General features: G+C 35.3%; 1 long non-coding RNA gene and 1 pseudogene across 2 annotated transcripts; one reads left to right on the top strand and one right to left on the bottom strand.

Annotated features, from left to right (window-relative positions):
- The first annotated feature begins 19,422 nt into the window (after positions 1-19,422).
- LOC141417231 (uncharacterized protein C2orf78-like) lies at positions 19,423-26,933 on the top strand (annotated as a pseudogene).
- Positions 26,934-51,845: 24,912 nt separating this feature from the next.
- Positions 51,846-64,509, bottom strand: LOC141417447 (uncharacterized). 2 transcript variants are annotated; one of them, XR_012442007.1, is made up of 7 exons: positions 64,333-64,509; positions 63,841-64,099; positions 62,167-62,364; positions 60,667-60,772; positions 57,706-57,912; positions 56,815-56,970; positions 51,846-54,739 (listed from the first exon to the last, which is right to left on the bottom strand). It is a non-coding gene; the product is annotated as an uncharacterized lncRNA (long non-coding RNA). The 2 variants fall into 2 exon arrangements; XR_012442008.1 differs by having other exon boundaries at positions 62,167-62,289.
- Between the last annotated feature and the right edge of the window lie 7,580 nt (positions 64,510-72,089).

Genomic DNA, 72,089 nt, shown 5'->3' with positions numbered 1-72,089 from the left:
GGAATACTTTGAAAACTTGCATTAAAATAACCTAGAAAATCTGGAAGAAGTAGGTACATTTCTTGATGAATTTAACAAACCAAAACAGAACCTAGAAGATATTAACTATTTAATAGCTGTGTAACAAGTAATGAAAAAGAAGCAATAATAAAGACCAACTCAACAAAGAGAGTCCATCATCTGAGGGATTTGTGGCTGATTTCTGCCAAGCCTTTAAAGAAGAACTAACACCAACACTCCACACATACACTCCCAGCATTTAAAGAGACCCAAAGACAAAAATCACATGATCACCTCAGTGGATACAGAAAAAGCCTTTGACTAAATTCAGCATCTTTTCATGTATCAACACTGAAGAAACTAGGAATAGAGGAAATCTTTATCAACATAATTAATGTTACATATAACAAAAATGTACCCAACATTAAACTAAACAGAGGAAGACTGAAACCATTTCCACTAACATCAGCACTGAGACCAGTATGTACACTGTCTCCACTCTTACTCAGTATGATTTTGGTATTCCGAGCCAGAGAAATAAGTCAGCAGCAAGAAATAAAAAGGTTTCAACTTGGGAAGAAAGTCAAAATATCCATATTTGCAGATGATTTGATCTTATACTTTAAAGATGTTAAAAAAAACTACACCCAAAAAACCTAAAAAATCATGAACACCATTGGCAAAGCAGCAGAATACACAAATGAATGAACAAAAATCAGTAGCTTTTCCACATATCCACAATTAACAGACTCAGAAATAAATCAGAGAAACAATTCCCTTTAGAATAGCCTTAAAAAACTAGAAATAAATTTAATGAAGTAAATGAAAGACCTTTACAAAGAAAACAATAAATCATTGAAGAAAGAAATCAAATAAGACATCAGAAGATGAAATGATCTCCCATGCTCAAAGATCAACAGAATCAATATTGTGAAAGTAGCCACACTACCAAAAGCAATCTACATGGTCAATGAAATCCCCATCAAAATCCCCATGACATTCATCACAGAGATTGAGAAATCAATCCTAAAATTTATATGGAAACACAAAAGACCTCGAATAGCCAAAGCTATTCTGAGCAAAATGTCCATTGCTGGAGGTATCACAACACCCAAATTCAAACTGGACTACAGACCCATAACAACAAAAACAGCATGCTATTGGCACAAAAAAAGACATAATGACCAGTGGAACAGAATAGATGATGCAGACCTAAATCCACATAGCTATGGCCAACTGATTTTTGACAAAGGAGCCCAACAACATCGAGCAAAGACAGCCTCTTCAACAAATGTTACTGAAAAACAGGATATCTACATGTAGAAGACTCAAATTAGATACCTGTGTTAATATCAACTCACTGAATCAAAGACCTTAATGTAAGGTCTGAAACTTTTAAAAAACTACAGGAAATAGTAGTAAATTTAGTGGAACATGTAGTCATAGGTAATAACTTTCTAAATAGAACACCAGAAGTAGAGCAATAAGACAAAGGATGAATCAATGGGACTGCATCAAACTAAAAAAGGACCTAATCAGTGAAAGAAATAATCACTAGACTTAAGAGACTGCCTACTGAATGGATGAAAGTATTCACTAAGTATTCATCTGATGAGGGACTAATAACCAGAAACTACAGGGAGCTCAAAAACTAAACTTCAAAAAATTCAACCACCCATTGAAGAAAAGGGCACATGGATTGAATAGGGAATTTTCAAAGGAAGGGGAACAAATGGTCAATAAATACATGAATAAGTGCTTATCTTCCCTGGCCATAAACAGTGTAAAATCAAAACTACACTAAGATTTCATCTAATTCCACTTAGATTGACTATCTTCAAGAACACAAACAAAAACAAATGTTGGTGCAGATGTAGGGAAACAGGAACACTTATCTGCTGTTGGTGGGAATATAAATTAGTACAACCATTATGGAAAGTAGTATGGAGAATCCTTGACAAACTAAAAATAGAACTACCATGTAATCCAGTGATAACACTCCTGAGAATATACCTAAAGGAATGTAAGTCAGTAAATGATAGAGACACTTAAACACCAGTACCTACTGCAGCACTGTTCACAATAGCCAAGTAGCCTAAAACTGATGAATGGGTAAAGAAAATGTGATTATATATATATATATATGCTATATTATGTTATATTATATATATAATGCTATATTATATCTATATCTATATCTATATCTATATATCTGCTATATGCAGTGGAGTTTTACCCAGGCAGAAGAAAGGAGGAAATTTTGTCATTTGCAGGTAAATGGATGAAATTGAATGGGATCATATTAAGTGAATTAAAGCATGATCAGAAAGAAAAGTAAAAAGGCTACATATTATCTCTCACATGTGGGAAAGAGGTCCAACAGATAAACACCAAACAAACATGATTATATACATATTTATATATTGAATATGTTTGTAATTGTGTAACTACTCCATGTAATTCAGGGACAAGAGAATGACAGTCAACAATATAAACAGTGCAGTGCATCTATGCAGGTATGTTACATAGCAGTACATACTGAGGAGCTGTTGAATAATAAGGGTTAGGAGGGAAATGGTAAGGGAGAGTAATACAGGGGCTGGAACTGAGCAAAGAACAGGATATTCATAGCTGGGATACATCAAGAAATCCCTTTCAACACTGACTTTGGAATTAAAAATGGATAGGACTGTAAAATAGGTACTGTGGAGAGGAGTACTTGTGAGACGGTGGAGAGGGAATGAAGGATATAAAGGTGAGGGATGAAATCAAATGATGAAACCTTTGTCAACTACTTTAAGAGGGGCAGGAGAGTCCTGAGGGGAGAGAGAAGGTGGAGGTCATCTAACCAATGTACAGTGTAAGGCCTTCCAGAATTATCACAATGAATCCCCCTGTACAATGTATGTATGCTAACAATAATGAAAAATATCTTGCCAAGTGTAGTGGCTCAGGGCTGCTGTCCTAGCTACTAGAATAGCAGACACTGGAAGGATCTCAGGCCAGCTGGCCAAACACCCTCTGAAAACCCATCTCAACCAATTAAAACCTGGGTATGGTGACATAACCTTGTCATTCCAGCAATTCAGGAACCATAAGTGGGGGGAAAAGTGAAACATATTTAAAAATTAATGAATGCAAAATATTGTCTAGACATGGTTCAAGTGGTACAGTGCCTTGCCTGTCAAGAGAAAGGCCATGAATTCAAACACTAATGCTGCATATAAAAATACATCAAATATTGTAATGTAAGACTTAAAATTTGAAATTACAGGAAATTACACAGAAATCATGTGAAAATATTAGTATAGTCTTTATTTTCTCAATAGGACATCATTTGAGAGTAAGTACTGACAAATGGGAATGCATCAAATTGAAAAGCTTCTATACATCAAAACACACAATTGCCAGAATCAAGAGAAAACCCACAGAATGGGAGAAAATGTTTGCGTGCTATTTATAGGACAATGGATTAACAAAGTTTGACATCCACCATATATAAAGACTTCAAAATAAGAAACACCAAAACAACAAATAATGCAACTAATAAATGGGCAAATGAATTGAACAGACAGTTCTCAAAAAAGAAGTACAAACAGCTAATAAATGAAGAAATGTTCAATATTTTATTTGTAAAGAAAGTTCAAATGAAAACAACAGTAAGATTTTATCTCACCCCAGTCAGAATGACTACCATCAAGAAAACAAAGAACAAGTGCTGGCTAGGTTGCAGAAAAAAATGGAAACATTACACACTGTTTCTGGGGAAGGAAGTTAGTTCAGATGTGGATATTGCTACTGGAGTTTCCTCGAGAAACTAAAAATAGTGCTTTCAGACATTCTTAATTACATGCTATGGGCATATTATATCCAAATGAATGTTATTTTTGACAAAAAACACATTGACAGTGCAGTGGAGAAAGACAGCCTTTCTAACAATTGGTGCTTTTACAATTAGAAAACTATTTCCACAAAATAAAATTGGATCCACATTTCAGGCCATATACAAGAATTTCAAAATGGATCACAGATCTAAATATAAGGTTGAAAACATAAAACTTGTAGAAAAAAGAATATGTCCAAAAATTGTGACTCTACATGGGGAAAACTTTTCTTAATAATGACACAAAAACTTAAAATCCATTGTTATAAAAACACATAAACTGGACTTCATCAAAATTTAAAACTTCCACTCTTCAAAAGAAGTAATTATGATGATAAATAGCTTGGTCCAGTAGCTCACATCTGTAATTGCAGGTAGAGGGGGAGGTGACAAGTGGGAGGATTACAGTTTGAGAACAGTTCAGGAGAAACCTTAGTAAGACCCTATCTTATTCAATAACTTCAGTGTGGTAGCATGCCCCTATGATCCTAGCTTTGTAGAAAGAGTGGGTAGGAGCATCACAGGTTAAGGCAAGCCCTGGGGAGAATAGAAGGTCTTATCTGAATACCTAAAGAAAAAAAATCTGGGACATAACTCAAATGATAGAACACCTGCCTATCAAGACTGAGGCTTTGAATTCTAACCCCAATGATTCCCAAAAAGAGGATAAATATGGAGGGTAACTAAAATAAACATACCTTATGCATGAAACTTTCTACTGTGAGAAATCAATATACAAAATAATAATTACTTATAGAAAGGACCAAAGGATACAAATGGACCTGGTGGTGAGGGTCAGTAAAAGAGCACTTGCCTAGCATGGCTAGGATCACAAGCACTGAAAAATAAATAGAAAATGACAGTAAAAATGACAAAAAGAGGAAAACATACAAGCCACAAACTGAGGAAAAAATTCTTAAAAATACAGCAGATAAAGAAATGGCATTTACAATGTATATTTAATCCTTAAAATTTAAAACACAGCAAAGAATTTAAAGGGCAAAAGGATTTGAAAATTCCATTCACCAAAGAATAAATGTGTAAGAACGGAAAGTAAGCACATGAGAAGATATGCACCATTATTTGTAATTAAAACCATATGATATGGACAGTAGACACCCATTAGAACTGTTACAATATTTTGAAAAAATAATAGTAGGTGCTTTGGAAGATAAATTGGAACTGGAGATGTCATGCACTAGAGATGCACGTTGAAAATGATATAAAATTTTGGAGAACGATTTGGCAATTTCTTAATAGGGAACTATAAATTGACAGGAAGAGACATGGATTTGTAATCCATCAAGGTTATGGTGATTAAGTAAGTTTTTAATTCACAGTAAGACTTATCAAATGGCACACTTTATATACACACAGTTTGTAGTATATCAGTAATACCTCACAAAATGTTCTGTTGCACAAGCAAACTCCTAAGAATTAGTTTGAACCTGAGAGTTGAAGGATAAAGCTGGAGAAGGGAGTGGTTTAACCTTAGTTAAAACTACTTTGATATAAAGCATATGTCTGACACAAATCACATTAAACACACCGGTGTACGATGACACACAGTCAAGCAACGTGTGTACATGTAGTACAACATAACTTAAAAGGCCTTATGTTTATGTAATATACTAAGTTTATACACTAATGTAAGTTTTTCAGTTGCAAACAAGACATCTTTATTCTTAATGTAAGGGTACTCAAAATAGCCTAAGGTATTTTCAGAAGACTTAGCTAATTCACCAAGGACTTCCAGAGCTTTTATTTGTTTTCTGAACTATAAAATAGATAATGCTATTTTAAAAAGTTCCCAATATATTCATGACATACTCTAAATAAGCAGAAGTGGTAGTTATACATCTAATCTAAAAATGTATAAGCAAATGAAGACATACTTCTGAAAACATCTGATTTTCCTCAAAAGGATAACTTTATACATTCTAATGCATTTTAAATTTAGATTTTGTTAAATTACCTTTTATAATGTATTGTTCAATAAAATATTATTTTGATATATATACAGTTATTTAAGACCTACAACTACAGGTGTTTGTAGTTTATTTTTACTAGAAAAAAAGTGAAAACTTTTATTTTGAATTAAAATGAAATTCTTAAATGTATCAAATTAACCAGATGTGAAACAATTTAACACCTTTTAAGTGTGTTCTGAGATAAACCAAAGTTTAAAACAAGAATCTATTTGTCATTTCAAAAGACAGATATTTTTCTGTGAAAATAATGAAATCCCATGTCATATACATAATGCAGTTCATTTAGTGATCTGGATCCATAGGTATAAAGCAAGCACTGAAGGTTTTCAGGTCAGATTTTTGTTCGTTTGTTATTACTGGGACTTCATATTCCTTGCTTTTGTGTGTGACTAAACAAGGTGATGGTAAGAATGGTAGGCCTGCATTTATTCATCCTCCCTCTATCCCTCCCTGAGCCTAGGGAGCTAAGTAATTTCAGCCAACTAGACTGTTGCTTTAGTCCCTTTATCCTCTTGTCCATTATGCGTTTCTGGATTTCTGCATTGGTATCTGAAGCTACATTTCAGGCAGCAGCCCTTGAACTCATGTCCTGTGTTTCCTCAGCCTCCTTTGCCTTCCTCACCAAGCTGTCTTTGGCAAGAGGAGGATCCCTGCATGATTGTGGCCTGCAGTCCTGATATATATTCCAGGTCACTGGTCTACTTTGTTCTACATGGTAGCTTTCAGTATCTTCCCTGTCTGCTTCCTGAATAGGAGGCTTGGGAGAGTGTGGTAGATGCCCACACATTCCCTGCACATAGTAAAATTTGAACCTCTCTGAGTGGAGCCTATAGTGGAAATTTCCTGCCTAGTCTCTGGAGCATGTTCCAAACACTCATTCTTTTCCACTCTTGCTATTCTGCTAATTCTGCAAGTAAGTTGGATGTAGGACCAATGTGACTTGGATGGTCCTCCACTGTTCTTAAGGTCTACTGTATATTCAATGTCTTCTCCTGGAACTTCACCAGGACCTGGACATTTTGAGATCTCTAAACCATTTTCTCTTTCAACAAAACTAAACCCCAGTCTCTCCAATACCTTCTGGTGCAGTGATTTCTTGGAAGTTCTTATTGGCTGCATTGTGTCTTCCTAGGCATCTCTCCTCTTGATAATCCATATCCCTTTCTTACACTGAACAGTCTTTTTGATTCCAATGCTTACCTGCTGTGCTCTTCTTGTCCCTTCTTGCAGTCAAGCTCATGAGAGAACACAAAGGCCTGCACTTTAGGCAGGATGCCCCTGGTGCCAGTTTTGGTCTGGAGAAGAAGTGGGTGGCTGTGTCTCCGACTCACTGCTTACAGCTGCAGTTGTTCTGATGTCAGCTGATACAGCTGGGACTCCTCCCAGGGTCTGATGGTCAATAGGCCTGCAGTGCTGTGCAGCTGCTCAGGGTCATGGGGTGACTCAAATCCCTCTGCCAATCCATACTTTTTATTTATTTTTTAGCAATACCTTGTGCTTTTCTTCAGATGGTTTCTTTGGAAGCCTAAAAAATAAAATAAAATCTTTTTTTATATGCAAAATACAAACAATCTTGTCTATTAATACAAAATATCTGCAGTCATAATTTACTTCTATTCAAAGTTTACAGGTTGCTTAAAGTACAATTGTATTTCCACAAGATGAATTCAACTATAAACAGAAAGGAAATTTAAGTGACAAAAATAATACCTCTAATAATAAATTAAGTTTCAAGCAAAGTTTCTGGCAGTGAAGGCAAAAGGAAAATCATGATGTTACTTGCATTATTTGATACAGAGAAATGTACCTAGTTTGTTTGTTATTGTCATTAAACACAACAAAAAGAACACCCACAAATTTTATAGACCTTAAACCTCACTTGGAAAATATTATTTAAGTCCTTTTGTGAGAGAAACGTTTGTTTAATGGTACTAGGATTTGAACTGTGGACATTAAGCCTGGTGGCAGTCTACCTCTTGAGTAAGAGCCAAGTCATTTTTGCTTCACATAGTTTTTGAATACGGTGTTGTGTTTATGATCAAGCAGACCTGGACTGCCATCCTCCTATTTTTCCCTTACGAATATTAGTGATGCCAGGCACTCACCAGCATGCCCAGTTTTTCATTGGTTGAGACCTGTTCTTACAAACTTTTTGTCTTCTCAAGTCTTGAACCATGATCCTTCCAGTATCTTTCCCAATTAGATAGGATTACAAGCATGAGGCTTTGTATGCAGATGGAAAACACTTTTTTTATGATGATGGTAATTTGCATTCTCAGGACCTACTATGCATGTACTCCATTGTACTAGTCTAAGCACTGTACACATGATAAACTCATTTGAATCCTTGCAATTTTGTGAGGTACAAAATTTGTAGCAAAATAAATACCAAGTAACGTAGCTAATTCCATACAGTTGGACAGTGGTAGACTCACAATTTAAGCCAATGAATTATGCCTTCACCATATATGTTTAAAATGTGCTGTGAAAACCAAATTTAATGGATTTTAAGTGATATAGTAACAGATGAATCCATATTACCATCCCATGTGTGAATATAGCCTTTATGCCTAGATCCTTTTGGAACCCTCTTCTCAACAAATTTAGATTTATTTTGTTCTAAAGAAATTCATCAACAAGCATCATTCATCTATTAAACTGTTGGGTGAATCATTTAACAAATATATATGCATCACACAACACAAGTTAATGACAAGATTTCATAACTTAGAGCTTTATAAATTAAAAGCAATAATCTCTGCTAATTTATTTTTCAATTATATGAATATAAGATCTTCCCCCTTTATCAAGAAACTACAAACTATTAAACAGATCCACCAGATAATTTAGAGTACCTTGCAAAATCACAGGTACTCATGATGATGCTGGAAATGACAAAGAAAGAGTAAATTCTCTGTAGTATGATTAGGTGTTTATATGTATTTTAACATATTTTTTAAAAGCACTGTGCATGATAGTCAATTTTTTGGTCATCATTTACATGTTCAATTACATTAGGATTTCCATTTCTATTCAATTTCAGATATGGCAATTTCTTTGTATATATTGTTAATATTATACTCTAGTATTAATACATATACACACACAAACATACACAAGAAGAGTCCAAAGAACAATTCATTTATTACAAATTCTCCAAGATGATGTGTGAGGTTTTCTGATTCTCAGATGTAGAAACTAAATTTAATTGAATCTATGATTCTCTACTGGATTGTTTTCAATGGCATACAAGTGTATTCTGACAGCTTCATTTTAAAAGGAAAGCTCTTATACCTCACACTGTTCTTCATTTGTTAACCACTACTGTTGTTTTTAATAGTCAAAATTCTCAAGATGCTATCTACACTCATCAGATACAGCTGAACTCCTATGCCGACCATTTATCCAACCTGCTGTTTGGGAAAGTCTCTTGTTCTCATCTTAACCAACACTTCAGCAGCATTGGTATAGTTGAATATTCTCTTGCTGTGTCTTCAGACCACACTATCTGTTTTATTCCCAGAAAATGAATTCCCATTAACATCACTTCACAAGGAAAGAAAGAATTAATAGTCTTTACCTTTCTTCCACCTGGACTGTTTCACTTGAACTCCATTCGTCCATCTCTTGCTCTTGACCACCAGTTACTGAAGTGGACTTTATGGATGCAGGTTTATTCACAGATGCTGTGGAGGTCCATTTTTCATCTTTATTTTCTTTATTCTCTTCCTATGCAAGGATTGACTGATCCTTCTAAATATTCAAAAAGAGCAAGGATTTCTAATAATTCTACTGGCCAAGATTTTTTAAAAATTAGAACAATTCCAATTATTAATAAAAAAAAGTTGTAAAGTTCCAGCTAAAGGGATAAGGGTGTGACTCAAGTGATAGAGTGTCTAGCAAGCACATGGCACTCAATTCAAACCCCAGCACTGCCAAAAAATCCAGCTAAAGACTACACATGTACATTCCCTGCTTTAAAAAAAACAGTATGCAATATTCTGACAATGGGACATGCAAATTGGAGTTTTGAAGCTATATCTGAACACATGGAATGACTTAATTAACTTATCAATCAATATCCTACCATTATTGAGAACAATTACCTATATTGGCCAAAATATTTTCTAAATGTTCCTATAACTTTAAGCAAATAATTCTGTACTGAAAAATTTATGCAAAATAATCAGAAGGACAGGCACATTTAAACAAACACTACGCCTTGTAGCATTAATACAAGTACATGAACAAAAACCCAAAATCATCATTGCCAAATATGCAGAATTGCTATATGCTGTGCCTCCTACTCAGCCATTAGAATCATGACTTGGGAGAATATGAATTCAACTATTGGACAGGTTCTCAGTTTAAAAATTGTCAGAATTTTTAAGAAAATTAAGATACTCTCTCACTACAAAACTCCAGAAGTTATTTAGCAACTTAAAAAATTCATACAAATCTTTAATTTAAAGAGTTGAAACATTTCTTCATAATACCTCAAATTCCAGACTTTGTTCAATTCCATTATTTCAGTCTCTAGCTTAGATTTCATTTCATTTGTTTCTGAAAATATTTTTATGCATCACTCATGTTACTTAATACTTTTAGCATCATTTGTGAGTAGTTCACACTGATAATTGTTAAGTTTTATTAAATTTTCACTTAAATGAACTGCATCCCAGAAACTCAATAGGCTGCCAAAATCTTTGTCAGGGAGAAAACAACATAGAAACAAAAATATATTATCACTTCTGCATATGAAATAGTCCATATGTTCATGCTCATTCATCTGTACGCTGAACAAATGTGGAGGGCCTACAATGTGCAATACATTACACAAAGCTCTGCAGATAAAACAGATCAAACCCTGCTTTTATAAGCTAAATATATTGTGAAAAAGAAAGAAAAACAAAAGGACCAGTATAAATTCAGACACATGCTATGACAAAAAAGACTTCTGTGATTACATCATCAGAGGGATTGTCCTGAGGCAAAGAAAATTAATTGAGAAATGAAGGATGGACAGAAATTAACAAGGCAGAGGTAAAGGGAATTCTAGAGTATCTACAGAATTTTTTGAGGCTTTTGCTTCTATCAAAGATGGAGGAAAAGGTACTGATATATATTCCTACCAGAAATAACCAAAACTAAAACCAACAAAATTACCTAAAGAAAAAAATTTAAGAAATGGCTTCAGACAATGGATACAATGATCCCTTATTGATGGGAAATAAATGTAGTATAACACCCCCAGTATTACAACTTCCTGTTATGAGAGTGTTTCCAGGCTATCATAAAGAAGAAGGAATACAAGTGGAGTCTACTAGACTCCCTGAGATGAGAGAATGAAGAGAAATCAAGGCAGATAGAGGATAACACTGTACTAAACAAATGTGTTAACTCACATTTGTACATCCTCTGCTTTAAAAAAAATCAGTATGCAATATTCTCTTGTGTGCTCCTGCTTTTATCTTGTGATCAAAGTCCAATCCCCTTGTTGTGTTTGACCTTGATCTAATGTCCACATATGAGGGAGAACATACGATTTTTGGTCTTTTGGGCCAGGCTAACCTCTCTCAAGATGATGTTCTCCAATTCCATCCATTTACCAGAGAATTATAACATTTCGTTCTTCTTCATGGCTGCATAAAATTCCATTATGTATGGATACCACATTTTCTTGATCCACTTGTCAGTAGTGGGGCATCTTGGCTGTTTCCATAAGTTGGCTATTGTGAATAGTACTGCAATAAACATGGGTGTGCAGGTGCCTCTGGAGTAACCTACACTTTCCTGTATCAACTTTAGAGTTTGTGATCTGATATTAAGATCCTTATTATTGCTTTGTAATATAGTTTGAAGTCAGGTATTGTGATACCTCCAGCACTGTTCTTTTGACTGAGTATTGCCTTGGCTATTCGTGGCCTCTTGTGTTTCCATATAAATTTAACGGTAGATTTTTCAATCTCTTTAATGAATGTCATTGGAATTTTGATTGGAATTGCATTGACCATGTAGATTACTTTTGGGAGTATCGATATTTTTACTATGTTGATTCTACCCATCCATGAACATGGAAGATCTCTCCACTTTCTATAGTTTTCCCCAATCTCTTTCTTCAGAAGTGTATAGTTTTCCATGCAGAGGTCATTAACATCCTTTGTTAGGTTTACACCTAGGTATCTGGTTTTTTTGAGGCTAATGTAAATGGAATTGTTTCATATATTCTTTTTCAGTTTGTTCATTATTAGTGTATAGAAATGCTAATGACTTTTCTATGTTGATTTTATAACCTGCTTCCTTGCTATAGCTATTGACGGTGTCTAGGAGCTTTTGAGTAGAGTTTTTTTTTGGGTCTTTAAATTATAGGATCATGTCGTCTGCAAATAGGGATAGTTTGACAGTTTCTTTACCTGTTTGTATTCCTTTTATTCCTTCCTCTTGCCTAATTTCTCTGGCTAGGAATTCCAGTACTATGTTGAATACGAGTGGAGATATAGTGGGCAACCTTGTATAATTCCTGTTTTTAGAGGGAATGGTTTCAGTTTTTCTCCATTTTGTATAATGCTGGCTATAGGTTTGTCATATATAGCTTTTATAATGTTGAGGTACTTTCCTTCTATTCCTAGTTTTCTTACAGCTTTTATCATGAAATGATGTTGGATCTTATCAAAGGCTTTTTCTGCATCTATTGAGATGATCAAGTGGTTTTTGTCTTTGCTTCTGTTAATGTGATTTATTACGTTTATTGATTTTCGTATGTTGAACCATCCCTGCATCCAGGGATGAAGGCTACCTGGTCGTGGTGAATAATCTTTCTTTTTCTTTTATTATTCATATGTGCATACAAGGCTTGGGTCATATCTCCCCCATGCCCCCACCCCCTACCCCCTCAATACCCAGCAGAAACTATTTTGCCCTTATTTCTAATTTTGTTGTAGAGAGAGTATAAGCGATAATAGGAAGGAACAAGAGTTTTCGCTGGTTGAGATAAGGATAGCTATACAGGGCATTGACTCACATTGATTTCCTGTGCATGTGTGTTACCTTCTAGGTTAATTCTTTTTGATCTAACCTTTTCTCTAGTTCCTGGTCCCCTTTTCCTATTGGCTTCAGTTGCTTTTAAGGTATCTGCTACAGTTTCTCTGCATTAAGGGCAACAAATGCCAGCCAATTTTTTAGGTGTCTTACCTATCCTCACCCCTCTCTTGTGTGCTCAAAGTCCAATCCATTGTTGTGTTTGCCCTTTATCTAAAGCCCACATATGAGGGAGAACATACGATTTTTGGTCTTTTGGGCCAGGCTAACCTCACTCAGAATGATGTTCTCCAATTCCATCCATTTACCAGCAAATGATAACATTTCGTTCTTCTTCATGGCTGCATAAAATTCCATTGTGTATAGATACCACATTTTCTTAATCCGTGAATAATCTTTTTGATGTGTTGTTGAATTTGGTTTGCCATTATTTTGTTGAGGATTTTTGCATCAATGTTCATTAAGGAGATTGGCCTATAGTTCTCCTTTTTGGAGGTGTCTTTGCCTGGTTTTGGGATAAGTGTAATACTGGCTTCATAAAATGTGTTTGGCAGTTTTCCTTTCCTTTCTATTTTGTGGAACAGTTTAAGGAGGGTTGGTATCAGTTCTTCTTTAAAGGTCTGATAGAATTCAGCAGAGAATCCATCAGGTCCTGGGCTTTTCTTTTTGGGGAGACTCTGGATTGCTGCTTCAATTTCATTTTGTGTTATAGATCTATTCAGGTGACTAATGTCCTCTTGATTCAGTTTTGGAAGATCATATGTATCCAGAAATCTGTCCATTACTTTAAGATTTCAAATTTATTTGAATATAGGTTTTCAAAGTAGTCTCTGATGATTTCCTGGACTTCCTGGATTTCCTGGTATTTGTTGTTCTCTCCCCTTTTGCATTCCTGATTCTACTAATTTGGGTTTTTTTCTCTCCTCATTTTAGTCAGGTTTGCCAGGGGTCTGTCGATCTTGTTTATTTTTTCAAAGAAAAAACTTTTTGTTTCATTAATTCTTTGTATGGTTTTTTTTTTTTTTAGTTTCTATTTCATTGATTTCAGCTCTTGTTTTTATTATTTCTCTCCTATTTGTTTTGGGATTTGCTTGTTCTTGTTTTTCTAGGAGTTTGAGATGTATCATTAGGTCATTGATTTGGGATCTTTCAGTCTTTTTAGTATATGCATTCATGGCTATAAACTTTCCTCTCAGGACTGCCTTAGCTGTGTCTCATATGTTCCAGTAGGTTGTGTTTTCATTTTCATTGACTTCCAGGAACTTTTTAATTTCCTCTTTTATTTCATCAATGACTCATTGTTCATTAAGTAGTGAGTTACTCAGTTTCCAGCTGTTTGCATGTTTTTTGTCTTTACTTTTGTTGTTGAGTTCTAGTTTTATTGCATTGTGATCAGATACTATGCATGGTACAATTTCTATTTTCTTATAGTTGCTGAGGCTTGCTTTGTGCCCTAGGATATGATCTATTTTGGAGAAGGTCCCATGGGCTGCTGAGAAGAATGTATATTGTGTAGAAGTTGGATGAAATGTTCTGTAGACATCAAGTAGGTCCATTTGATCTATTGTATATTTTAGATCTAGGATTTCTTTATTGATTTTTTGTTTGGATAACCTATCTATTGATGATAATGTTGTGTTAAAGTTTCCCACAACCACTGTGTTGGACTCAATATATGCTTTTAGGTCTTTCAGGGTATGTTTGATGAAATTGGGTGCGTTGACATTGAGTGCATATAGGTTGATAATTATTATTGCTTTTTGTTCTATTTCCCCTTTTATTAGTACATAATGTCCTTCTTTATCTCATTTGATCAATGTAGGTTTGAAGTCTAATTGTCAGAGATAAGTATTTCTACTCCTGCCTGTTTTGGGGGGCCATTGGTTTGGTAAATCTTCTTCCAGCCTTTCATCCTAAGCCTATGATTATTTCTGTCAGTGAGATGGGTCTCCTGTAAGCGACAAATTGTTGGATCTTCCTTTTTAATCCATTTCATCAAACGGTGCCTTTTGATGGGGGAATTAAGTCCATTAACATTAAGTGTTAGTACTGATAGGTATGTGGTGATTCCTGTCATTTAGTTGTCTTAGTTGTTTGAAGGTTTGATTGTGTGTACCTAAGTTGAGGTTACTCTCTACTTTCTTGCTTTTTCTTTTCCTGTCATTTGGTGCTGCCTGCCCTTTCATGGTTATTTTGGATTTTATTTTCTGTGTGCAGAATCCCTTGCAGAATCTTTTGTAGTGGTGGGTTTGTGGTCACATATTGTTTTAGTTTCTGCTTATCATGGAAGACTCTTATTGCTCCATCTATTTTGAATGATAGTTTTTCTGGGTAGAGTATCCTGGGGTTGAAGTTATTTTCATTCAGTGCCCGGAAGATCTCACCCCAAGCTCTTCTTGCTTAATGTTTCTGTTGAGAAGTCTGCTGTGATTTTGTTGGGTTTGCCTTTGTATGTTATTTGTTTTTTCTCTCTTATGGCCTTCAATATTCTTTCCCTAGTTTCTGAACTTTTTTAATGATGATATGTCATGGGGTAGGTCTATTTTGATCTGGTCTGTTTGGTGTTCTGAAGGCCTCTTTCATCTCTATGGGGATATCTTTCTCTAGATTTGGAAAATTTTGTTATTATTTTGTTGAATATATTACGTATTCCCTTTGCTTGCACCTCTTCTCTGTCTTTAATGCCCATGATTCTCTGGTTTGGTCTTTTGATGGAGTCAGTGAGTTCTTGCATTTTCTTTTCACAGGTCTTGAGTTGTTAATTAATAGTCCTTCAGATTTTCCTTTAATTACCATTTCATCTTTGAGTTCTGAGAGTCTGTCTTCTGTTTGTTCTATTCTGCTGGATTGGCCTTCTGTTTTATTTTGCAGTTCTGTTTCATTCTTTTTTCTGAGGTTTTCCATATCCTGGATATTTTCATCTTTAATGTTGTCTATTTTTGTCCTGAGTTCATTTATCTTTTTATTAATCGTGTTCTTTTTTCACTTTGGTGTTTGTACAGTGCTTCTATGGTTTCCTTTATTTGTTCTTTTGCTTTTTCAAGTTCTCTGTTTTTGTTGTCTTGTAATTTCTTGAGTGCTTCCTGTACAGTTTGGTTGATCATATCCAGTACCATCTCTATAAAATTCTCATTGAGTACCTGTAGCATTTCTTCTTTAGATTATTCTTGTGGTCTTTATTGGGTTGTTTGGCATAGTTTATCCTCATTTTGTTGGAGTCTGGATCTGAGTATCTATTTTCTTCTTTTCCCTCTGGCACTGTACTAATTTTTTGTGTGGGGAAGCTGGTTTCCCTGTGTTTTCTGTCTTTCCATCATTGCCCTTGGTGTTGTTATTGTCCCTGTACTGTGTGCAATTAAGTATTTTCTGGCTTGTAATAATAGCACTAGTGATATTTAGAGTGGAAGGGTGAGAGGAGATGGAAAGCAAAGAAGTTAAAGGAAAAGGGAAAAACAAATAAACAAGTTAAAAAAACAAAACAAAGAAACAAACAAAAAAAGTTTCAAATAACAGGGAGAGACAGTGTAGTATTCAACCATAAGCTGAAAAGGCATCAGAGAGACAGAGAGATGATTGAAAATAAAAAATAAATAAAAAAATTAAAAATAAATAAATGAAAAAATATGTATATATAAAATAAAAATAAAAAATACAGTAAAATTTTTTAAAAAATCTCCAAGTTCAAATGCAATTTTGGTGTTCATCCCTCATCCTCCAATCCTGGAGATGGTGCCTCAGATGTGGTTCTGTAGTTGTCTCATCAAAGGGGAAAAATAAAGTAAACCAAAACTGCAGAAAACAAACAAGAAAAAACCTCACAAAGTGTCCCAAGTTCAAATGCAATACAGTTTCAGTAAGTTTTTCAGCATGCAGGTGTAGTTCGGTTGTTGTCTCATCAAAGGTAGGGAGAGAGAAAAAAAAACAGTCTGGTGACACTGCACCAGCTTTCTCAGGCCTCCATGTTTATTTACAGCTCATGTGGGAAGTGGGTCTTCCCCCCCCTCCTGTGGAGTTTTCCTTCCACTGCTGCTTTTACAAGCTTTTCTACTCCTGATTGCTGGGCATGTGCTGCTGCTCCTGCCAGCTGGCATGTTTGTTTACATCTCACGTGGGAAGTGGGTCTTACCCCCTCTCCTGTGGAGTTTTCCTCCCTCCACCACTTTTACAAGATTTCCCACTCCTGGTTGCTGGGAAAGGGTAAGTAAATGCAGTGGAGGAAGGATTCATTGACTTAAGCACAATACTAGTGCAGATATACACTAAACAATGGAGACACACTTAAACAACAAAAGACAGGAATGAAACACTGGTCACACTAAGGGAAGTGTATCATAAGGAAGTAAAGAAGGTGAATATGGTTGATGTATAGTTTATACAAGAATGAATATAGATTACTTCCTCTTGTGTCTCTTTGTTTGGGGTTTTTTGAATGATTACCAAGGATTGGGTTGTGGTTGAGCTCTAGTGCTTTTTTGTCAGGCAAAATGGAAACTATGTGACCTGATGCTTAAAAAAATCCTTACAGTCCTGGTACTAGACTAGGTGGACAGGCTATGAAAGGAAAGCTTTGGAGCATGGGCTTCAGGATGTACATGGTGAAGCAGGACTTTTGTTTAAAAGGTGGATTCAGATTTGCTGGATTCCCAATGTGCTGCCTTGTGTCTCTGGAGATGTATCCTTAGCCATCCTGGACCTTCTTCCTTTGCTGATGTGGTGGATGTTCTTACATTCACATGGATAGTAAAATTAGAAGAGAAGCATGATGACCTTGTCTAGAGATGTAAAGATATTCTTCACTTCTCTCACGTGGTGGAACAGTTTGAGGGGGACATAGGGCAATGATGAAGGGATGAAGAATACTCTGCAGGGTATGAAAAGCAAAGGCAATCCAGATCAAGCTAGGTTGACTGCAAAAATCTGTTCCTTATGTTTGTGTGTCCATTTAATTCCTCACAGTGACTTTTCACATGCCTTTCTTTGTTATATTTTTCCATAAAATCCAAAGGTCAAGTTAATTAATGATGCTTAAAATAAATTATCATCATTAGAAAAACATGTAATGTGTCTTAACAATGTGGATTCCTAAAAATGTATGACATGGATAAAGAAAAAAACAACCTTTAAAAGCAGTCTATAGTACACAAACATACTAATGAGTGACGTAAATGATCAATTTAACATTTAAAAACTTAGTTATTTGAATGTACACAATTCATAACAACTTCTTGATTATCTAGCTGTATTAAAAATTGAATTTTTATGTTAACACAAAATGAAGCCAAGTTGTGTACATTTGTTTCTCACAGAAACAAAAAATTCCTCATGAACCTCTTTTTCTTGATATCACTGTGCTCCACTAATGTATTCTATTTTCTCTACTATTCATCTCTCTATTTATTCTGACCTTGCACCCAAACATGGCAGGCAGAGAATGCAAGAGGCCCAAGATTCTATATTGGCTGTTTGCAAGGGGGAAGTAACTACAGTAACTGCCACAATGGTTTCACTTGTTAAAAAAGTGAAAAACTAACTTAAAGCTTCTCATGGATGCAGGAAACAGAGCATGGAATGTCTACATGGCACAAGAATCCAGGGATAGCAAATTATAAGCAAAAGAATTGTGACTAAAGTCCAGAAGAGGTAAAGTCAGCTGAACCTTGTGCCATTCTGGTGTTTGCTTCTAATGGGAAGAGTACATTTTTCAAATCATTGTGGCTATGAAAAGAAGGCCCATGCTCCTGAAACTTCACAGGATGTACCATCCATACCAGTAAGACTGCAAAATCAAGGATCCTTCAAGAAACAATTCTTACAATGAATGAGAGAAAAGGAGAGAAGAAGGGAGATGCTAGTCCAAATTGGCCTGGGCCAGGACAGGCCAAGAAAGAAGAAACTAAAGAGAAGAACCTTGGTTCTCATCATTTTAACAAGGAGCACTCAATGAACTTCATCTTACTCATAAACCAAGGTACAAGAAGAGCTCTTTAATCATTACCTTCCCCTATAAGTTCACTAGTCACATCAATTGAAATGGGTTCAGAACAACTATAAGTGCTAAACTTCAATGTGTATTTTCTTCTTCCCCAAGGATATTAACTATATATGCAGTATATAATCATAACATCTGTTAGAATGTAAAATTTAAAGATTATGAATAGCTTTATTAATGAACTTTATAAGAATCCCCGAGATGTTCTCCCTAAAAGAGGAAAGATAAACTGTCATGTCCGTCTTTTAGGATTTCACCTCCTCAGAGTTCAGTCTTAGGGTGCTGTTATAGCTGTACTGTTATTAGCTCCAACCAATCCTATTTTGTGGTTGGGAATCGGATATTGCTATTGGCTACTTCATAACTTTAAACTGCCTACCATATGACATCATTCTCCCATCAAGCATCCTGCCACCTGGTAGAATCTTGGGGTTTCCATGGAGTTGTCTGTAAACAAATTTGATTCACTGCAAGTGACCAGTGACCAGTGATCAGTTACAAGTGTCCTTTGGACTTGACACATGCACTGTTCAGCTTCAGCTACACAGACAAGTATCATCTCCTCATCTCTTGAATCTGCAACTGATGTTAACATTTTTCTGACCATGTCAGGTAAGGAAAGAAATTTTTTTTAAAAACAGCCTTTTTAAAACTAATGAAAAAATTAGATTTCCTCACTGACCCTAAATTTAGTAGTAGAATCAAAACAGCTTAGAATAATAGGGGGTAAAGTATTGAGCGACATACCTGGGAACATAATTTCAATTTTGGCTTTGACTTTTACTGGGTATGTAACTTTGGACAGATTGTGTACTCACCCAGAAAATGTTTTTCTTCTGCTACATGAGGATGATGTATGGCTCATGTTCTGTTCCTTTCCCTCCTCTAATGCTGAGTCTAAAGTGCATGTGAATAGTGAAATCAGAATTATTGAGAGTGTTAGTTTGAACAGAAACAGAGAAAACCCTAGATGGTATTAAAACTTTAGTACCATATGCCAAGATGTTTCATCTAAAACAGTCTCCCTCCACTAATAATTCCACTTTAGTATTTCAAATAACACTAATCAAAAATGTTCATGGGTTTTGGAAATTTCTGTTTAAACTAGGTGAAAAGAGAAATAAGAAGAGAAGAGGGAGAAGACTGAGTTATCAGAAGGGAACATTTTCTAGAGGAAGAAAGTTTGGGATAGTTTTTATTACCCATAGGCTGAGAGTAGCTGCTGGGAGTGAAGAAAATATAAGAATGAAGGAAGGAAAAAAACCTAACAATGAAGGGGATATAGAGTAGGGAGACATTCTCAAGGAAAAAGAGATGGTCTGGGATAGAATGTTGAAGAGAACAATTTTTAAATTAACACACAAAATTTATAGAGTGAAATCCACTCTGAGCAAAGGAAAAACTGAAGTCAGTTTCAGCAAATGCTTGTATTGATGTACTAGAAAAGTAAATAAGGAGAGAACAGAGTATCACCCATAAAAGCAGTTTATCAGAAAAGTCACAATTGATCTCATTTTTTCCACTGACTCTGGACACAGATGACACTTCACAGCTTTGAATATGGACTTTTCAGCAATGATTCTTCCAATAAACACACTAAGAAATGGGGCTATAGAGAAGGCTGGTGTAACAATCTTCAGTGTCATATTTCATTATGATTTTTAAATACATGGATTTTAAAAAAAATCATGCATCCTAACTTGTATCAGAAGTAAGTTTTAAGTTAAAGCTACTTTTCATCTTTTCTATAATATTTTTCCTTTTTTGGCACTTCTGGGGTTTGAATTAAAGGTCTAACATTTGCTAAGCAAGCACACCATCAGTAGAGCTTTGCTTCCAGCCTAATAATTTTCTTCCTAAAACAGAGTTACTAATGTGACTAACAGTTTTGAGATACAATCATCAAAAGAAAAAAACTTTCTAAGAATAGAAAGTCAGTCTCCACAACTGTAATTCTACATTTATCTAAAACAGTGTTGTTAAGTCTTTCTATTTTAAAAAAATTATTTTGGGCTGGAGGTGTAGCTCAAGGATAGAGTGCATGCTTAGCAATTATAAGCCCCTCAGTTCATATTTCATGAAACCCCACCATTATTTTTTCAATGTTTCAGTTGAATTTTAGTGGTAATTTTTTCATACATTAGGGGTGACATATTGTGGTAAGTTAAAGAAAATTATTAGCTAGCTTTTGAGGATAAATATAGAAACTTTCATAATACTTTTTAAGTGTTGTTTTTCTGATTTTTATGTGGCTATATTAATTGAACTATCTGTCTAGTAGTATTAATATCTACTACATGGTGAATAATATGCAGAAAAATATGTATGAGCACCCTAATGGAATTCCTTTACATTTATTTCCTTACTCTCCACTTCATACCATTTTATTTTGTTTTGTATTGTGTTGTTTTGTTTTTGGTTGGGGGATGATGGCTTTCTATGTGGCTCAATCTGACCTGAAACACTTGGGCTCAAGCAATCTTTCCACCTCAGCATTTCTGAGTTCTGTGGCTATAGATTCACCCAGATTCATACCATTATTTATGGAAATGTTGGTCTACATAAAGTATGGCTCCCTAAATGTTTACATTTGCTACATTTATCTGCCCATTACACCCTTTTTAGTTATATAGATTTCAATGTATGTGTACTGGTTAGAAATTCATTCAAAATAAATCTAGATGGGGTGGTTGGTGCATGTAATCCCAGCCACTCAGAGACTGAGGTGGGAAGACTGTAAATTTAAGGCCAGCCTGGATGACTTATTGAAACACTGCCTCAAAAAAATTGTTTTAATCCAAAACCATTCTCTATTGTGGGTGTTTTTTAACCTAATCATATTCACTAAACTAAAGTAGATAACATACATTTTCATAGTATTATTTGGGTGATAACTTCATTTTTTAGTAAATTTATTATGCTTTGATGCTACTAATTTTCATTAATATTTATTTATTCTTTTAAATTATTTCTTGTTTGTCTTTACATAGCTTACTATGTATTCCTCCATACAAATCATGTATAAATGTCACTTTTATTCTTGGATTAGTTATCACTATTATTATTGTATGATAGTCTTCAATAATAATACATGAATTATTGATAATTATTCAATATAATTCACAAATAACTTATGGCTGACAAAGTTTAAACAGATTTTTTCCCAAAAGGCATTTTTTTGACACACTAACTCTCAGGTAGTCATTCTGACTTAGGATAAGAAGTCAGACTTTAAGAGGTGAAACAATGATGCTTTACATTTACCACCTGCTCTGTCTTGTAAGTGAACTCTATGAGATGACATGTGACTTGCACAAAGAGAATGAGACAGTGAAGGTAAAATTGGCAATTGCATACTGTTTCCTTCCTTCCTTGTTTTCATTGTTTCCACTTCCTTACTTCCTTCTTCATTTATTTCATTCTTGACTGTACTAGGGCAGGGCTTCATGACTGGTAGGCCTGTGCTCCACCATTTAAGCAACACTGCCAGCCATTTTAGCTCTAATTATTTTTGAAATATGTCTCACTTTGTGCCTGTACTGCACAGGACTATGATGCTTCTATTTGATGCATCCCACCACAGATCAGCTTAGAGGCATGTGCCATAATACACAGTTGGTTGAGATGGGGTCTGGTGAACTTTTTTTTGCTTATTCTGGTCACAAATCACAATACTCCAGATCTCATCCACCCATGAAGCTAGAATTACAGGCTTGAGTCATGGCCTCACTAGTAATACTAGTTTGTAATGAATAAGAAAACAAAAAGCAATTATTAAAAGTTCTATTTCTCCTGGTTTTTGGTCTTTTTACAGAGGACAATATCCTGGTAAGAGAGTAAGATTCTATAACCTGACACAGATACCAAGGAGATGTTTTGTTGTGCTACTGGGTTTGAAAGCAGAACCTTATGCTTGCTATTCAGGCACTCTACCAAGTGAGCCACTCTGTCACTCTTTTTTTGTATTGGATATTTTGGAGAAAGAGTCTTGTGAACTATTTGCCTGGGCTGGCTTCAAACCATAGTCATCCTGATCTCTGACACCAGTGTAGCTAGTATTACAGGCCTGTGCTACTAGCTCCCAGCACGAGGTAGATCTTGATGGGAGAAACTGAAAGCATAAGTCTGAACTCTCAGGTCCTCGGTTTCTTCACTTCAAAAATGGTAATATCACAAATATTCTAAGGATGTCTTAGTTCTAAAATGCTACAATTCTAGGAGATAGTATGAAATCTTACTAGTGCAAGCTTGAGGAAAAAGGGTAAAGAGAAGGCTGCTTTAAGCCCAGGGAACAATTTAGAAACTAGGTCACTTTGCGTCTTCTGTGCCCAAAATGAAGAAAAGGCAGTTCATCAGAAGAGGACCAAACTGTTTCAACAGTTACAGCCATCCTACACTGTTTGATATTTGGTATCTCAGTAAGTATTGGTATTAGAAGCTTCAGGTTTATAATTACCTTAAGATAATACTGCTAAGCAAAGAAAGTGAGTTTGTCAATCTCATCAGTTTTCATCATCCTCTTTCTTCCTACAGAAATTTTCCAAAATTCACCTTTACTTGGCATTGAAAATTCTTTGCAGATCTCTCTTCCTGCAGTGAGCAATTTTGCATCCCTAACAAGAAGACTCTGCAACTTCTCCAGATATTCTGGTCCAGATGTCACTCCAGCATGGCTAGTATCATCAGGCTCTGACACCTCTTTCCAGTCACTCGTGGGTAGTGCCTACCTTTATCAACATTCTAGCATAACCATGCCATCTGAAGTTACTGGCCAGACCCAGATCTCTACTTCAACTACCAACATAGTGGTGCCCATGTATCCATCATTGCCTGCTAACTTTGTTCAAGGGACACCATTTCATGTTCCAAATCAAGGACATATCCTGTTATTTTACTACCAGGAAAGAAGCCAGGGCTACTACTATAATGAAAACACATTGGGGCCTAAGATATCTCTAGAATTTGGCTCCTGCTTGCAATCCTATGGCACTGTTCCAAATGGAGGGAGTAGGGCCCCTGTCTCTCAACCAGAAATGGTGATGGTCCTAAAGGAGGTTCAGACTCCAAACGTCCTAACACCAGTTTCCACCTCTGGAACCTTCCACTCTGGGACTGCTCAACACATCACAACAAGGAGTTTACAAGGTGACTAAAAGGGCAAAAAAGGGGAAAGAATAATTACTATTCAAAAGGAGAGTCGTATCTGCAGATAGGTGATGGTTATTCCACAGATAGGGTAGATTTCAACCACTATTCTCACTCAGCACTCTGCAGTTTCTCATTCTGTATAAGCTGGAGTGATGAAGCCATGGCAGCAGTGGTAAAGCACATGCCTCATGAGGTTAGGCCTCAGGTTCAAACCCCAAAAACACCAAAAATTAAATAAATAAATAAATAAATAAATAAATAAATGTGGAAATGAAGAAAACTGTAATGTCCATCCATGATTCATTTAAGAGTCCCTCAGAAGAACATTGAATGTATCCTCACTGACCAGGTAAACCCCTTACACTGTAATTCTCTTCCCTGATCTATTGCTTTGGTTTCTTTGGAAAACACTTCAAAACCTTCAAATTCATACTCAGTTTGATTTTCTTTAATTTCCTTGTTTTAACTGATCCTGTTCAAAGGATCTCTGTGCACACAGATCATTTCCTTCTTTATATATATGATGAGGAAGAACTCCACTTTATCTGTTTTCAGTGCTTATCTATGTTATCCTATTCACAAGGAAAGAAGAAAAAATTGAATGCACCATCTATGAGAATGCTAGTCTTTATAAAACTTGATTTAATTGCTTGTGATTAAAACCAGTGCAGGGTGAGGAAGTTATCTACTACTAAGCCACACCCCAAGCACAAAACATTTCATCTTTTTAAAAATCACTTTCACTTATTATTTACTTACAACACTCCTGTGAAATATAAAGGAAAATGACATCAATAGACAAGCAATAGCAACTCAAGCAGTCACCAGCTATCACCTAACACAGGGTCCTATCTATGGTCTTAAGAAGCATCAATAAAAAATGCTTTCCTCACCGTTGGCAGGAGCTTGATTGCTGTATTAGTGTGTATGCAGGAGATCCTACTTACCAGGGACTGACTTCTTCCTTGAGTACTTTTTAGTGATGGAAATTTCCATGGGGAAGGAAACTTCCTAGGATTGCAAGCCCCAAGTCAGCCATTTTGTCTTCCACAAACTCCAGAATTCCTCAAGTCCTGAGGTAGTATAAATGCTCAGTACTTGAGAGTAAACAACCAAGTGAACATGGAGACATTTCATTAATAGCTCCAGTCCAAAGTTCTATGAATATCTTGGCCTTGTCTCCAACCCCATATGCCAAACAAGTAGACAAAGAGAATTTGGTTGAAATTAAAACCAAGCTTTCAAAGCCTCTGGAAGCCTACTCCATCGCAATCAAAAATCACACTCGTCATGTACTCCTTTAGAAATTCCTGACATTCATTAACTTCTGGCCCACACTAACCCTTTGGTTTAAGAGGGGAAGTCTGGTTCTGAAAATGTCAATTTCTGAAATAATACCCTAAGTCTTGACGACCATGGGGCATTAGAAAATGGGATTGGGTCTAGCAATGGTGTTGCAGACATTGCTATATTGGTGGCAGATATTCACCTTCTGTCCATTTTCAACTCATTGACAGATCTTGACCAATCCAAAGTTCCCACAGCCATCAAAGCCAATGATACAAGGGACAACAAGGTAATGGAAAAGTCAAGTGTCATAAAAGATATCACTGACCAAATCAGAAAGAAGGATGGAATCACTGAACCTATCAATGAAGTTCCAAAAGCCAAAATTCAGCACCAGAACCCACAGTGCCTGCTGGAGGGAGAAGTGGTTGTGTACAGTGTTGCATCCAGTGGCAGATCTCCTGTCAACAAAATCAAGCATTTTCACATCAAACCTCCAAAAGCCACAGCCAACAAGGCCATCAAAGCTAAAGGCAATGAACAGGAAAAGAACAAAATGATCAGCGAAATCATCTCCAATAAAACTGAAGAGAGTAAGCAGACAGGGAACAAAAGGAAGTCAGAGAAGACAACCATTCCCAAGGCAAAGTGCAACAAAAATCAATTTGAGTTTAGCCAACAGACCTTTAATAAGCCTCAAAGTTCCCTGGGCATGCACCTGCTGGAATCAGTACAGGTTTTTCACACATTGGGGAGGAAAAATGATAAGAACATTGGGCTATCTTCCTGTCGGGCCATGGGAAATTCAAGCAACACCAAAGGCTCCCAGTATTCTCAACCTATCACATCACAGCTAGATACCACACATGAGGGAAAAGGGCTGAAAAAAATTCAAGTCAAAGCCCAGAAGAAAAATAGCAGTGCTGACAATGAATGTCCATCTCCATCCCAGTATGAGCTTCCCCCACCTGGAAAGGTTAAGTTGGTACCTTTACCTTTTAAAAGCCTGGACAAGCCTCAATGTCACCCTGTTTCTTGTAGGCCTCAGTCTCTTGCTTCACATAGGTCCACTGCACCTTACCCTGTCCGTCCTCATTCTAACACAGCCCAATCTAAGGCAGTCAATGCATCTCAACCAGCTAGTGCCAACACATCTTTGATTGGTCCTGCAAAACCAGTTCAGCCATTTTCAACCAACTCAATTTTACTGGGTTTGACCAAGCCTCTCCAGTCTAGTGTGTCTCAGTCTGCTACTGCTAGACCTGCACCCAACAAAATGTCATCTTGCACTTCTTTCCAGTGGGAACCTGCTTCCACTGTTGTGATCAAGTTCCAGTGACCACCTAAGCCTCAAACCCAATTTCTACTCCAAGATTTCAGCCTGCAACCAATTCCATGGAGGAAACCCAATGTTCCTGAGCCAGTAATGTCAACCCCCATCACAAAACAGCAGCGGCCAAAATGTGAGGCCATGAAAAGAAAGGTTCAGCAAGAGTGTGAGCATGCTGCCAAATACCCTTTTTTGGGAAAATTGCAATTTTTCATTGAGAGGGAAAAAGAACTGGAAATTTTTCTGTCCTATGGCTATGTAATGTAAGAGCAGCTAAGATTGCTGGTACCATTTTAGATAACAAATGGTTTTACATCTACATATATATATATAGGTTTAGATAAATATATTTATGTAATTATATTAAAGATAAGTATAGTTATAGATATATAAATATATAAAATACTGCAGATAAAAACTAAATTAAAATTTATTCAGGTGTATTTTAAACACTTAAATAAAGAAATAATAGACTAGTAGATGAACAATAAAGAGGACTTCGGAGCTTTGAGATGCTGCTTTCTGTCATTTTCTTTGGTAGAGGTGGGGATCAAAGTCTACATTAGACCAAAGGAACTGAAAGTTGGATGGGAGAACAGGGAGGGGAAGGATAAGTAGTGAGTAATGAGGGAGGAATATGACCTATGAGTAGAAGATCAAAAGAGAAGAGATTATAAATGTTGATAAGAATGACAAAGTCTGAAGTTTGTGTTAAAATAATAATTTGGAGACAAGCTGTTGACCAGAAAAAATGTTAACTTAAAAAAATCTTTTATTGAGAATGGTTCATGCCTCATGACCCACAAGATAAGCATTTTAGAAATTCAGGACACAATGCCGACCTGTTTGGGTTATCTATTGTTAAAGCTGGGAATTGTGGATACAATATATGGGAGAATTTACCATAGTAGTGGCAATGGCTCAGTCATCCTGGGGGCAGCTGATAACTTGGGGTCTAGTGAAGTGAACTTCTGCAACTTGGCCTACCCAGAAAATGGTCTGAAATATAAATCACAATTCTCTCACCACTCATGCACCAGGGCAGCAAAATCCACCACTTCAATTAACCTTCAAACACACAAGGCCAATATGTGTTCCACTTTATAGAGATGTTCAGCAATGGGCTGGGATCTCTATGCCTAAACAGGAGCAAGGCCTCAATTTGTGTCCTGATTTCTGGAGTCCTCGGTGTTTGCAAGTGACCATAGGCATTCAAACTGGCTTTCAGAACGCAGCATCTGAAAGTCATGCAAGGACAAAAAAGTGCAAGGTTGGGGGACTTCATCCACTGACCCTGGTGCATGTCACCTTCTCCAACAATTGCCATCAACTGAAGAGCATGACAAAAATGGGCATTGGAGTCATGCCCACCTGGGGGACAACAATGTGGTATGAACAGTGTGTCACCTCCTAGGTGGACAGCACAGCAACTACACAGAGGTGCTTGAAGACACAATGGGAAAGGGAATGGGTGGGGGACAGTGCAGGACTACAGGATTGGAAGGCAGTGGGTCAGTGATATGGGGCATATGGTATCACTGTGGTAAAACTAGTAGCTTACTTTTAAAAAGTTATTTCTTGATACATAATTCACCCAACATTAAATTCAGCATTTTGAAGAGTTCAATTCAGTGGTGTCTTAGGACTTTCCAAAGATTGTGCAAACATCACCCCTATCTAATCTGTAATATTTTCATTATCCCCAGAAGAAACTTCTCTGTGCTGTGTCATTCATCCAAATTTCCTCCTTTATCTGACCCCAGACAACAAGTAGCATCTGTATTTGACTTTTCTGGACATTTCATATAAATGAAATACAAAAATGTGACTTTTTCTATCTGGCCTTTTTCACTAACAGAGTTTTCAAAGTTTGTGCAAGTGCAAAATATGAGAATCCTCCATTCCTTTTCATTACTGCATATTGCACATATGTATATTCACTTATCAGTTACTGGAGACTGGTTTGTTTCCCCTACATCACTTACCAAATTCACACATAAAGTTATATGTAATATCAAGAATTTACAAAAGATTAAGAGATAACAATGTGTCATTTGGGCTTTCAACTCTGGCAATTAGATTTCAAAGGCAATAGATTCACCTGATGGAACTATTAAAAAGGTATAAACAGCCAATTGATAAAAATTCACCCATTTCCCTAAACTTTTCAACAACCCTTGATCCAGTTCCCTTGAGGACACCTAATTTTCCCTTGAGTACATTCTTCCGGAGAAATTAATTTACACCCAAAAATGTATTACAATTTATTGAATAATTTCATGATTTGAAATGGCATCTTATAGTATGCTAAATTACTAAGTGTCCTTGTGTTGCTCTTTTCAGAATTTTACTGGCTTTTTTGCATTGTGTAGTTGGTATTCGTTCTTTAATTTTGTTTTTGTTTTTTGAATTGTTTTGGTTTTTGAGACAGGGACTCACTCTGGTTTCAAGGTGGCTTCAAGTTCCTGATCCTCCTCTCTCAGCCTCTGAAGTACTGGGATTACAAGTGTGTACCACCACACCTAACTGGAGAATCAATATTTGAACTTCACAAAAGTTCTCTTTTTTCCTTTTGTTTTTATTTTAGGTATTTACAAACACAGTGGGTTATTTTCAGAACTTTTCTTTTTCCCATCAGGAGATTTTTGCTATGTATCTCTTGCTTCTCCTAGCAGTATCTCCACCGTGCAGAGCCGTGTTCTAAAAAGGACTTCTGTCTGCACATTTTCAATACTATAGATGATCTGGACTGCCTCAGCAATCCTTCACAAGTACTCTACCACTTGAGCCATACCTGTAGCCCATAAGTCACAAAGTATGTGGTGATTTGTTAGAGCAGCCACAGGAAACTAAGATAATCCTGCTGCAACTAAATAGCCATTTATAAGCAATAAATGTAAATTTAAAGGAAACAATTCTCATTCACTTTTAAATAACCATTATTAGTTGCTAATGGCTATGTGTATCCATTGGACACTGAAGCCTTGGAATCAAGTTGGGCACTGAAAAATTCATTTGCTAGTCCACATCAATTTGTAGAGAGTTGATCCAGTTCATTGTGCTTACTGATGAAAGCCCAGCTGCACAAAGATATGGATGGCATCACTTAAAAGAATGTGCGCTGACCTAATATTGAAACTATGAACACCCTACTAGCAAAAGCTCACAAATTTCTAACAGATGTCAAGTATTTTATCATTATTTGCAACATGCTAGTACACCCTAGTGCAACTGTGCATTTTTGTGGGGGAGGTGCCTCAGTGCACCTTCAGAATTAGAATCTAAACTGATATCCTTGCTCCCACACTTACCCTTGAAATTTCTCAATACAGCAGCCATCATGATCATTTCAAAGTATAAGTCATATCCTGTCAGTATTCTGCTCACACCTTCCCATGGCTTCTCATTTCTTTAATATTCAAGGCCACAATCCTTACATTGGCCTAAAAGGCCCTATCTTATATCAATGCTCTGCAAACATTTTCTGCAAAGAGCTAGACAAAAACTATGTCAGTCTTGTGGGCCAGGTTGTGTCTATCTCAATTACTCCACTCTGCAGTCATAGCATGGGAGTAGTCATGGAAAATATGTAAAATGGCTATGACTGTGTTGCAGTAAAGCATTATTTATGAAATCAGATTGGGAAGGGGTTGAAGTGACAACATAAAGTATACTCACAGTGAGTATACATTAAGAAACCGCTTTTAATATTGACTTTGGAATTAAAATGAAAGATAGGACTGTAAAATAGGTAAAATTTGGGAGGGACATATTGGGGGAAGGTAAACAGAGTAGATTAACGTGAGAAAATATGATTGATAGGCTTCATATACATCTACAAAAGAGAATAATGAAACCACTTCTAATTGCCTTAGGTGGAGCAGATTTCAGGTCACAGGAAGAAATGGTGAGGTTGATCTAACCAATGTTCAAAATGAGATTATTCAGAATTGACCTAATAAGTTGTCACTGTTCAACATACTCTATTTTATTTTACTAAAATGGGGTAAAAACAGGCTGCACAGGTTCACTGACTGCTACACTCATGATCTATTCTTATGCTCCCTTTCTGTCACTCCACTCTAGTACTACTGAGCCCACTTGCTGTTCCCTGCCTGAGTGCTCTTTTTACCTTCTTCAAGTCTTATTTCAAATCTATTATTTTCACAGACTTTATTTGGCCACATATTTTGAAATTTCCATCACCTCTCTGTTCTCCCTTTCCTGAGTCTGATTCCCTTCACCAGAGCCTATTTCTTCTGTAGAACTTCCAACCTTCTGATACACCACATAACTGACTTCTTTAGCATGTAATTTGTTAATAATCTACCACTAGCTCTCCCATCAGTAAAATGTAAGATCCTTGAGGGCCCAGAGTTCTGTTTCCTTCTTTCTTTCTCCATCTTTCAATTCATCCTTCCCTCCTTTCTTCTCCTTCCCTTTCATTTCCTCCTCCCCTTCCTTCTTCTTCTATTCTCTCTTTTCTTAGAGAAGACAGGGACATTTTGGTCTCTTCTTTGTTCACTTGTAAGTTTGCATTAGTTTCAATAGTGTCTGGTACATAATAGCAATTTTTTTACATAATAGGAAATTAATATTTACTTGTTGAATGGCTGAATAATCTTTCTTCCAAGAGTAGAAATGAAATGGCATGAAAGTTTTCCTCCATTATTTATAGTTTCAGTGTCTGGTCATATGACAGTATGTTTTAAAATAAATATGTAAACCAAATATAAAGTGATAAAAATCCATCAACCAGAGTCTGCCATTCAACTAAACAGTAAAGTTGCTTATGTCATTTAACTCTTTTTTACACTTGCAAGTTGAAAATGTACTCTTATCAAAAACAAAGTCTTTGAATTATTAGGAAATGAACTATGTTACTCTCAGCTATTAAGTAAATAACAAAAGAAGAAAATATGTATAACATAAAACTTATTCCTCATGTATTAAAAAACTTATTTCTCATTTAGGATTTTTTTTAATTTTGAGACAAGGTGTCTCTGTGCAGACAAAGCTGACCATGATCTCACAGTCTTCCCACCTCAGCCTCTCATGTGCCGGAATGAAGACATATATCACCATGCACAGCTGAATCTTTAATTTAACAATATACACATGTTCAAGATCTTTCAAGAATTTGTACTAACTTAATTTCATAGCTAGTCATTTATTCCTGGTGACAGATATCAGCCTTTAAATAAACTATAAGTAGAGCTCCAGATTCTTATTGCTTTTACTGCAACCTTTAAAAAAAGAATTTCATCAGATAATTCCAACTCTAAATGAAAAGCAACATAATTTGTGTGTGTTATTAACACTCTAACTAAATTGACTCCAGTGCATTTGCTTCATTTTCCTATATTTGGACAATTTCATCCCACAAGTTTTACTTCCTGAGTATAAACATTTCAAATTCTGTCATTTAATAATCTTAATGGGTCCTCATAAAACATTTTAATAATAAAGACCTTCCATTTCTGCTCTCAGAGCATCCTTTTCTCTAGCAGTATTCAAGCTAGGCTCTTCAAGTGTCAGACTATATGGAGCTCACCCTAGCATTCCCCTGAGAATCTTGTTCCTCTTTTAACCACAATTTTCCTTCTTTTTTCTCTAAGCCCTTATCTAAAAAGCCTTTAAACAATACAAACTGAGTTTTTCCTCTGTCATTGTTATAGACCCATTGGTTGGCAGAGCTCAGATTTATGACCATGCTATTCTCACAACAAATATATGCTCATTTAATGAAGGTGATTTCAATGATGTTTTCTGCTTCTTCCTCCAATTACCTTGTAGAGAGTCTTGGTCTTGAGAACACACTGGTCAGCTTTTCATTGTTCACCTCAGCTATCACCATAATTGCTTAGTCTATCCATGTAAATAATTTGGAGACAGTGAGGCAATATTTATTTCAACAAAACTTGAAACCAGTGGCGGTGGTTCATGCATATAATCTTAGCTTTTTGGAAGGTGGAGATTGGGAGGATGTGATTCTAGGCCAGCATAGGCATAAAGTTCAAGAGAACCCCATCTTGAACTGAAGGTGTGGCTCAAGCAGAAGAGTGCCTGCTTTGCAAGTATAAAGCCCTGAATTCAAACCCCAGTACACCAAAAAAAAAAAGAAGAAGAAGAAAGAAAGAAACTCCATCTCAACCAATAAAAAGTTGGGTGTGGTATTATACATCTATCATCCCAGCTATGTAGGAAGCATAAGGAGGAGAATCATAGTCCAGACAAGTCAAGACATAAATGCCACACCCTATTTCAAATAACAAAGCAAGGGGCACCAAGATGTATGGCTGATAGACTCCAAAACTCTGAGCTCTCACAAGTTTGAAGGAATACTTTAGGTTCATGGTAGCAAGGGATAGAGAATCTGGATTCTCCACCTATACATTAGCAAACTAAAGGACAATGACTAACTTTAAACTACCTTTTAATAGCATGAAACAAACCCAGAACCAGGTGCTAATACTACTTACTGACACACTGAGCACCAGAGAACTGTTTCTCCATGTATGTGTGTTTCTGTTTTTTGTTTTTCTTTTTTTTTTTCTGCTCTTCTTCTGTCATTGTCCAACAAGCAAAAACTCAATGTAGAGAACTGGAGAACCAGTTCTGAAAGTGGTTGGGTTTTCCTAGACTTACCAGAATTCAGGGACACAGAACCTCTGACTGCCACCTGTCTGTGACCCAGGCCACTGGCCCACAGTAATATAACCCCCTGAGGTGAGGATTCCAACCAATCTGCTCTGGAGGAAACCACATAGTTCAATGTTGCTTGAGAGTACTGATTGAATCCCTCCAGGACAAAATTGTATGCCTAATTAAGGGAGAGAAATCTCCAAATCTGCCTGGTGTGGAAGGGGCATTATAGCCTGGGACCATCTTTATAAAGTGCTGGTCTGATCCATCTTGTGTGGGTAGAGGTGACTCAGCCTGCACATACTGGGAAAAGAATAATTAATTGGACCATTTTGGAGAAACTGTGAGCAAGCTTAAACAACCACCCTTCTTAGAGAAAAGTATTCAATCAAACAGCTAGCTCCAGCTCTTAGGCTTCACCATTGGGAGGGAGGGACTGGCTTGTGATCACACACAATCTCTTCTTGGGACCACTTCAAAGTACCCACTTATACCCCAACATGTCTCATGGAGAGGTGCACCATCAATTGTGACACAACACATCATATTAACCCTAAGGTGGGGCAAGGACCCAGAGCAGGCCCCTATCTAAAGGGATAGCACCTGTATTAAAAATCAGAAGAAAGCGTCCCATGCACTCACTAATCTCAGAGGAATACCACACCACAACACAACAATAAAGAAATTTGGACAATAAATATATTTTTAAGTTGTTTAACTTATCCTTTATTTCCATTTGCTAAAATTGTAATTTGCTTATTCCTCTCTTGTCCCACTTTCTTCTCTCTTTCACCACTTTTTTGTTTTGTGCTTTTTTCCTCCTTTACCTCTTTATCATCCCCCTTTCTCCCCATTGTTCCATCCCTTCTACATTAACCACTCACCAAATAATTTTTTATGACAACTTTACACATTGCTCCCCATCCTTCCTATCCTCCTGCAATCCCTAACAAGAGCACTCTCCTCCAGAATGACTAAACTATTCACACCATACATCTTTTCTACCCTACACACCATACATCTTTTCTGCCCCTCAGCCCATCCCCCATGTTTCCTCTTCTATACCCATCAATTTTATTACTTTAGTATTAATCTCTATATAAATAACTGTTATGTTTCAATTTCTACTGTTTTTAGGCAATACTGCCAAGGAATTTGCATATTATGTAAATTACTGATTCACAATTGAATCCATGAATTTCTTATTGCTCAGTAAAACTCCAGTGGGGTGAGAGTGTGAGGGAGAGAACCAGGCGGGAGAATTGACCCTAAACAATGTATGCACATGTGAATAAATGAATAGTTAAAAAAAAAAAATCCAGGTCAGGGAACACAAATGTTACAATAGCCCAGCTAACAAGTAAGCTAGACAGAGCATAGAAACTCAGTCATCTAGGAGAAAAGAGAGGATTAAAAGCTGAAATAACTGATCAACAACACAAGAGCAAATCTTAAAGTAAAAATGTATGGAAAAAAAGAAGTTGGGGAACATAACCCTGAAACCTTAACAGTCTGACAATAGAGGATTTGGTGAATTGTGAAGGGCATGAATCCTCCATTGCTGAGGTCAGAAGAATGATAAGCATTTTTAAGGAGCTTAAAAAGGACAAATGAAAACTACTCAATAAATCTGAAGAGAACATGTATTTTCAATAAATAAGAAGATAAGAAACAACTTAGTGAACTCAAAGAGGATTTCAACAAACACCTAAACAAAACCTAGGAAAGTAAAAAGAAAAGAAATGAAGACAGTAAAAGATATGAAAGAAGAGATTAACAAAGACATAGAAAATTTCAAAGAAAAAGAGTAAACCAGAAAGCTCCTTAGGTCAAATAAAAAATACTGTTGCAAACTACTCCAGCAAAGTGAAACAAGTGGAAAAGAAAATTTCAGTGCTCAGAGACAAAATAGATATTAAAGGAATAAGAAGAATACAGAACAGAGATGCAAAAAGAATATGCAAGAACTGTGCAACTCCATCAAAAGCCCAAACCTGAAGCATGGGCATTACAGGAGGAGGAGAGGTATAAGCTAAAGGCACAGGAAATACATCAACAAAATAATAACAGAAAACTTACCAAAACTCAAGGAAGAGAACCCAATTCAGGTGTAGGAATTCTCTAGGACAACAAACAGACATGAACAAAATAGAACCATAGCACATTACCGTTATAATACTTAGCAGAAAGAATAAGTAAAAATATTGGAGGCTGGAAGAGAAAAAAATGAAATAACATATAGAGATAAACCCAGGAAATTAACAGATTTTTTACAGAAACCTTAAAATCAAGAAGGGCATAGAGGGAGGTATTTCAAGCACTTAAAAAAAACTATTTCAATCCTCGGATACCCTACCCAGCAAAGCTATCATTGGAAATTGAAAGAAGAATAAAACCTTTCATGATAAACAGAAGCTAAAACAACAGATGAGTGCTAAACCAGCACTCCAGAAGATTCTCAAAGGAAACCTACACATTGAAAATGAAAATAAACATAATCATGAAAGGATGGGATTTACTACATCTCAAGAGAATAGCACAGAATTTATTCCACACACAAACTCTTACACATCAAAAATGACTAAATGAAAGGGATCATCATATCCCCCTCAATATTAACAATGAGTGTTAATGGCCTCAACTCCTTCATCAAAAGACATCAATTGACAAATTGAGTTAAAAAGAAAGACCTAATGATTTGTTGTTTACAAGAAATTCACCTTACAGAGAGAAGCAAACATTGGATTAGGATGAAAGGGTAGGGAAAGATTTACCAAGCTAAAGGCCTCCAAAGTCAGGCAAGAGTAACTGCTCTTGCATCTGATAATATAGACTTCAAATCTAAATTCATCAGAAGAGACAAAGAAGGTCATTTCATACTAATAAAAAGAGCACAAAGACCACAAATAAGTGACCTCATATTACCTCTCAAATTATGCTGTATTGTATTTTTTATTTTTGTTTAGTTTAAAATGCTTTTTACTTTCTCATTTGATTTCTTGACCTAGGGCTGTTTACATATGAATTGATTTGCTTCCAAATATTTATGTATATGCCAGAAATTTTTTAAAAATTGATTATTCTAGTTTGATTGCTTTTTGATATGGAAACATACTCTGCATGATTACATGAGTTTGACTTAATCCTTCTTATTAAGATTTACCATATGGTGGTAGATTGTGCTCTATTTTGGTAAAAGGAATGGTGTTGTTCAAGTCTAATATAATCTTGTTGATTCTTTACCTACATATTCTATTACTTGCTGAGTAAGGGGTAGTGAAATCTCAGATTATATTTGTGATTTTTCTACTATTTGAACTTCTATCAGTTATTGTCTTGGATTTTGATGCTGTTACTGGGTATATAAAAATCAGGATTGTACATTTTCTTGATTAATTGATCTTTTTATAATTGCAAAGTGAACTTTTTGTTGCTAATAGTGGTTTTTACTATAAAATCTACTTTGGTGCTAATGTAGTTATACCAGCTCAGTACTTTTGTTCTTATAGTTGGTTTTGTTTGTGTCATTTTGACAAAGGAATGAAATACTTACACAAATGTTGGGAAAAATTGATTTCCACATGTAGAAGACTGAAGCTAATTTTCACTCACCTAGTATAAAAATAAATACTCAATGGATCAACAATCCTAATATATGAGCTGAAACTTTGAAACTACTAGAAAAAAACCAGAGAAATCCCTTGAATATTTAAGCATATGTAATTCTCTTATAAGTAAAATGATCAATTGCTCAGAAAATAAGTCAAGAATTTAAAGATGATATCACATCAGACTAACCAGCTCTGCACAGCAAGGGCAACCAACAACAAGAATCAAAGCAAAACCTACAGAATGGAAGAAAATCTTTGCCAGTGACTCATTAGATAAAATATAAAAAAGCCATAATATATACAGAGCTCAAAAACTAAACACCAAAAGAATGAGTAATTCAATTAGTAAGAGTCAAATGAATTAATTAATTTTCAAAAGAACAACTATAAATGACTAACAAATGCATAAAGAATATCTATAACTATAAAGAAACTGATAATATTGTTAACTATAAAACAAAGCATCACTGAGATTCCAGCTCACTCCAGACAGAAAGGCTATGATTACAAAACACTCAGCAAATGCTGGTGAAGATGTGGGAAAAAGGGGACACTTTTTACATTCTTGGTGGGAATGTAAATTAGTCTAGCCATGATGGAAAACTGTATGAATGTTACTTAAGAAAATAAAGAAGGCAATAACAAATGATCTGCTTTACACTTCAAGGCCTATATCCAAAAGAAGGCAGGTCAATATGCAATGGAGATACCTGTACACTAATGCTTAAGGCATCAGTATTCACAATAAGCAAACTGTGGAATAATCCTAGGTTCCCATGATCCAATGAATGGATAAAGTAAACGTGGTTTATTTACACAATGGCATATTATTCAACCAGTAAACAAATTGTGTACTTTATAGGAAAATGTTTGGAAACTATAGGTCATCAGGTTAGAGGAAATAAACCAGACTGAGAAAAACAAATATTGCATGCTGTCTCTAATATTTTAAGAGGCAGAATCTACCCTTTAAAAATAAAAGAAATGTGTGAAAGGAAAAGTTGTAGTCAAGGTAAACATAGTGAAAGTACTTTCTACACATGTATAAAAATACAAATGATGATCTGGGCAACAGTGATTCATACCTGTAATCCTAGCTACTCAGGAGGCAGAGGTTAGGATGATCACAGTTCAAAGCCAAAACTGGAATATTGTTTGAGAGAACCTATCTCAAAAACAACCATCACAGAAAAGGACTGGTGCAGTGGCTCAAGTGTAGACCCTGAGTTCAAACCCCAGTACCTCCAAAGAAAAATAAAATGATTAAATCTACTAAAACTGTTTTAAGAAATGGGGGTGGGGATGAGTGGAAATGATAGATGGGATGAATTTCTACAACTTACATTGTATGCAAAAAATGGAAAAAAATCACTTGAAACCCCTGAGATCAACTAATATATGCTTATAAAAATGGGGAAAAAAGAAAAGTTTGGTGAATTTCAGAGGTACTGCTTTGGGAAGAACTACTTTCCTTTAGGACCAATGGCTATTTAGTGGGGTTCTTTTAAAATGTGTTCATGCATTCCTTGATATTTCTCCTGGAGCATTTCCACTATAGAATATGAGCTGGCCTTTGTAACTGATTTCTAGTGAACAGAATATCATGGACCTTCTTTGTGACCTCTAAGGCCAGGTTAGGGAATATGAAATAAATCCTACATGACTTTCTCTAAGAAAGCCACCCTTTGAATCAGGCTACCATATTATAAAGAAGCTCAAGGCCCACAGTGAATCTTAGGTAGAGGCTCCTGCTACCACCACTTAGCAGTCAAAAACAACTTTACCAGCCAGGCATGTGAATGAACTAGTCTTAAATGATTCTACTCCATAGCTTTGAGTTATGAAGCTGAGGCCAAGAGTAGATAAAAACACATGGCCTCATGCCAAAATTGTTGGTTGGGAACAAAATAACAAATGTCACTTTGGAACACTGAATTTGGAGTGCATGTCAGTAAATTGCAGAAGCTGTTACTAAATGTGAGTCACTGTCATTTTGGAAAAAAGTAATACAACAAACACATATAGAATGGCTTACACAAGAAGGTAAATGGAAGCAGAAATGACCTAAAAAAAGAGAAAGACAAAAGGGCTCCAAAGGGACTGGGTATGGAAGCCTAATGTGTCATTTTACTCTATGAGAACAGTTTAAAATCTTTTTTGATTGTTCTTTAGCAGAGATTCAAACAAATATCTGTACACCAATGTCCAGACCATCATTATTCACGGTAGACAAAAGTTGGGAAAAAGCTACTTGTCTTTCAATTGATGAACAAGTAAAACTATTGTATGTAAGACAGGAAAAAATGAAGTCACCTTTCCCATGGCACAGCTCCCTGCTGTGAAGCAAATTTCAGGCCATGACACAGAAGACAGAACTGAAGTAGAGCCTACTGGATGCCCAGAGCTGATGTGATGAAATTGAGAGTGTGCTGAAACAAGGAGATCATAGCACAGAATCCTGGAGAACATAGAGTGATACAGAGAGAGAACCCTGAAGATCTGCAGAGAATATTTGGAAGAGTAATGAAAACATGTATCCCAGAAAAATACTTGATTCTGAGGGAGAAACACTTGAAAAGTGTATAGACACTGTGCCTGGTGTTCACACACTGCCAGAAAGACTGTCCATTCCTTAGCTAACATGGAAAAGCTCATAATTCACATTACAGTGGACAGAGTAATCAGAACATACTTGCCTCAGCAGTGGGCAATGAGTCCTAGGCTGACCACTGCTCTGATACACCTAACAAATCATAACAACAAGACCAAAAATTATCAAGCTTTATTAATAGCTGAACCATATCCCAAAACAAAATTCAAAAATAGAAGTTGAGAAATCAAACTATTTTTAAAAACCAGATTGAACTTGTGCAGAAGCAATTCAAAAGAAATCAAACTGCATGATTAACAGACAAAACTAAATACACTTGAACTTTGAACTTTTGGATAATCAAGACAACTTAAAAAAAACTTTCCAGGTGCTGGTGGCTCACACTTACATTCCTAGCTACTCAGGAGGCAGAGAATAGTAGGATCACAATTCAAAGCCAACTTTAGCAAGTAGTTCCCAATAAACTATCTCAAAAGAGCAGCATAAAAAAAATGGCTGCAGAGTAGCTGAAGTGGCAGGGCACTGACCTAGCAATTGTGAGGCTCAGAGTTTAATCCCCAGTGCCATCAAAGAAAAAACAACTTGCAGATGAACCATGTTGCCTGGAAATATCAAAACCTTCAGTAAAAGGTATATCATGAACGAATAAGATAAATGTAAATAGGTCTATTTTTATCATTTGTTACCATAAACACATACAAATCTATTATAAAATACTATAATTTAGCAAAATATAAACCATCAACACTTAACAGTCTGTGGAGTCATTGAAAGTCTAGAAAACGTAAACAAGCATGAAGGTGTCATACTACCTAACTTTAGTATTTCATAGCCATCTTCCAGTTGCCATTGTGATGAGCTCAGTGTTTGCATGATCCACTTAAAACACTGTGGAGTGTTAGCCACCTTGCTGCTCACAGTTCATTTCTTCCATATATTTACTATCACAGGAAAAGCTCATCTCACATATTTTGTATACCTTTACATATATGATACATACAACATAGCAAATACATTAATCAGTAGTTTGTGTTACTGTAAAGGCTTCTAGTAATTAGAAAAATAACAATAGTCAAGTTTTTGAGGAGGGAAAATACACAGAGAATTTTACCAAAGTGGGGGAGGTCACCCATCCTAATTCTGACATTGTTCAAGGTCATTATACATCAAAAATCAAGTGAATTATGACTCCTATTTTCTAATTGAGGTAAACTGAGGTTTGAACAGTGATTAGTCAAAGAGCAAACCATGACTTATGCCAATCAATTGGACTTTACCACTATTTCAAAGTAAAATAGTTTGCATGGATGGGCTAGAGGCATGGCTCAAGAGATAGAGTAGATGTCTGGCAAGTATCAGAGCCTGAGTTCAACCTCAAATACCTCCAAAAATAGTTTGCCTGAAATCACAAAAGAAGTATTACAGCTTTTCACATTAGAAAACACACAAAATATGATATCTCAAAATCTTTACCTGTTTTATTTGCTCAAAAAATCTCTAGTGCTTAGGATGAACTATTTTATCTATTTTTGACAGAAGCTAAAAATGCAGAATTCATGTAATTATGTGCTGTGTTTTGCATATAGTTTGATTGTGTATTCCAAAAGTTCACCTGTTAGAGGTTTGGTTCTCAAACTGGTGTGAAAGAGAGGGCATGCATCCTTAAGATGTGGAGAGTTGTTGGAGTTCCCTGGGGACCTTGCTCTGACACAGCACTTGCACATGTCTTGCAAAATGAGGTACTTTTTGGTTAACTGATGAGAAACAAAACAAATTTTTAAAAAAGGGTAACTCCAACCCTTGAGACTCTCTCACCAGTCTCACCATGTGATATCTTCCTATTGCACATGTTCCTTCCACGATGTGACATAGCCAGGAGTCCCTTGAATGCTCTTTGGATTTCTAGCTTCCACGGCTATGAGGTAAATAAATTTCTTTTTCCCTTGGGGAAACGCCTAGTCTTTTTAGACATTTAGAAGTGCATAATGTAAAAATAGAGGGCTTAGTGCCACTGAAATATTTTTTGTGACTTCATAGGAATGGCTGCATTTTGGGAATGGAATTGTTAAACTTGATGTCTTGGAGAGTATGCTGACTGTTCACTGGGAGGTGGCAGGGGTGGGGTGGGGGAAGGGAGTATGCAGAGAGTATGCTTTGTGCCTGTTAGGTTGGTTCAGGTTGTCTAGCCATTGTTCCATATGCATTTCAGTTAGTACTGATGGGTATTAAAGGATAAGTTCTAATGCCAAAGTATGTTAGAAGTAGGGAATAATCCCTACATAAATGTCCTTTTGTTTTAGGAAGAGTGACTTATTAACCCACCTCTTAGAGCCAGTGTCTTCTTGAAGTTAGTCACTGGACAGGTGAGGGAGGTCTCTTTGCTAATAATCTCCACATCTAGAAGATGGATCTTAATTATAACCAAAACCCCATACGTGCATTTTTGGTAAAGTACTTGTGTTTATTATGTACAAAGGTCATTGTTGTGCAACATCTAAGCTTTATAGAAATCCTGAGGTAACAGTGTATGGTAAAAAGTAGAGCTAGTGAATTAGCCAACTTGTAAATAGGTTATAATCAACAGAAAAGATGCATCTTGGACGTGAAATTGTCACGCCTCTGGCATTGTGAGTAGTACTTGTTCATTAGGCTGGTAGTAGAGGGGCCGAAGGAAGCCTATAGGGAGAGTTATGTGCAGGTGTGCTCAGATTTACAGTTTTATGAGAGCCACTGATGTGTATGTATCTTCTGGCTGTACTACAGAGATACATTAATTCAGTGGGAACATGCCTGCTTGCTAATATTTTAATAGTGTAGATATGATAATGAACTCTCAGAAACTATGCTTAGTGTACTCTTGCTTTATGTCTCATTGTAAATGGAGCATTAAGGGAATGCAGTATTGTAACTGCCAATAATTCTGTCTAGAGAGAGGCCTGTTGCCATTTCTGTCTTCAGTGAAATTTTTGTCCCCAAGGAAGGCAGGATTATAATTTTTTCATAACAGATTGAGTTGGTGTAGTGTATTCTTGGCTATCAAAATATTCATGTAGTTTTGGGATAGAGTTGGTGAGTATTCACAATGTGTGTAAAAGCATGACACAGACCATACGATCTCAGTTACCTAAAATGGATCGTTATGTGTACACAGGATTTAGGACAGTCCAACTGTACTGCTTGTGGCTATGGATGATTTTGTTCTTTGCTTCATGTGTTTGTTTCCTGTAATGCACATGTTAACTTAATAAAGGTTATTTTAAAAACCTGAAAAAAAAAGTTTTTAAAAGCATGTGAAAAAAACTATCTAAAAATTTCAGTTGAAAGGCTGGAGGCCAACTGCATAAAAATAGGATGTAACTATATACTGTCTAGAATAAATATATTTTATTTAAAGACAGAGATTAGTTTTAAAAAAAGGGAAACATTATCACATCAAGAAAGAAAACTGAGCTAGAATAGCTGCATTAACACCAAAGCTGATATCACAGCAAAGACTACTGCCAACAATAAAAAAGGCCATTTTGTGACTATAAACGGATCAATTAATCAAGAAGATGCACATTCCTAAATGTTTATCTATTCAGTAACAGTTTCAAAACATGAGACATAAAATGAGAGAACTGTAAAAAGTTTAAAAAATCAAAGTATAATCTAAGATTTCACTATCCCTTATTCAATAAGTGATAGGACATATAAGCAGAAAATCATCAAGTGTATATTGGACTTGAACAACAATATTCCTCTTACCAAAATAGAACACAATCTACCAACATACAATAAATCTTAATAAGAGGGATTAAGTCAAAATCATGTAAGCACACAGATTATGTTTCCTGATCAAAATCAATAAAACTAGAAATCAACTTAAATCATATTTAAATAGTGATAGAAACTAGAAAACATTTTAAACTGAACAAATATAAAAATGCAAGACAACAAAATTTATAGAATGTAGCTTTCTCATTATAGCCTACTGGAAAGCTAACCCACCAACACACTCCAGCCTCATAAAACCATATACTTGTATTATTCATGAGTTAACCCACTTATTTCTTCCCTATCACCACCTTTGTTATCCTTAGGTCAGGACGATTCAGTTTTGCTCCTATATTCCTCTAAATACACTGGATCAGAAGTGGTGAATGCACTTCATTGGGGTTTGCCATAAACCCAAAGTTGTAGTTTGTCACCTGTGGCAGGTATTACAGCTAACTATTCTCTTGCTGAGTGCAGTACATGACTTCAATCAGGGTCTTAAGCATTGACATGAATGTCTGTCTACTGAACCACACATTGCCGGTTTAGTAACAAAAGACCACAATGCTACCCAATGTTAAATAATCTTTGAGAATTCTTAAATAAAACAATACAGAAGACTGAATACTTTCAACCCAAAACTTGGCCCCAGATGTATAAATCTCAGTGTAGAAACACACATTTCATGAAAACACAGTCAGTATGTTTCCTTTGAAGCCAACAGTTCCACAATACTTAAATAATAATAACGATGTGAAAGAAATTTCAAACAATGAATTCAAAAAGCAATGACAAGAATGACCAATGATATTAAAGAGGGATGTTTAAGAGCTGAATGAGTGCAGAAGATATAAACAACTAACTGAATTCAAAAAGAATTCAAACAGATGAATGAAATAAAGTAGACAATGCAGGATAGGAAGAAGGAATCCAAAAGATATAGAAAAAGCAAATTGAAATCTTGGAAATGAAAAATCTAAAATATCTGTCTAATAGAATGGGTCATTCTGAAAATAGAGATAGAGTGTCAGCAATTGAAAATAACATGGAGGAATTAGATCAATCAGTCAAATTCAATGAAAAATTAAAGAAAATATGATTAGAACATGTAAGGCCACCATGACACCAAAAAAAGAAAAAATCTATGGATTATTGGTATAGAAGAAGGGATACAAATCATGGCACAGATAACTTATTCATTAATATCACAACAGAAAATTTCCCCAATCTAATGAAAGACAGGGTCATCCAGGTAAAGGAGGCTTTTAGAACACCAAGCAAGCAAGATCAGAAAAGAAATACACCCACACATGTTATAATTAAATCACTAAACATTCAAATAAAAATATTGAAGGCTGCAAATGAGAAGCAATAATGTACCTATAAAGACAAACCCATCTGAAAAAAATAGCAGATTTCTCAACACAAGCTTTAAACATAAGGAGGGAGTGGAATGATATATGTCAAGTACTGAAAGAAAACAGCAATAGTCCTGGGTTAGCATATCCAACAAAATGATCCTTTATAACTGAAGGAGAAATAAACATTCAAGGATAACGAAAAACTAAAGGCGTTCATAACTACCAAATTGACACTGCAGAAGATACTTAAAGGAATCCTACGCAGAGAAGAGGAAGATTAACAGAACAAAGAAAGAATAAATCCCACTAGACTAGTAGATTAGCAAACAAGGAATAGAGAAAGTAAATATCAGAAAAAGAACAAAATGACAGAAAATGATACATAACTTTCAACAATAACACTGAATGTTAGTGATCTCCATTGTTTAATCAAAAGACACAGAATGATGAGTTGGACTAAAATGCAAGATCCAATGATAAAATTAAAGATTATATTATATTTAAAATAATATAATTATTACCTATAATTATTATTTATTCCCTATAAGAAATTCAAAACTCTGACAAAAGCAAACATTGGAGGGTGAAAATTTGTGAAAGGGTGGATCCAATAATGGACCACCAAAACAGGCAGAAGTTGGAATATTAGCATCTGGTAAAGTGAACTTCAAACCAAAACTAATCAGAAGAGAAAAAGGTCACTTCATATTAATAAAGAGAATAATCATGAGGAAATAAGAATTGCTAAAACATATGTTAACAGCATATGCTAAATGTGTGTGTACCAAACTTCACTAAACACTACTAGAATTAAAAGCAGAGACAGACACAATTAATGTGAGACTTCAATCCTCACCTTTCACCAATAGATAGAAAACATCAACAAAAACTTCAGAACTGACACTATACACTGAAAAGATTTACCAGATAGCCTTGGAATATTTCATCCAACAGCTTCACAATACACATTCTTCTAATCTGCCATGGAAATTTCTCCAAAATAAATCATATTTAAATTATAAAAAGTAAAAAAAACAGTATTACAATGGCAAATGATACAATATCCATGAAAGCTATATATGAAAATCGGACCTAATTTGCAAAGTAAACCAGACCTAACTCAAGGAAACATTGATAATTTTGGACAGAAAGGACATAATTATCTTGTCTTTAACAGAAAGACAAGGTACCGTTAATCTACCTAAATATTTATCATTTTGTTCAAAGGTATAATCTCAGAATCTAACATTTTGAATGATCATAAATGTCACAAGTTTTCAAAGAACTTGGTGAACGTTATTTATTTTCACATGATTCATGTACCTTGCTCACACTGGATTTTATTGGATTTTGGCACATATTAAAGAAGTTAAAATTTGTTTAGTAGTCCGTCTTGTTTATGGAATACTGACAAACATATTGGGTTGTTGTTGCTAATTTTGCTTAATTTGAACTTATCAATCTTTTATGTTTTCTTCCTTCACATTTACTTGTGGTAACCTTCACCCTGAGGTGAAATAATTCTAATTCACTGTACTTTCTGAGATATGTAGGGAACAGCTGGGCACCATGACTCCAAATATGGATGCACCATAGTTTACACAATATGAAACGTATCTTTAGACTTATTGTTACTGCTCTTCCTCATATGTCAAGATTTTGCAAGACTTGTTTGTCAAAGAGCAAGAACGGCTTCTAAAAATTGAACTGCTCCTGGTTTCTGTTTTTACACAGTAACACAGTTCAAAATCTACCAGTTTACACATTTACTTTAGTTGCTGAGTACATTGCATGCTTTTGCTTTCTGTTTACTTGAAAATTCATAAGACATTCACATTTGTCTTGCTCTCTCTTTATTGAAAGTAACTCCTGTTCCACACTTTCACTGGTTGCTTTCATACAAAGGTAATTAAAAGATTCCCTTTTCAGTTTTTCTTTAATATAATTGATCTATAAGAATATAATGGAAGGAAATCTAAAACTTGAATGTGGTTGAGGAGCAAATATAGTAATCTTAAGCTGCCTAAGACCACTATGTGAAGGGGACTAGGAAGTAGTGAAGAGGTCTAGTATAGATGAACCACTGTGGGTTATAATACCAATGTTCATGGAAGTAATGCTAGGAATCTCTCTGTATAGCTATGTTTATTTGGAGAAATAGAAAAAATGTTATGTCTCTCTTATTATCTCTTATGTTTTCTCAACAAAATTGGAGAACAAGAAGGGGAGCAGGGTGGGAGGTGACCCAAAAACTGTATGCACATATGAGTAAATGTAAAAATGAGAAAAAAAAGGAAGAGGGAAAAAATAAAGCCAAAAGAGCAACTTTCAAAAAAATGATAATAATACAGTTTGGTAAGAAAGGATAAAAGCCAAGAATATTCTAAAACCATTGCATAAAACCATATGTAAATTGTGACATAAAATCAATTGTAATACCTTACAATCTATAGCAGATTCATACAGTGTAGTCCATTGAATTACTCTGAAACTCAACAAAATTAAAGCCAACAGAAATCACAACATTTTAGTCTTTACATTCATCATCCTTGTCATAAAGAATCTGCATTTGACTTTAGGCTTTCATTTTGCAATGATTGTTTCATGTTGTTCCTTCATAAAATGGCTCTAAGCTATCTCTTAGTAGAAAGTCTCTTATCTCTTCCTGTCATTTTCAATATCCATAATATCTAAACACCTTCAGAGACATGGCTTTGAGGTATTTTGGACTGCATCAATAATTGCTTTCTAGAATAACACTATGAAATTAAAATGCCAATTAACGAATTTTTACAAAAACATTTCATTACCATATATTAGTTGTATGGGGGGTGTTCATTGCAACATTGAAGAGATCTCCAATAAATAACCTAACTTATGATGTATTTCAAGTTCCTAAAAAAGCAAGGATAAGTCAATCCCAAATTGAGTACAAGGAGAGAAATAATCAAAGTAACAAAATAATCAATGTAACAAAAAGTAGGTTCTTTAAAGGAATAAATAAAATTGACAAAGACTTAGAACTCCCAAAGTAATAAAATTAGACACAAGAAGATAACATTACAAGTGATACCATTAAAATTAAGGAAATCATTAGGGAGTGCCTTGAAAATGTATTACCAAATAAATTTCAAAATCTAGCATAAATGGATAACTTTCTTGACACATATGACCCATCAAAATTGAACAAAAAGATACAAATAACACAAACAGATCAACAGCAAGCAATGACAATAAAATGATAATTAAAATCCTTTTAATGAAGAAAAGCCCAATGACCAGACACATTCACCACTGAGTTGTATCAGACCTTGTAAAGAACTAACAGCAATGCTTAAATTATGCAACAAAATACAAACAGAAGCAATAAATAAAAACTCATTCAATGAAAACAGGGTCAACATAACTGGATAAGGATACAACAAAAGAAAAAAACTATAGACTAAGTTCTTTAGTGACGGAGTTCCAAAAGCCCCTAAGAAAATGCTTACAAATAAAATTCAAAAGCACATTAAAAAACCATACACCTTCAAGTTAAGTTCATGCCAGGGAGTCAAAGATTTCTGAACACATACAAACAAATAAACGTAAACCAGCATGTAAATAGAACCAAGAACAAGAATCACATGATCATCTCAATAGGTGCAGATAAAATATTTGAAAATATCCAACATCACTTCATGATAACAAATGCACCTGCTCACCTATATTTATTGTAGCATTATTCACAATATCTATGCTATGGAAACATCCAAGATGTCCTACTAATAATGAAAGGATTAAGAAATTGTGGTACTTACATATAATGGAATTCTATTCAGCCACTAAGAAGAATGAAATTTTGTCATTTTTAGGTAAATGAATGGAACTGGACAACAATAACACACACACAAAAAAAGAAATGGGCAGATGGATTGAGCAGGGAATTTTTAAAGGAAGAGGAACAAATGGCCAACAAATACATGAATAAGGTGGTTAAGTTCCCTGGCCATAAACTGTGCATATCAAAGCTACACTAAAATTTTATCTAATCCCAATTATAATGACTATCTTCAAGAACACAAACAAAAACAAATGGTGGTATGGATGTACGGAAACAGGAAACCTTGTATGCTTTTGATGGGAATATAAATTACTAAAACCATTATGGAAAGTAGTACAGAGATTCTTTGACAAACTGAAAATAAAACTACCATATAATGCAGTGTTAAAACTCCTGAATATATGCCTAAAGCAATGTAAGTCAGGAAACGATAGAGACTTTTAAACACCAATGTTTATTGCAGCACAGTTCACAATACCAAGCTATGGAAGCCAGCCTAGGTGCCCTGAAACTGATGAAAGGATTAAGAAACTGTGAGATTTTATATATATATATATATATATATATATATATATATATATGCACTGGAGTTTTATTCTTTCAGAAAGAAAGAAACTGTGTAATTTGAACGTAAATTGATAAAATTGAAGGACATCATATTAAGTGAATTAAGCCAGGATCAGAAAGAGAAAAAGAAAAAGGCTAAAGGTTTTCTCTCATATGTGGGAAATAGGTCCCATCTAACAAACATAATTGTAGACACATTTATCCATTGAACTTGTTTGTAACTTTGTAACTATGTAACTCAGAGGAAGAGGGAAAGGAAAAGAGAATGATAGTCAACAATATCAACGTGCAGTGCATCTATGCAGTAGGTGACATAATGATACATACTGAAAGCTGTTGAATTGTAAGGATTAGGATGGAAAGGGTAAGGGAGAGTAATAGAGGGGGTGGAACTGAGCAAAGAACAGGATAGCTGAGATACAGCAAGAAATCCCTTTGAACATTGACTTTGAAATTAAAAATGTAGGACAAGAGTGTTAAGTATAAAATAGGTACTGTGGAGGGAAGTACTTGTGAGAGGGTGCAGAGTGAATGGAGGAGATGAAGGTGAGGAAATATTAATAATGGCTATATATATATATATATATATATATGAAATTGAATGATGAAACTTTTGGAAACTGTTTTAAGAGGGGCAGGAGGATCTTGAGGGAGAAAGAAGGTGGAGGTCATCTAACCAACGTACAGTGTAATGCCCTCCAGAATTATCACAATGAATCCCGCTGTACAATGTATATCTGCTAATAAAAGTGAAAAACATAAAAAAATATATTTCCAGGTGCAATGTCTCAGGGCTGTAGTCCTAGCTACTCAGATAGCAGATACTGGAAGGATCGTGGGCCACCCTGGCCAAACAACATCTGAAAACCCATCTCAGTCAATTAAAAACCTGGGTTTGGTGACATAATCCTGTCATCCCAGCAATGCAGAAAGCATAAACAGGGAAAAAAGTGAGACTCTATTTGAAAATGAATGAAAACAAAATGTGTTCTAGGCATGGTTTAAGTGGTACAGTGACTTGCCTGTCAAGACCAAGGCCATGAATTCAAACCATAGTGCTGCCAATAAAAACACAACAAAAATTGTAATGTATGATGTAAAACTTTGAAACAACTAGAGAAAATTACAGGAAAAGCACTTGAAAATATAAGTATAGACATTACTTTCTCAAAAGCGCATCATTTGCTTAGGTAATAAAGAGCAAGAATTGACAAATGGGAATGCATCAAATTTAAAAGCTTGTATACATCAAAACATACAATTAGCAGGATCAAGAGAAAACCCACAGATTGGAAGAAAATCTTGGCATACTCTTCATGGGACAGCGGATTAACAAGGATTGACATCCAGCATATACAAAGACCTCAAAACCGTAAACACCAAAACAACAAATAATACAATTAATAAATGGGCAAATGAACTGAACAGACAGTTCTCAATAGAGAAGTACAAATAGCTAATAAATGAAGAAATGTTCATCATTTTTAGCCATACAGAAAGTTCCAATGCAAACAACACTGAGATTCTATCTCAGCCCAGTCAGAATGACTATCATCAAGAAAACAAAGAACAATAATGCTGGCTAGGTTGCAGGAAAAATGGAAACTTTATGCACTGTTTCTGGGGATGGAAATTAGTTCAGATGTGGATATCACTACTGGAGTTCCCTCAGGAAACTACAAATAGTGCTAACATACATTCTTATAAACATGCTGTGAGCATACATACATCCAAGTGAATGTTATTTTTGAGAAAAACACATTGATAATGCAGTGGAGAAAGACAGCCTTTCCAACAAATGTTGCTTGAAAACCGAGACAACCCTGACCACAAATAAACTTGGATCCACATTTCAGGCCATATACAAAAAATTTCAAAGCGGATCATAGATCTAAATATAAAACAGAAAACATAAAACTTATACATGAAAGAAAAACGTTTCTTAATAATGACTCAAAAACTTAAAATCCATTGTTATAAGAACACATTAATTGGACTTCATCAAAATTGAAATCTTCCACTCTTCAAAAGAAAATATGGAGATAATAAATAGCTTAGCACAGTAGCTCACATCTGTAATTGCAGGTAGTGGGGAAGGTAAAAAAATGGGAGGATCATAGTTTGAGGCCAGCGTAGGCAGAAGGTTAGTTGAGGCTATGTGGGAGGAATGGGTAGGAGAATCACAGCTAAGGTCACCCTTGGGCAAAACACAAGGTCCTACCTAAATACCTAAAGATAAAAGAGGCTGGGGCATAACTCAAATAATAGAACACCTGCCTATCAAGAGTGAGGCTTTGAGTTCAACCCCAGTGATGGCCAAAATGAGAATAAATATGGAGGGTAATTATAACAAAAGTACTCCCATAAAAGTATTGGCTGCCATGCTAGAACACTCCACTTTGAGTAATTAATAAACAAAATTAAAATTACTTATAGAAAGGACAAAAGGAGGATAAAAATGGGCCTGGTGGTGAGTCTCAGTAACAGAGCACATATTTCTCAAGTCTGAGAGACCCTGACTAGGATCACCAGCCCAGAAAAATAAATAGAAAATAACAATAAAATTGATAAAAAGAGGAAAATATACAAGCCACAGAGGGAAAAATCTTTCCTAAAATGCAGCAGATAAAGAAATGACATCCACAATGTATATTTAATCCCTGAAATTCAACAAACAGCAAAGAACTAATTTCTTTTTTTTTTCATTTTTCTTTTATTATTCATATGTGCATACAAGGCTTGGTTCATTTCTCCCCACTGCCCCCATCCCCTCCCTTACCACCCACTCCGCCCCCTCCCTCTCAGCAGAAACTATTTTGCCCTTATTTCTAATTTTGTTGTAGAGAGAGTATAAGCAATAATAGGAAGGAACAAGGGTTTTTGCTGGTTGAGATAAGGATAGCTATACAGGGCATTGACTCACATTGATTTCCTGTGCGTGGGTGTTACCTTCTAGGTTAATTCTTTTTGATCTAACCTTTTCTCTAGTTCCTGGTCCCCTTTTCCTATTGGCCTCAGTTGCTTTAAGGTATCTGCTTTAGTTTCTCTGCATTAAGGGCAACAAATGCTAGCTAGTTTTTTAGGTGTCTTACCTATCCTCACCCCTCCCTTGTGTGCTCTCGCTTTTATCATGTGCTCAAAGTCCAATCCCCTTGTTGTGTTTGCCCTTGATCTAATGTCCACATATGAGGGAGAACATTTTGAGCCAGGCTAACCTCACTCAGAATGATAAGAACTAATTTCTTAAAGGGCAAAAAGATTTGAAAAGACCATTCACCAAAGAATACATAGGAATGGAAAGTAGGCACATGAGAAGATGCTCACCATTATTAGTAATTAAAACCATATGATATGTGCAGTGGACACCCATTAGAAATGTTAAAATATTTTGAAAAAATAATAGTATGACCTTTGGAAGATATGGAGAAACTGGAGATGTCATGCACTAGAGATGCACATTGAAAATGGTATAAAATTTTGGAGAACAATTTGGAAATTTCTTATAGGGAACTACAAAGTTGCATGAAGGGACTTACATGAGTGATGGATTAAGAATGTGCTCAACTCACAGTCAAAACTTACCAAATGGCACATTTTACATACACGCAGTTTATAGTGTATCAGTAATACTTCAGTGAGTCTACTGAAAACAAAATGCTCTGCTGAAAGAACAAACACCTAAGAAGTAGTTGGGACCGAGAGAGTCCCACACGCCAGTGCACTGTGGCACAGAGTTAAGCAATGTACGCACATTTACTACAGTATACATTAAGAGGCCTCATGCTGATGCAATGTGCTAAGTTTACACACCAGTGTAAGTTGTTCAGTTATGAACAGGACATCTTTATTCTTAGGGTAAGGCTACTCACAATAGCCTGAGGCACTTTCAGAAGACTTAGCTAAGTCATCAATGTCTTCCAGAAATTCTATTTGTTTTCTGACCTATAAAATAAATAATGTTATCTTAAAACGTTCCCAACATATCCATGACATAAACTAAATAAGCAGAAGAAGGAGTTATACATCTAATAACCCCTAAAAAATCAGTTCTTCTGAAAAGAACTGACTTTCCTCAAAAGGATGTCTTTATTTTTAATTGCTTTTTGAAAATAAATGTCATTACGAAACAAAAGACTATTTTATACTTTGCCTGTTCTAATGTATTTTTAATTTAGATTTTATGTTTTACATTATCTTTTTAATGTGTTATTCAAAAAACAGTACTTTGATATGTTTGCAATTATTTTAAGACCCACTGTTTCAAGTTTATTACTTACTTGAAAAAAAGTGAAAACTTTTATTTTAAATTAAAATGAAATTCTTAAATGTATCAACTTTATTACATATTTGGAACAATTTAACAGGCGTTAAATGTGTCCTGAGATAAACCAGGCTTTAAGACAAAAATCCACTTGTCATTGAAAAAGAGACTTTTGCAGTGCAGTTTGTTCTAGTGATCTGGACCTGTGGGCATAAAACAAGCACTTAAGGTTATCAGGTCTGATCTCTTGTTCATCTATTATTGCTGGGATTTCATATTCCTTGCTTTTTGTCAGGTGACTAAACAGGATGATGGTAAGAATGGTAGGCCTGCATTTATTCATCATCCCTCTTTCCCACCCTGAGCCTAAGGTGCTCAGGAATTTCAGCCAACAAAACTGCTGCTTTAGTACCTTTATCTTCTTCTCCATTTAAGAGTTTCTGGGTTTCTGCATTGGTGTCTGAAACTACATTTCAGGCAGCAGCCTTTGGGCTCATGTCCTTGTGTTTCCTCATCCTCTGCCTTGTCTTCCTCATCCTCTGCCTTGTCTTCCTCCCCAAGTTGTCATTGACAAGGGGAGGATCCTTAAAAGATTGTGCCCTGTAGTCCTGATACATATTCTAGCTCACTGTTCTACTTTGCTCTGCATGATAGTTTTCAGCACCCTCCATGCCTGCTTCCTGCACAGGAGGGTTGGCAGAGTGTGGTAGATGCCCACACATTCCCTGCACGTAGTAAGAATGGAACCTCTGTGTGAGGTGGAGCCTATAGTGGACATTTTCAGCCTAGCCTCAGGAGCATGCTCCAAACACTCATCCTTTCCCACTCTTGCTCTTCTGCTAATTGTGCAAGTGAGTTTCATGGAGGACCACTGTGACTTAGATGGTCCCCCACAGTTGATAAGATCCCAGGACCGGGATATTTGGTATCTCTCAACCATTTTCTCTTTCAACAAAATTAAACACCAGTCTCTCCAATACTTTCAGGTGCAGTGATTTCCTGGAAGCTCTTTGTGGTTGCATTATGTCTTCCTTGGAATCAGCCCTATTGATGAAGTCATATCTGTTTCTTACATCGAACCAGCTTTTTGATTCCAACCCTTCCCTGATGTGATCTTCTTGTCCCTTCCTGAAGTCAAGCCCATGAGAGACCACATAGTCTGGAGAAGAGATCCACCTGCAGGATGCCCCTGGTGCAGGGCTTTTTCTGGAGAGCAAGTGAGTGGCCATGTCTTAGCCTCACTGCTAACAGCTGCAGTGGTGCTGAGGTCAGCTGTTGCAGATGAGGCTCCTCCCAGGGTCTAATGGTCAATAGTCCTGCAGTGCAGTGCAGCTGCTCTGGGTCATGGGGTCTACTCAGCTCCCTCTGCCAATCCATACTTTTTACTTAATTTTTTAGCAATACTTTGTGTTTTTCTTCAGAAGTTTTCCTTGAAAGCCTATAAAACCCCATGAAATATTGTCAGGCAAGAATTAAATATGTATAATACAAATCATCTTGTGTATTAATACAAAATATCTGCAGTCATAATTTACTTCTATTCAAAGTTTACAGGTTACTTAAAGTATTTCTTTCCACAAGATGAATTCAACTACAAACAGAATTTAAGCTTAAGTGACAACAAATAATACTGCTAATAAAACCAAAAATTAAGTTTCAACCAAACTTTCTGGCAGTAGAGGCAAAAGGAAAATCATGATGTTACTTGCATTATTTGATACAGAGAAATGTACCTAAGTTGTTTGTTATTGTCACTTGAACACAACCAAAAGAACACTCACAAAGTCTGTTCACCTTAAACCTCACATGGAAAATGTTACTTAATTCCTTTTGTGAGGGAAACCTTTGTTTAGTTGTTCTGGGATTTGAACTGTGGGCCTTGAGCTTGCTGGCAGTCTACCATTTGAGCCACATCTGAGTCATTTTTGCTTCACATAGTTTTTGAATAGGGTCTTGTGTTTGTGCTCTAGCAGACCTGGATTGCCATCCTCCTATTTTTGCCTCCTTAGTATTAGTGATGAGAGGCACTCACCAGCATGCCTACCTTTTTATTGGTTAAGACAGGTTCTCACAACATTTTTGTCATTTCTGGTCTTGAACCATATCATCCCAATCTCTTTCCCAATTAGCTAGGATTGCAAGCATGCGGCTTTGTATGCAGATGGAAAACTTTTTTTATAATAATAGTAATTTGCATTCTCAGGACCTACTATGCATATACTCCACTGTACTATTCTAAGCACTGTACATGTGATAAACTCATTTGAACGCTCACAATTCTGTGAGGTACATATCATGTAGAAAAACAAATGCCAAGTAACATGTCTAAGACCTTACAGTTAGAGAGTGGTAGACTCATAATATAAATCAATGAATTCTGTCTTCACTATATTTAAAAATGTACTGTGAAAGCAAAATTTAATGTATTTTAGGTGATGTACTAACAGTTGAGTCCATATTATCATTCCATGTCTGAAAACATTTTTAAACAATTTGTTAATTTTGCGAATATTATTTTCAAAATAAGAAACCTTTATTCCTTTATCCTTTAGCAACACTCTTCTCAATAAATGTAGATTTATATTTTTCTCAACAAATTCATCAAAAAGCATCATTCATCTATTCAACTATAAGGAGAATCATTTAACAAATACATATTAAAAATATAACACATATTAATGATAAGATTTCATTACTAGAACTTAACAAATTAAAAGCAATAATCTGTGCTAATTGACTTATCATTTATATGCAAATGAGTTCTTCCCCTTTCCCAGGAAACTACACAGCTATTAAACTGATCCACCTGATTAATTAGAGTACCTTGCACAATCACAGGTACTCATGATGATGCTGGGAAGTGACAAAAAATGAGTAAATTCTCTGTAGTATGGCCTAGGTGTCTACATGCATTTTAACATAAGTTTTAAAAGCACTGTGCATGGTAATCAATTGTTGGTCATCATTTACATGTTCAATTACATTAGGGTTTCCACATCTATTCCATTTCAGAAATGGCAACTTCTTCATATATATTGTTAATAATACACTCTAGTATTAATACATATATACACATAAACATACACAAGAAGAATTAAAAGAAGGCTTTTTGATTCTCAGATGTAGAAACTACATTTAGTTGAATATTTGTATTCTCTACTGAATTATTTCCAATGGCATAGAAGCATATTCTGACAGCTTCATTTTAAAAGGAAAACTTTTAAACCTAACATTTTTCTTCATTTGTTAACCACTACTGTTGCTTTTCACAGTCAAATTTCTCAAGTTGCTGTCTACACTTATCAGATACAGCTGAACATCCATGCCAACATTTTTTCAAACTGTTGTTTGGGAAAGTCTCTTGTTCTCATCTTCTTCAGCCTTTCAGCAGCACTGGTATAGCTGAATATTCTCTTGCTTTGTTTTCAGACCACACTGTTCTGTTTTATTCCCAGAAAATCAATTCCCAGTAACTTCCCTTCACGTGGAAAGAAAGAAATTAATAGTTTTTACCTTTCTTTCACTTGAACTCCATTCATCCATCTCTTGCACTTGACCACCAGTTACTGAAGTGGACTTCATGGACACAGGTTTACTCTCAGATGCTATGGAGGGCCATTTTTCATCTTTATTTTCTTTATTCACTTCCTATGCAAGGATTGACTGATCCTTTTAAATATTAAAAAAGAGCAAGGATTTCTAATAATTCTACTGGCCAAGATTTTAAAAAATTAGAACAATTCCAAGTATTAATTAAAAAAAAACAATTATAACGTTCCAGCTAAAGGGCAAAGGGTGTGACGCAAGTGATAGAGTGTCTAGCAAGCACATGGCACTCAATTCAAACCCCAGCACTGCCAAAAAATTCCAGCTAAAGACTGCACATGTACATTCCTTGCTTTAAAAAATACCATTATGCAATAATAGTACAAAGTGACATAGGAATTGATATTTCGATAGTTACAGCTGAGCACATGGAGTGACTTAATTAACTTATCAATCAATATCCTGCCTTTATTGAGAACAATTTACCTATATTGAACAAAATCTTTTCTAAAATTTCCTGTAAATTTTAGCAAATAATTCTATATTTAAGAATGTATTCAAAATAATCAGAAAGATAGACACATTTAAACAAACACTACACCTTGTAGCATTAATGTAACACGAGTACATGAAAAACAACCCAAAATTATCATTGCCAAGTAAGCAGGATTGCGATATGCTGTGCCTCCTACTCATTAGACAGATTTCCAGTTTAAAAATTGTCATGGTATTTCCAAGAATTTCACACTCCACAAAACTAAGAAGCTCTCTCCTCGCAAAACTCCAAAAGTTATTTAGCAACTTAAAAAATTCATACAAATGTGTAATGTAAAGAGTTGAAACATTTCTTCACAATACCTCAAATTCCAGACTTTGTTCAATTCCATTATTTCAGTCTCTAACTTAGATTTCATTTCTTTTGTTTCTGGAGATATTTTTGTGCATCACTCATGTTATTTAATATTTTAACATATTTTGTGAGTAGTTCACACTGATAATTGTTACGTTTTACTAGATTTTCATATAAATGAACTCCATCCCCAAAACTCAATGGGCCACCAGAATCTGTATCAGGGAGAAAACAGCACAGAAATAATAATATATATTATCACTTCTCTATGTGAAGCAGTGCATATTTTCATGCCCATTTATCTGTACACTGAACAAATGTAGAGGGCCTACAATGTGTAATACATTATACAAAGCTCTGCAGAAAAACAGATGAGACCCTGCTCTTAGAGAGCTAAACATGTTGTGGAAGAGAAAGAAAACAAAATGACCACTATAAATTCAGATAGATGTTATAAGAAAATAGACTCCTGTGATTACATCACCAGAGGAATTGTCCTGAGGAAAAGAAAGATAATTGAGAAATGAAGGATGGGCAGGAATTAAGGCAGAGGGTGAAGGGAATTCTAGATTATCTACAGAAATTTCTGAGGCTGTTTGGCTTCTGATTCTATCCAAGATGTAGGAACAAATATTGATTTATATTCCTTCATGAAAGAACCAAAATCAAAACCAACAAAAATACATGAAACAAAAATCATTTAAGAATTGGCTTCAGACAATGGATACAATTATCCATTCTTAATGGGAAATTAACGAAGTATAACACCCCCAATGTTACAGCTTCCTGTTTTGAAAGTGTATGCAGGCTATCATGCAAGTAGAAGTAATACAAGTGGAGTCTACTAGACTCCCTGAGATGAGAGAATGAAGAGAAACCAAGGCAGGTATGAGAAAACCTGCCCCACAATCATGGGCAGACTAAAATAAATGTGTTTTTAGAAGTGAAAAAACACTATTTTTAACTTTACCAAATTATCTGAACTACAAATAACCTGATATGAAAAGATTTATACACTAAAATCCCCAAAGTATTGCAGGGAAAATTAAATTCAACCTATATAAATAATGATAGACTTTGTTTAAGCATCAAAAGATTCATTATTCAATTAATTCTTCCCAATGTAATATATAATTCCCTGAAGGCTGGAAGGCATGTTTTTAATTGAACATATGGTTCTAAAACTCCTATGGAGTCCAGGCATTGCAGTGTCTTAGAGTTCTTCCCTACCATGCATCGTGACTTTAATTTCCAGCATACCCAAAAAAATTTTTAGATGTACAGAAAGGTAAAGTATCTACAATATCCAAAATAACAGTGAAAAATTATCAACAAAATAGCAGGGTAGGAGAGTGTTTTCATGTATAACAAATCTGTAGTAATCAAACCATGAGTTGATGGTATAAAGAAAACAGTATAAGTAAATGAAATAATTGAAAGGACAGAAATAGACCTACAGACAAAGAGCCAACTTACTTCTGACAAAAGCACAATATCAGTGCCATGGGAAAAGCACAGGTTTTCTGACACATAGTGCTAGAGGACTAGATAACTGTGTACAAAAAATGAAAGTTGATCCACACCACAGGCCATATATAAAAATGAATTTAAAATGGTTATAGATCAAAATGTAAGGCAGAAAAATATAAAATTTCAAGAGGAAAGAATAAGGGGAAATCTTTGTGACTCTATTCAAAAAAGGATTCTTGAGCACATATATTTAAATCCATAATTTAAAAAAAACACAGAAATTGGATTTCATAAAAAATTTAAAACTTTTACTCTTTGAAAGATATTATTACGGCTGGTGCTATGGCTTGAGTGGTAGAGTATGTGCATATCCCTGAGTTCAAACCCCAGTACTCTCAAAAGATACTGTTATCAAGATAAATATGGGGAGTAAATATAATGAAATAACTTATATTTATGAATTAAGTGTTATAATTGAAGCATATTATTTTATGCAGTTAATATGCACAAATAAAAATTTTCTATCCATAGGACAGAGAAATGGAACAGGATGTGTGGCTCAGTAAAAGAGCACTGACCTAGCATGTATCAGGCCTGGTGTTGGATGTCAGCATGGGAAAAAAACACTAAAGCAACAAAAACAACAATCAAAAGAGGGAAATTTTCAAGCCACGAACTGAGTGAACATCCTACTAAATATATTGATGATAAGGACATGGTATCAGCAATGTATAATGGCTCTTAAAACTCATCTAATTTGCAAAAGTAAAAAAGAATTTGAAAAGAAAGTTCACCAAATAAGATACACAAATGGAAAGTAAACACATGAAGATGCTGAACGTAGCTACATATTAAAACATACCGGTATGCAAAATAGACACTCATTAGAACTACTAAAATTAAAAAAAGTACTGTGTGCTTTGGAAGATAGGGAGGAACTAGAACTCATGTTCATCACAGATGCAAACTGAAAATGGTCCAAATGCTTTGAAGAAATACTTAGCAAATTATTAGTAGGGAATGTAATGGGGAAGAAGAGACTTTTATGGGCGATGGATTTGTTAACAATCTTGATTACAGTTTATAAATATGTGGTTAGCACATTGTCAAAATTTATCAAATGACACACTTTGTAAATGTACAGTTCATTATATATCTAGAATACATAGTAAAAATATTGAAAACAAAATGTTCTGTGGTGAGAACAAACATCAGACTTCACTAGGGACAGAGAAAAATCCAGGATAAATTAGTAAGAGAGAGATGTTTAATCTCAGGACAAAAAGAAGAAATAGCTGGGTTTTAAGAAAGAGTTTAGCATGATCAGATCTAAATTTTTAAAATGCTTATATGAATGTAAAGATGACAACATGATAACACATTAATTCCCTACAGTGCTGTGCTAATCTATGTGTTACATATTACTACAATATATATTAAAGGGCTTTATGTTTATGCAGTGCCCTAACTCTACACTTCATTCTGAGTTGTTCATTTACCTGCACAACGTCTTTACAGTTAAGGCAAGGCTACTCATGACAGTCTATGACTATTTCAGATGATGAAGCTAAGTCATCAAGGTCTTCCACAGCTTTTGTTTCTTTTCTGGAATATAAAATAAATAATGCTATTTTAAAATGTTCTAACATATTCATCCCCTATATTGAAGATAACTATTTGGTAGTTATGTACCATGTATATAATACATATTTCTATTGAAGCTTCATAGGTATTGGTGAAAAGAACAGGTTTTTATCAAAAGAATACCTTTATCAGTGGCTAAGTAAATATCTTTACATAACAAAGGACTTTTTCCACTCTTTTCTAATATATTTAAATTTTCTATAATGAATCACATTAGCTTTTATGCTGCATTTTTAATAAAATAGTATTTTGATATAGTTTACACTTAAGACCTATAATTACATGGGCTTTCAGTATATTACTTTTTTGAAAAAGTTCAGCTACTAAACTTTTATTGCAATGTAAAACTGAAGTCCAGTAAATCTTCACATTATGAGGTGACTCATGCCTATAATCCCAGCTACTTGAGAGGCATCAGTCAAGAGGATTGTGGTTGAGGCTAGCCAAGCAAAATGTTAGGAAGACCCCATAAAAGAACAAGCTTGGCAAAGTAGTCAATGCCTCTTATGCCAGCACTGCATGAGGTAGACGTAGATGATTCCAGTCCTAGGCCAATGTGGGGGAGGAGGAAAGAAATGAGAGAACCTATCTACAAAGTAATTAAAGCAAGTTATAGCAACTACCCAGCACGATCTAGACTGTGAGTGACACCTCAAAACAGAGAAGAAAAAAATTCTCAACTTGACAATATGGGAATCTATTTTAAGCCTGTAAAGGTATACTGAAAAAATCAGGTTTTAAAAAAATTATAATTGCAAATAGAGATGGTTTTAGGTACAAAATAATAAAACACCATTCCACACAGATAATGCAGTGAGTTCTAGTTATCTGGTCCATGGACAAGAAGTAAGCACTTAAGCTCTTTAGGTGCAATGTGTTTCCATTTGTAATCACTGGGATTTCATATTTCTTTATTTCTTTCTTCGTGTTAGATGACTAAACAGGATGTGATAGGGATGGTAGGCCTGCATTTACTCATCCTCCTTCACCCACTGAGTCTGGGGACCTGAGGAAATATCTGTTAGTGAAAATGCTACTTTAGTCTCTTTACCCTCTCTACAAAAATGTGTAAAATTTGCTGCCTCCACACACTTTTCTCCTTAAGAAACATCAGAGTTTATTCGTATTGGCATCAATATATCTTCCTTGGCACCATTCCTCTTGATGAACCCATATCCTTTCCTGACATTAAACCATCTTACTGTTTCCAAAACCTCCATTGCAATTACCTTCTTATCCCTTCAGACAGTCACAGCCTCTGAGTGACCACACAGACCTGCAGGCCAGGCAGAATGGTGCCAGGCTTGGCCTGGGCAGCACAGAGGGCAGGTGGTGTGGCTATGTCTTGGACTTACTGCTCAGGGCTGCCATGGTGCTGATGTCAGCTGCTGCAACTCAGACTTCTCCCAGGGTCTGATGATCAATAGGCCTGCAGGGCAGCGCAGCTGCTCAGGGTTCTGGTGTCCTCTCTGTTTCTGCTAATAATATAGCTATGTTTTTTACTTAGTTTTTATCGACACCTGATCTTTTCTTTAGATGTATTCTTCCTCGGTCTTAAAAAATAACACAAAATATTTTCAGGCAAGTTTTTCATATATAGAACATAAATCATAGTCTTTTAGCAAAATGTCTGAAGTTATAATTTACTTCTATTCACTTTCCAGGCACTTGAAGTGCAATCATTTTGCACAAAATAGATTCAAGTATAAACAGAAAATAAACTTGGGAGACAAAGAATAATACTGCTAAATAAAACCAAGAATGAATTTTTAATCTAGCTTTCCAACAGTCAAAGCAAAGGATAAAAAAATGATATTTGCATTATTTGATAGAACGAAACATGCCAGTGGTTTTGTTAATGTCATATATACAACACCAAAAAGCCCATAATCTTTTAAGGACAGCAAATTCCTTTAGGAAAATATTACATAAGTCTTCACATGAGAGAGACCCTCTTCTAATGATGCTAGAAGTTAGCATACTCAGGACCTTTTCTACAAACACTATGTTCAACCTCAGCACTATAGGGTTCAGTTTCATTTTAGTCCTCGCAATAAGTATGTGAGGTACATAAAATCATAGGTGTTGGAAGATTCTAGACAAAGAAAGACCAAGTAACTTGTCCAAACCATAGAAGTGGTCAGTGGCAGAGAAAGAAATCAAACCAATGAGTTCTGTTTTCACAACCTAGGCTTCACAATATTGTGCAAAAAGATATTTATCTTCAAGTGCTAAAGTGATACAACAGCAGATGAAGCCATAATATCATTCCAATTCTGGTTATATTTATAAATAATAATTTGTGAATCTTAAAAGTACATTTCAAAAATAAAAAAGACTTAATACCTAAGCCTTTTGGGACCCTACTCTCAATAAATTCATATGTATTTCTTCTAAAGAAATTTATCAATAGGCAGCATTCATTCTTTCTACTGTCTGTTGAAACATTCTTCAAATACCTATTCAGTACACAACACAATCAGTTACACAATTACTATAATGAAACAAGGTTTCTAGACATTACAACATTTTGTGCAAAAGCAATAGTCTCTGCTACATTGCAATAGTTTACTTCTCTATCATTAATAAAATGAGTCTCCCCTTTTCCTCAGGATCAATACAATAATTAAATTGACACATCTGATAATTTGGGTACCTTAAAAATCATAAGGACTCATGATGCTCCTGGAAAGGCACAAAGAAACTAAATTCTCTGCAATATGGTTGTGGCATCTGAATGCAATTTTTATATAATTAAAAAAACACTGAGAGTAATAATTCAATTTTAGATTATCATTCACACGTTCTCTAAGGTGCAGTATAGACCTGTCCACTACAATCAGGCTTCCATAATGATGTTTATTCAAACTGCCACTTGTCCAAGTCACTCATCCCCATCTTCTTCAGCATTTCAGCAACTGATACAGCTGAGTATTCCCTGCTTCAGACTGCACTATTCTGTTCTAGTGCCAGAAATTGAATTACCTTTAGCTTTCTTCACATGGAAATAAAGAATTTATAGTTTTTACCTTCTTAGCTCTTGGTCTACATCACTTGAACTGCATTCACCCATCAGTTGCAGGAGACCGTTGGTTACTGAGGTGGACTTCTTAATCATTCGTGTAATCACAGATTCTATGGAGGTACATTTCTCACTTTCACTTTCCTTTGCTTTGTCTACATGCAAAGCAGGACCACTCCTTTAAAATTTCATGAAATCATTGTTTTCTAATAATTCCACCAGCCAAGGATATAAAATTGTTTGGTAAAATTCTAGTTCTTCTCCATCTGAAATCATGTATTAATTCAACAAAACAATTATAAATTACCAGATAAATACATGGAAATGTCTTCCCTGCCTAAAGTCAAATCAATAAACAATTAAGATACAATGTGTATTCAGAGTTAATATATGAATAGTTATGTCTGACCACAGGGAAGGCATTCAGAAGTGGGAAAATATAGAAGAGGAGTTCACCATGCAAAAAAAATAAATAAAGTGGAAGGGAACACTATCCTACCTGGAGAACAGAATGTAAGCACGCAGCCATCGTCCAAGCACTCAAAAGGAAGTGTTGAAAACACACGGAAGGAAGTGACCAGAGATGAACACCACACAAATCTTGAATCCTACACGACAAGGCTGGAGCTCACTGCATACAGGCAAGGACTCTTAAGGCACGGGGATAAGAATTAGATTGCTGGTTCATTTTACATCTCATTTTAAAATATAATAATACCTAAATGAACATGATACCAGAAACATTAAAGAAAAAAGGGGGTTTATATCTTTGGGGATAAGCTATAATTTTTCAAATACTCTAATGTCAATATATATATATTTCAAAAGCAAAATAATAGCTATTTTTAATTTTGTTTCAAAGTGTAATGATTTGACAAATAGCCCTGTATCCAACTCTATCATAAAAAGCTGAATTTTCAACAGGCCATTGTAACTACATTTCATTTGACAGTCATACAATGTGACTATCACATACAAACAAAATTTATAAAGACCCTGGAATTTATTATGCTATTAATCTCTAAAAAGTACAAAATGAAGCTAAACCAAAATTTAAAAGAACACAGATAACTCTTCTAGCTATGTGAACATATGAAAAGGATGATATTCCTGAAAACAGTATTAAACAATTTTTCTTGAGCAAAAGTCAAAAATATCTCTACAATTCTGAAAGATGAAATGTTTTCAAAGTAAACAATTGATTGAAAATAAGTTATAAATAAAAAACACGTAGTTAAAACTCCCTCAAACACAGGAAAAGGCTGACCAGTAACCTTGGTAATAATTAGCCACCAAAACCAGTTTAAAATGTATTTAATCAATTAATGACCACTGGTCTCAATCACCAACCAATCAATGTCAGCCGCTTGCCTCCTGAACAACAGCCAGTCAAAGGCAAAGCACTGCCATAAACATGCCTTGAATGCCAAACTATCAACAATGATGTCACTTGAATTTCCAAGCTGCTACAGATTCAACCCTCCTGCCTTCTTAGTGTTAGCATTCTGAGGGTCTGCGTTGATCCTTAAATTACGCTCCTCCCAGATGTCCACCCAGTTACCTTCTGGAAGTTGCCTGATCCTTAAATACCATTTTTCAAAAACTCTCTCCAAGATAGGCAGCATGCAGTATGAGAAGTCACCATACCTGAGTAGCATAGCTCTCTCTTACTGTACAAACACGAAATTCAAACTCTGTCTTCAGCTTTCAGATATTGAAGGCTTCAGCCTTTTATCAATATTTTAAGCCTCTTAAAATTCTATGCTTATGTACTATTTTCCTAGTATGAACATATGAACATTGCAATTCCTTTGTTCCATATTACCATAATTAGAACTATCATATATACCAGTAATAGAATAAATAACAGATCCTGCAATATTGGACTGTTCTGCCTAAGTAGGAAAACACTAATATAGAGAATAAAGATAATAAAGAGCGAAAAACATCTCACCCATATATTTGCAAGTTAAAACTCAGAATGGACCTGTCAATCTAATTTTAAGAGTCAATTCATGTACTGTTTAAAACCACACTGTGAGTAACTCCATTCCCTCATTAAATAAATACTGATTAAGTAGTCACCTAATTTATTTATTTATTTTTATTATTTTCTAGAGAAAAATCATTTTATTTTAGGAGTAATTCACTTGCTTGGCTAAACTTTTTGTTTTATTGTTGTGCTGGGGGTACATTGTGGCATTTACAAACGTTCTTACAATGTATCGACTATATCACTTAAATTCACCCCCTACATCATTGTCCTTTACCCACCTCTCCCATTCCTGGAATAGTTTCAACAGGTCTCATTTTTCCATTTACATGCATGTGTACACAGTATTTGTACCAATCTTCCCAGGTAGGACATACTCTGCCCTTTGTTCTCTGACTTTATAAAAGAAAAAAAATGACATTTAAAAAAATAGCCATATAGGGAGTTTCCTTGTGACATTTCCATGTATATATGAATTAGAACTGGAATTGGCTCATCTCTACTTTTCTTTCCACCTTAGTCCCCTTCTTATGGTAGCCATCTAACTTATTTCCTTTTCTAAGCACTATTTACTTTTGTCTAAGTAAATAGACAAAATCCTGCTAATGAATATGAAGTATACACATAAAAGAATAAACAAAAACAGATAGGCAAAATGTATATTATCTAAAAGGAGAAAAACTGAAGCATGAAAATGAATTTTATGTGTTTGGGGAGGGGTGATAGGAATATTAGTCAGGATGGCCAGGAAAAGTCTTACTGAGAAAGTGGTCTTTAAATAAAGAACTAAAGAAATAGAAGGAAATTAAACTTAAATAGCACACAGAAGAAATAAAAGCCTGAGAAAGGAGATCAAAGACTGAGCCCTGAGGCGGGTGTGTGTAAAAGGTGGGGGATGCTGAGAAACAAGCAAAACAGACTAAAATGGATGGATTCAAAGCATGGCAGGAAAACCAGGTTAGTTATACCCTGAATCCAAGGGAAGAAAGAGTTTAGAGAAGTAAAATATTGCTGATTGCTCAGTAGAATGAGGCCTAGAACATTTGAGTGAAAATCAACCGTAAATTTTCTGAAGGTTTGTGGGAATGATAATTACTGCAATGAGTTCAAGAATGAGTGCACAGTAGGGGAGGGTAGTAGCTCAGTGTTCCAGCACTTGCACTGCGTATTACACACACACACACACACACACACACACACACACACACATGCACATGCACATACATACACAAATTAATGGGGAAAAAAATTCTATCAATGAGCACAGGCCCTTCTTTCAAATGTATCAGATTAGGGGAACAATTGAGGATTATCTGATTTATCTCATTTAGCTCTGTTTTACAACTCTTATATAATGATTGTATATAACATATTTGCATGAATATTTGCAATATGACTGAAAAACATTTTTCCAATTTCTGAGTTACTCTATTGAAGATCTTTTATGCAGATTTAAATATATACTGCTAATCCTTTGGCAAGGTTCAGATTAATATGAGAGTCTATATTACAGCACTCATCCATAGTGAACAACAAACAGAAACCTAATAAGTAACAATCTTATTGGTAACAAAGTAGAGTGCCAGTGAAGCAGTTTGCTTCCTTCTGCACTTAGCAGATGTTATAAGTACTAGAACAAATGTAGCTAATATCATTTTTAAGTCGCTGCATACAACACTATTTTAAAGGAATAATAATTTATCTCCTTATTGATGAGTGTTTATATTGTGTTCATCTAAGTGATATTACAATTCTATAATAAATATCTTTAACATACACATGTATATATATAAAGTATGTGTATGTATCATTAAAACATATATACTTAGTGTATACATTATATGAAATAATTATGTACTATTTTATGTTAGGTATGTATGATAAATAAATGTTCTTACCACATGTGTGAATATTTGACTTTTCAGGGCACGTTTTCCTAGACCCAATACTAGAAGTGATGTTGTTTATCTTAAAATAATATTCATAGGAAGTTTAGTTACACACTACTAAGGTGCACTCCACACATTATTTATCTATTTAGTTTTACAACTGTGTATAAGGACAATTCTTTCCTCCCATTTGCCAACTGTAGTCACTATCTTTTAAATAAATATTTGTCAATGTAATTGAAAATGGCATTCATTGTAGGCTTCTCTGATAACCATGCAAGGCCTGAAGATTCTTGATAGAAGAATAAAATGGGCTCATACTGATTATTAGGCAAAATATAACTTTGTTATCTATTAAAAGAACAATTACCTACTTTGAAGTATCTCCATGTTCTGACTTTTCATCTTTTTCAGTCTTCTTAATAGAAAACTCTTGGTTGTCAGCTTTTCCACTCTCTCTTTGCAGAAGTAATCCATCCTAATTGTGGTCTGCAGCAGCAGCAGTGACAGCGGATGCAGTGGCTGCAACACCAGGATTCAGCGTCTGTGACACCTTCATTTTATTCTTTTTGTGCTTTTTCCTTTGCTTTTCTTATTTCACCTTCAATGACAGTGTGAGACTACAGATAACTGTCATTTCTCAATAAAAATAACTTTCCTTCTTTTCATTGACTGTATCACTTCACTCTTAGTTTGTCTTGATTTTAGTCACTAAAATATTTTTGAATTTAGTATAATTTTATCATTACAGGTCATTGACAGTTTTGAAAATTCTACTTCATCCCTGTTCAGTAAAAAAAACCCTTTCAAAATGGGTCCTTCATTTCATGTCTTTTTCATCCACCCCTTCCTAGACAACATTTTCACTTCCTGTTTAACTGGCAAAAGTAAAAGACAAAATGTGCTGTCTTCTGTCTTTACTACTTAAATTTTACAGTAAGCAGCCAGATTTTTTGAAGGTGACTGTATATGACCTCAATATCAAAAGGAACCTTTCCCTGTTCTGCACTAAACTAATCTTCCCCCTCTCCAATGACTTTTATAGTTCTTTTTCTTTTCCCTTTGAATCCTGGGCTATGAAAAAAGTGAGGTTCTCAGTGAAATGTATGGACTCAGTGGGGTACAATGAGACTGCTGAGCTGCTAGTATATAATTCTAGAAAAGGATATGACCCTCAGTTTTCACAGTCACCCCCATAACACTTGCCACATGTCTACCCATAACAGGGGTGAAACCAAGAAATATTCAAAGCTTCACTCAAAGCTATTGAGGACTTTTAATACTGTTTTATGGCACCAAAAGAGAAGATGTAATTCCATAATGCTGGATTAGACAAATTACCCTACAAATCCATTGAATTTGATAAATTTGAAAAGAGTGACTTTTGCTATGTGATTTAACACTTACCTGCATTGGGAGTGGATGCCTGGTCTACTTGTACTTTTAAAGAATTTCTCGAGATTTTGCCTAATTTTACAATTCAATGTACATCAGAACTCAGCTGTCTAAAAGTTTGGAGTTAAATACCAAATTTTGGCTGTGAGTATATGCTACTTATGAGATAAAATCACATTCCAAAAGTTACTGAACTAATGGAGATAGATGATTACACAAATGCAACCTAAAACTCAGAAATGATTAAAAATGCAGACATACATATACTCCTTATCAAAACTATTAAAAGTGATCATGTTGGAACAATGACAAACTGTGAGCAAGATAAATTTATACAAATAAAGCTCAATAAATAGGCTATCTTGGCTGGCAATATTTATCAAAGCTAAATACATTATTATTTCCCTTCTCAGTCATTGCTTCCTTCCTCTCAAGCTATGTATCCCTATGCTAATAAGAAAAAAATACCTAGAGCTTATTACATTTTTATCAACTTCCTTGAGGAGTATCTTGAGTCAGAAGATCACGTGGTATAGGACTAAGTTAAATTCCATGTCCTATGCCACATGGAAGACTGATAGAAATCTGAAGATGATTAAGGAAAGAAGTTCTGAAAACGTTCTCCTGGGGCTGGCATAATGGTTCAAGTGGTAGAGTGCCTGCCTAGTGAGCATAAGGCCCTGAGTTCCTCCAGTAACACCAAAAAAGAAAAGAAAATGTTCTGCTGAACTCCTATTATTTAGACTGCAGATGTGATCTATATCAAGACAATTTCATACACAGAGAAAAGCATGTTAAATGTGAGTTTTTCATTAGGAGAAAATCAGAATAAAATTGTTTAACATAAAATAGCAAATAAAACTCTCCCTCTTTCATTGTATTAATTTTTTAGAGGTTCTAAGGTTTGAACTAAAGACTCTGCTCTTGCTAGGCATCCACTCTATCACTTGAACCATGCTTCCTGCCCTTCTTGCACTGGTTGTTTTGGAGATAAGATCTTGTTTTTTCCCCATGCCAGCCTGCAACATGATCCCCCTATTTTACACTACCTACCAGACCTAAGATGACACATACACACACCATCATACCCAGCTTTTTTTTCCCTAGAGATGGGGGTCTCATGAACATTTTTTGCTCAGGCAGACCTCCAATCAGGGTCCTCCTGATTTCAGCCTCCCAAGTGGGTAGGATCACAGGTGTGAGCAACTGCTGTCTGTCTACTCCAAAACCAGGACCTCTAATTTTAACATACCTCTCTCATTCTTAAATCTTTGCTTGTCCTCATTTGGACACAACTTTGGTATTCTGTCATTTTCTGTTAGGTAAAATCTGACATTTTCTAATTCAGGTTTCATTATGTTGTAGTTATTAGCACTGTGATTATCATATAATGGTTTCTGGGACAGTTCCTATATTGGTTTTGTTTTCTTATAAATATCTTTAACACAAACAATGTTGCTTTAATTGAATCACATGGTTCATTTCATTGGAGCGGCAAAGCCAGTGGTCCTCTGCTTTACTAGACTTAGGTATATGTCCAATATTCACCATCCAATTAGTGATATCTGACTTTATTCATTTGCAAATCAAACAACATGGCTCATTTCATGTCTACTGCAACTAGTTTTGAGGTCTTTACTCTCATTTTCTTTTTATTATTATTATAATTCACCTCATTTGTGTCAAAAGCATGTTTAGATTCTGATTTCTTATTTTCAGTCTAATTTATTTTCATTTAAACAAACTTTAGATGATGACTGGAAGTGTCCACATACCAAGAATATGAAGGAAACAGATTCTCAAGACTGGGTTCCTTTTCTTTGGGACTTGTCTGTAGGTCTACAGTGACAGGCCCTCCAGATGCACCTTTCCCTCACACTCAAGTATATCATTTATCAGCTTACACGGTGGTAATGTGAAGTGTGCTCTTCCTTTAGAGTTACCATGTGGTGCCTCCTCCTTATGATAAGCATCAATTTTCATTTTTTCACACACTTCACAAACACTGTGCTTTAACTCATTTCTGGTGAGCTGTTTCTGATTTTATGCTCCAATTATCCCTGTTTGATGGAAGTTTTCTTTTGCTTTTGCACCACTGAATAAATTTCTGAGTTCACAAATGTGTCTTTTCCATCAGTGTCACCATCCACCTTTGCTTTGTGAGACTTTTGTTGCAGATGTAAAAGTGGAAGATCAAGTTTCTTGGCTTGATTCTCAATTTTTTTTTCTATCAATTTGCATGTTTCCAAAATAACTTTATCCTTAAATAATCACAGTCCATGGACAAAGAAAATACAGAAATCAATTAAATTTTGACTTTTAAACTTTTGTATATATTTATCTATTCTCAAATAAATTATAATTAGAACTGAAAAATAATTTACTATAGACAAGTATGGGAAAAACTTGAATCACAAACTTAAGTTTGTCACTGTTGATTGGAATAAACATAATTCATTATCTATTAGATTTGCCAAAAATGAATTAGTTGACTTAATACTACAGAGGTGTTCTTCCATAGAAAAACGTGGCCACACTATAACTTAAAAAATGAGCCCTGACAGTGCAGTGAAGTGCTTTTTGTAAAGATCAGCAAAAGAAAAGTAAGCAAACTTTAAATTATTGTCAGACCAAATCAACAAGTACCAATCAGAAGTGAAAACAGAGTCCTAAATGTTCATTTACTTTTTCCATTTTTATTAGCATATATTTATTGTACAAAGGGGGATTTGTTGTGACAATTCTGAATAGTTTTATATTGTACATTGTTTAGATGACCCCCTCCATCTCCCCTTACCTTCCTCTCCTTATCCACTTAAAGCAATTACAAGAGGTTTCACTGTTCTGTTTCCTTTATATATATATGAATCCGTGGTACTGTTTTTTACCTGCATGTGACTATCTGTATTAAAACCAGTTCTAATATATTTTAATATCCACTAAAGAAAGTAGCCAAAAACTTTATAGTATTCAGTTTTC

Source organism: Castor canadensis, chromosome 15, assembly GCF_047511655.1.
Source record: "Castor canadensis chromosome 15, mCasCan1.hap1v2, whole genome shotgun sequence".
In the NCBI taxonomy this organism is placed as follows: Eukaryota; Metazoa; Chordata; class Mammalia; order Rodentia; family Castoridae; genus Castor; species Castor canadensis.
The sequence above is the reverse complement of the archived record's forward strand: the minus strand, read 5'-3'. Positions and strand labels throughout refer to the sequence as shown.